The sequence below is a fragment of the Coptis chinensis genome, chromosome 9, assembly GCF_015680905.1.
Source record: "Coptis chinensis isolate HL-2020 chromosome 9, ASM1568090v1, whole genome shotgun sequence".
Taxonomy (NCBI): domain Eukaryota; kingdom Viridiplantae; phylum Streptophyta; class Magnoliopsida; order Ranunculales; family Ranunculaceae; genus Coptis; species Coptis chinensis.
The window spans coordinates 49953218-50025306 of NC_141464.1; the positions used below are offsets into that span (position 1 = coordinate 49953218).

Genomic DNA, 72089 nt, shown 5'->3' on the forward strand with positions numbered 1-72089 from the left:
ACCTACACCGCGCAGTTCCGGTAGCAATTTAGGTCATATCACTTTTACGGAGGCCGACCTCAACAAGGTTTGCCTCCCACACAATGACGCACTCGTAGTCCACGTCAAAATCAACGACTGGACAGTCAAGCGCGTCTTGATAGATCCCGGTAGTTCATGTGACATTCTGTTCTACCATACTATTCAAGAGATGAATTTGCCCAAGTCGGTCTTCATAGACCCCATCGCTCCTCTCTACGGGTTCAACGTCTCTAGAGCAGACCCAATCAGTGACATTATACTCCCAGTTTCAGTGGGATCTAGAGAGGACAAAGTCAACTTCAATACGCGCTTCAGCGTTCTAGACATCAAGTCGTCCTACAATGCTATTCTAGGACGACGTTGGATTCATCAAATGCAAGCTATACCATCAACGTTGCATCAAGTTCTCCGCTTCCCAGGGCCAAGGGCATGATGGAGCTTCGAAGCAATCAGCTCGAGGCTTATCAATTTAATCAAATCCTCTCAGCGAACAAGACCGCCGACCTACATACCCACACAAGGAACGAGCCCACCAGCTACACAATGGCCAAAGACATGGTCGCTGAGGTCAGAGCCAAAACACCAACATAGAACGTTGGGGGCTCCAGCAAGAAGGTCTATTTGTCTGTTCAAATCCCAGAAGTCACTCAAACCATTGTTGCTCCACCAGTCAGGACCCTAGAGGTCGCATCAGTTGTTGCTGATCCACCAGTCAGGACCCCAGAGGTCGCTTCAGTTGTTGTTACCCCACCAGTCAGTACCCCAGAGGTCGCACCATCATGTTTCGCATAACCAGCACCGATTCCAAAGGTCACTCCAGCCCCTGTTGTTATGACCACAGAGACCACCTTAGCCCCTGTTGTCGTCACCATAGAGGTCGCTCCAGATCCTGCTGCCAGTTCCACTCTCCTTCAGATCGACAAAGTATCTCCAGAGATTAGTCCAACTGAGGAAGCATCAGCATCAAAGACATCATCTCAACCTCCAGATAAAGAGCGAGTGAACCTAGGAACAGAAGATGATCCTAAGTTCGTCTATGTAGGGGCTAACCTTGACCCCACATTCAAGGCCCAGCTTGTAAACTTTTTGGCCATGAATAAAGATATTTTCGCTTGGTCGTATGTCGATGTGCCTAGAATAGATCCTAATGTTACGTGTCATAAACTAAATGTGAACCCTAATGCTAGACCAGTTCGTCAACGACCTCGCCGATTATCCCTGCGATTCCAGAAAGCCATCAATGATGAGATCGACAAGCTCAAGCAAGTCGGTTTCATCAGAAAAGTAGACTATTTAGACTAGATCGCCAACATCGTCGCAATTCCAAAAAAGAATGACATAGTTCGCCTCTACGTTGACTTCACGAATGTCAATTAGGAAACGCCAAAGGATAGCTTCCCTTTACCTCGTATCGACCGACTCATGGACCAGACCTATGGCCATGAGCTCCTCTCTTTCATGGATGCGTACAGTGGATACAACCAAATCCCACTCGCTGAAGAAGATCAAGAGAAAATATCATTCATCACAGAACAATGAATCTATTGTTACAACGTTCTCTCGTTCGGCCTTAAGAACGCAGGCGCAACTTATCAGCGTCTCGTTACTAACATGTTCCAGGACATGTTGGGTGACACCATGGAAGTCTACATCGATGACATGGTCGTCAAAAGTAAGAAAGTGGAAGACCACCTCACTCATCTCGAGAAAGCGTTCTCCAGGTTGCGCCGAACTCGAATGAAGCTTAATCCAGAGAAGTGCCTCTTTGGAGTGTCCTCCGGGAAGTTCCTTAGATACCAAGTATCACAAAGAGGGATCGAAGCTAATCCAGACCAAATCCGAGCGTTCTTGGACATGCCTGACCCTCAAACAAAGAAGCAAATTCAGAAGTTGTCAGGAATGGTAGCAGCACTCAACCGATTCATATCAAGGGCATCAGGCAAATGCCGACCGTTCTTGCAACTTCTTAAAAAGGGTGAGCAGTTCTCGTGGAACGATTAGTGCCACCAAGCATTCTCCACCCTCAAAGAGTACCTGACTACACCTCCCGTCCTGGCAAAACTAAAGGATGGCAAAACGCTGGGGCTATATTTAGCAATATCAGACTTTGCCATTGGCTCGATTCTTTTCAAAGAGGAAACAACTCTGAGAAATCGATCTATTTTACAAGTAAGACGCTCACTTCAGCTGAAAAAAATTATTCGTACATTGAAAAAGCAATACTCGCATTGTTATACTCGGCAAGAAAATTCAGGCCCTACTTTCAAGCGCATCCAATCAAAGTACTCACCGACCTTCCCTTGAAGAAAATTATTCACAAGGAAAACAAGACAACTCGCATGGCAGTATGGGCCGAAGAACTCGGAGAACACCACATGGAGTTTGTCCCTCGCACTTCTCAGAAAGGTCAGGTCGTGGCAGATTTCCTAGCAGATTTCCCGGTCGATGACCCAAATTGGGAACCAGAAACAGAGATCGCACCCACAAAGGAAAATATCAAGTCAGTATGGTCTCTCTTTGTCGATGGTTCTAGTAACCTTAAAGGAAGTGGAATTGGAGTCGTCTTAGTGTCCCCAGATGGGGCCATGGTAGAGAAATCAGTTCGCATCGACTTCGCGACCTCCAACAACGAGGTGGAGTATGAGGAATTAATTATGGGACTTCGAATAGCACTACAGCTTGGTGTTAAGGAACTTCAAGTCTTTAGTAACTCGCAACTGGTTGTTCGCCAGATTGTAAAATAGTACACTACCCACAAAGGTAACCTTTCTAAGTATCTCCAAGTCGTTTATCATTTACTACCTTCTTTTAAGAAAGCTACCATACACCATTTTTTGCGTGATGAGAACCGTCACGCCGATAGTTTAGCTTACTTAGCCACTCAAACACGGAATTGCGCCCTTAGACAACTACTCATTGAGGTAGTTAACCGACCTGCTTATCAAGTGGAGCACGCCCTAGCAATCAGCGATCTGTGCCCACTCTCTAACAATCAACTGAGTCAAACATGGATGCAGCCCATCATAGAATACATCCAACACGGCACGCTCCCAGAAGAGCGTACCAAAGCCAGGCAAATCCCATATCAAGCACGCCATTACTGCTTAGTCCATAACAAGTTATTCAGGAAATCTGCTAGTGAACCTCACTTGAGATGCATTAGTCCAGAACAAGGTCAATTGATCTTTGCTGAGATTCATGAAGGAGAGTGTGGAAACCATGCTGGAGGTCGCTCTTTGGCCCACAAAGCCATTTCCCAAGGATACTTTTGCCCTTGCATGCAAATTGATGCCAAGGCATACGTCCTCAAGTGTATAAAATGCCAAACATTTGGCCACAACATCATCCAACCAGCTCGCGAGTTGATCAGCATAGCGAGCCCATGGCCATTTCACATGTGAGGCATAGACATCATGGGACCGTTCATCCCACAGAAAAGCACCAGTTTCCGCTTCGTCTTAGCTGCAACCGACTATTTCACTAAGTGGGTAGAGGCAATTCCATTAGCACATGTCAAAGAGTCACATGTCAGAAACTTCATCTGGACTCACATCATCACCAGATTTGGTTTGCCACACACACTGGTGATGGACAATGGCTCCCAGTTCAAAGGCAAAACAGTCAAAGAATTTCTGGCCAAGTGGAAGATCGTTCATGCATTTTCCACTCCCCAGTACGCCCAGAGCAATGGTCAAGCAGAAGCCAGCAACAAAGCAATCTTATAAAATTTTAAGAAAAAAAATTGAAAAGAACAAGAGCCAATGGCCAAATTAGTTATAGAACATTTTGTGGGCTCATCGCACCACAGCTCGCTCCAGCACAGGAGAATCTTCATTCTCCTTGTGTTATGGCACATAAACCATTATTCCCACCAAACTGACAGTCACTACGACTCGGTCAAAACTCGTAGAGTCGGGGCATAATGACTCCATCCTAGCATGAGAGGTCGACTTGTTAGAAGAACGGCGTGACCTAGCCGCCATCAGAGTCGCATCTTATCAACAAATTCTGAATAAATCCTACAACAAGAGAGTGCATCCTCGATCTTTTCAACACAGCAATCTAGTTCTGAAAAAGACTCAATATGACTCCAAACTAGCACCAACATGGGAAGGCCCATACATAGTGGAATGCATTGTAGGCAATGGAGTGTACTGGATCAAAACCCAAGTGGGGAAATTATTGCCACGCCCTTGGAACACTTACTTGTTGAAGAAGTTTTATCAATAAAACTACATTGTTGTATATTCCATATTTTCATTTGCTGTAAATTCAAGTTTAATTTACTTATGTTTGTTATTACAATCTACTCTATTTACTTGCATCGACAAGTCACGCAATTCACACCGACACTTAAACTCGCGACCCGGTACACTTGCATCGGGTCGACACTTTACGAAGTTTCAACGCCTCCGGTGAAAACAATCCCGCTTTCATAAGCTACCACGCTCTCCGTGAGCTACATGCTCCATAGCTTCTCCGAGTCTTGCTAGTTGAGGACATATACTTCTAAGATCGACTCAGCGAGAATGTTCTCAGTAAGCAATATGATTTCATAAGCTACCACGCTCTCCGTGAGCAACACACTCTCTTGAGCTACAGGCTCCATAGCCTCTCCGAGTCTCGCTAGTTGAGGACCTATACTTCTAGGATCGACTCAGCGAGAACGCTCTCAGTGAGCAATACGTTTTCATAAGCTACCATGCTCTCCATGAACAACACGCTCTCTTGAGCTTACAGAGCTCCATAGCCTCTCCGAGTCTCGCTAGTTGAGGACCTATACTTCTAGGATCGACTCAGCGAGAACGCTCTCAGTGACCAATACACTTTCATAAGCTACCACGCTCTCCGTGAGCAGCACGCTCTCTTGAGCTTACAAGCTCCATAACCTCTCCGAGTCTCGCTAGTTGAGGACCTATACTTCTAGGATCGACTCAGCGAGAACGCTCTCAATGAGCAATACGCTTTCATAAGCTACTACGCTCTCCGTGAGCAGCACGCTCTCTTGAGCTCACAGGCTCCAGTGCCTCCCCAATTCACCCAGTTGAAAACCCTTAATTTTAGGGTCAAATCAACGAGAACGCTCTCAGCGAGTCTTACACCATAACGCACTGGTACGCTCACCTAAGCTACCAGGCTTCACAGTCTATATGGTTATTGCATGTGGGCAACTCACATACCAAAACATTGCTAACATGCATGTACTATCTTTATTTGTGGCTAGCCCACAAAGGAGAACGATATTTACAAGCAAAACGCTTCCTTAAGCTAAATCTCAGGCTCCTTAGCCACTTCACACCATAAGCATAATAAACAGAATACTAGCTACAAGCAATCAAGCAAAAACATGCATGCCATACACATTTACCAATGGAACTGCCCGACTAACGCCAGGAAACTAGTTCACGAATCCACCGATTTGCTGGGTCTACCCAGGAAATCCAGATCGGTAGCTCATACAATCTTAACAAAAGATCGAACTGCCACTTTCGTGGAAACCAGTTCTCTATATCAAAAAGGCGAACTGCTCAGGTATGCCTGAAAACACAGCTCTATTGTTTAACTCTCACACGGAGAGGAGAATAGACAAAGTGCTCACAAGTTTTCAACAATCACTAAGATAAAAGTAGAAATTACCATCAAGGAGCAGCCACAACATGTTTATCCTTCGGGGTAGCACTGGTCAAGGGAGTGTGCCTTGCAGCTCTCACCACCATGCGCATACCCGTACCCTGACCCCCACCGTCGCACGCCTTTTTCAGCTGGAAATATTTCTCATCCAGTTCGGCATATTGGGTACAGGCCATGGTATACGCATCCTGCACTTTGCGTGCAACCCCCTGACATTGTTTGGCATACTCGGTCACTTCAGCTAGCTTCCCCTGCAGATCAGTCATCGCGTTAACTAGCACATCGTTCTTATCAGCAGCATCCCGATACTTCTTGGTCATCACTTATAGTTTCTTCTTGGCAACTCCCCACGCAGCTCGCATACATCCCAGCTTGATGTGCGAGTTAATATCAGTACTAGCGTGTTGCACAGCGTTCTTCAATTTATCATACCCCGCAAGAAACTACAAGTACAATACCAAAGTTAAAGTCACCCAATAAACAAAAAGAAAAGCATAACAAATGAGCGCTTACCAAGCAAGTAGCCATATCCATGGTCCCCAACAGCGTCTCCATATCTTCATCTTCAACTTAGGCCTTATCACCATCCAGCACGATCCTTTTTAGAAGACTGGTCGCTATGGGTGCTGAGTGGAAGCCGCAATCGAGCGCTTTCCACAAAGACGCTTCTTCCCTGTCTTCCCCACATAGAAGAATTCGCTCCCCACATCCCCGAGACGCTGGGGCGAATTCTCCCTAGCGGCGTGGTGGCCTTGACCCTGGTCGCTACGGTCCTCATTAGCCAGATCGGTCTCATTCATCTGCCGAGGCGACCTGAATACAATGCCACCAGTCGACCTGAATTCCTGGGTCGCTTAGTGCCCTTACTTTCTGAAGCAGCAGCTTTTCTCTTACCACGGTCACCATGCACATGAGGGTGGAACTCCATTTCTTCCATTATAAGAGGGGAGGTTTCCCTCACACTCCCTTCCCCCTTAATGTATTTGCGGCACCTGGCCATAGGGAAATCTACAAGCAAGGCTGACATTACGTGAGTTATCAACCAAGACACAGGTTTCTGTTCAAAAGGTATAGCCAAAAATGGAAACAAACGTACCTGAGTAAGCAGCAAAGAAAATGGTGCACAACAGTTTGGAGAAGACGAGAGGCAGCAAAAAGAAGAGCAAATGTTCTTGGTCTTCTAGGAACAGTTCTACTTACTCTCAAATAACGTATCTTCCCTAGGCACGCCATAATTGCATCAAGACGCCAAACGTCAGGCCACCTGGCAGCCATCATTGCACATCTCTAACCGCTCATTTTTCTACACGTGTCACGCACGTGCAGAAATACTTCAACTCTCTAGAATAAAGGGCACAGCATACGTCCTACTATATCCGCAGTTCGTAAAGAGTCACTAACTCTCGTTACATGCGACCCACAACGCTAAGGACAAATTAAAGCCAGGACGCTCACGCAAGACTACAGGTTACTTAAAATCACCTACTTTTATAAGGAGTCGTTTACGCAACCATACAGATAAAGCAATATCGCCACTCATACATTCAGCCATGCAAGAGTTACACAAAGCAGAGAAGCAAGCAACAAACATAGCATATAAGCAAAAGATGAACTAGTCAGACAAACCCAGGCCACAGTTCGCATTTTAGCCGAGCTGCTGAGTCTACTCAGGAAATCCAGCTCGGCTAACCACCATTCATCATCATATTGGCACCCCAGACCAATACGGGGCACCAAGTCATTCAACATGTTAACAAACATAAACAAGAAAAACGAACTACCCAGGTTACCCCGGGAAACCAGCTCTATTGTATCACAGCTTACAAACATTAAAATCAACAAACCAATCTCTTCGCCCGACTCGGGTGGACAACCAAATCTCCAAACCACCAAATGAGTCCTCAACTTTAGCATCCCTCCCCTCAACCACAATTGACACACCATCCACATCTAGACTCACAAGTACATCAGACAAAGCAGCTTCAGTTCGAGGTGCAACAACCTCTTGGGCAACGACCGCAAAAGTAGGAGCATCACTCGCACACCTGTACCACTGAGGTACGAGGAGCCCCACGTTCATGCTCCTCTTTTAATGCATTATAAGCGACCTCTAGCTCAACAAACTCCTCATCAAGAACGTCATAAGCTTTTGTAGCGTCTTGAGCAACTCCCTTGCAGTGTAGGGCATACTTATTCAGCCTACCAATTTCCACAGTCGCTGTATTAACGTTCTCTTCAGCAGCCTGTAGTTTCAGCTTTAGTTCATCCGCCTCAGTATCCTTCAGCATCTTCACCAAACTAAGAGCTTGATGTGTTTTCTTCAGCTCCTCAAGCTCCTCGCGTTCTATACCAGCGGCATCCTGAACATTCTTCAGCTCGTCTGTCAACTTCACCACAGTCTCTCTATTTGACTCAGCGAACTGGGCAATCTCCTTCAGCTTCTGAAATCCACTCACAAGCTGCAATCGCACACATATATTAACAATCAATTCGCAACAATTTTCATAAGTGAACAAATAAACCAAAGCGGGACAATTTCACGTACCAGACATTGCGCGATCTCCATCCGCTTCAGGTTATCAACCAGCCTCTTGGCATCCAGCTCCTTACGGTTGCTATCCAGAGCTATATATTCAAGCAAACAAGCCGATACCTTACTCGACCTGAAGCTACAATCAGTTCGCCACACAGTCCACTGCACCCCCTGGTCATCCAAGTACACTAGCTACGACTCCAACTCATTAGCAGTCATAGGCGACTTCCCACTAGCCTTACTTGGACCCTTCGCCAGTGAGCTAGGCTCTCGCAACATAGGGGATGAGCTCGGTCTAGCCCCAAAAGTTGCCAGGTCCAAAACTTGTTCCGGTCTCGATCGAGTACTGCGAGTGGCTGTACCGCCAACTCGACCACCACCAGAACCGCCCCGTCTTTGGGCGGACCATGAACCCCTGCCGTATGCTTCGCAGCTTTGGTAGCCTTTGCAGCGTCTTGCTCGGACGCGTCTGCTTTCCTTTTCATCGAACTACTTCGCGCGTGAGGGTTGAAGACCACCTTCTCTAGCTCTACAAGCACGTCAATCGACCCCCCTTCAGGTCACCAGCCCGACCCACCAGCCCCCGAGGCACCATGACCTCCGGAGGGTCATCTAGAACTACCACGACCTCGGTTCCTATCCTCCCGGGTTACCAAGTTGCTTGTCCGTTTCTCCATCACTCCTCCCCTAGCTTGACCTCGAGCCCACTCCTTCTGAACTCTTCTTTTCTCCCTGATTGCTGGACCCCCCTTTTCTACAAAGAAATGAGCTACTTCAGTGGCTTCGTTCAAGGCCGAAGTCAACAGCCGAACCTCTCTATCTCATGCCGATTAGTTCGTATCTTTAAAGAGAAATCTGCAAACAGAATAAAAGCATAGGTCAGGTAAAATAACAATAGCCCACCCATTAAAGCAACATGAGCAAGACACCCCCCCACCGAAGAGATATTGCAAATCCTAGTTTGCAACCTGCATCCGCTAGCACAGTAATTGCCAACTAGCAGCAACGACCTCTTTTTCCAAGCATTGTTGCTTACACCGTCCATCACACTGAAACGCTTCATCATAGTTTGCAAGCTGAAATTGAAATTACCAGATCGCCTTTTGAAACGGCGCTCAAGATCTTGTCGATACCCCTATGTGGTATTCACCACTCGCATTCAGTAGGTCGAACACCTTGAACAGCCGCCAAGTGTTACCAACAAACTGACAAGGGGATTTCCAACATTCAACTAAAAATCACAAAACCGAAATCTTTGAGAAAAACGGTATTCGTGATATGTGCTCTCACCGACCCTCGTGATTATAATCCCACCGCTTGGAGGGTTATATTCCTCACCGCACATTTTCACGCTGCTCGGTTCAGATATCTCTCCGGTAGGGTACATCTATCCTAAAGTAATTTCCTTTCTCGCCTGGAACGTGTTTTGAATACAAAAGCTGCGAGCCGATCCAATCGGCCCTAGGGGCAACCCACTTGAAGACGACCCCTCATCACGACCTGACGTGCTAGCCACAACACCAACAGAGCCAGATCGTATACTACCTTCATTCCCTAACTTCAACCTTACCATGCTCAGACTGACTACCAAGACTCACTGACTCTTCCTTATCTTCCTCATACTCACCACAACTTAAAGATACCTCCCGAACCTCTTCAGATCGAGTATCGTCAGAGTCAGACATTTTTACGTTTTCTTTTTATCAAATACCCAAGCTTAAGCAATAAAACCTAACATCGACCTACCTAATAAACACACTACACTTGAACAAGAAGAAAGAAAACTGAAAATGGAAAGGCAGCGGCAACAGAAACACTCACCTGAGAAACCCTAGCTTACGGTTTTGCTGAAGAAGAAAACAAGAAATAACTTTTCAGTTGTCCCAAATTTGATTTTGTGCAACCGCCCGTTTAGTTACCAAGGAGTTATGATTACAGCCTACACCCTAGCCCACACACGTGTCTCAAGGACCTGTCTTTTCAAGATTTCGAAAAATGCGGCAACACGTTTCCTTACCAACTACTATGATTCTGTCACGTGCAAACCACATGCCAACTTTCACTTCCAGTCAAGACGTCATACAACACGACTCGAGCTCTACGGTGTGCCAGTCGGGTCCGTTCACACCAGCCCGCTCTTCCACTTATGCTCAACACGCACTGTCGTTTTCTCTCAGCAGATCGCTTCAATGTACAACACAATCTACTAAGAGAGGGCTGTGTAAGGGAGTAATATTCTCATTAAAGAATATTAAACACGCGTTAAGCATAAGCAGAGATCGTAACGAACTTATGTCATCGACCTCCAAGATCGAGTCATGAGTAGCTCGCTTCATGTAGGTGGTACACTTTAGCTCGCTCAAGAATACCTCAAGACGAATGAACGACCTAAGGTAGAACGCTTCGAATAAAGACACCATCCCTAATCCGGATGTAATCATAATCAGAGCCTTACCTGTACTTCCAATCACCGTGAAATATGAACTACTGCACCCACTCCCAATCATCACACAATTTCTACCAAAACCAATCTAACACACATTCAATTCATAATCTCCACCCTACATATGTACATGTCAGTACACACGGGGATCAACACTCCCTTGTGCATATAAATACCACCTACATGAACTACGTTGAGACGATTCTTCTTCATGCAGTGTCAGTCGAAATCAAGAGAAGATCGTGGGTCAAGGTTGCAGCTTCGCTTTGTCATCCAGCCGAACTTGGTCTTTCCCAAATCCAATCCCATCCTCCTATCTCCCTTGTATGTAAAGGAAAACCAAAACGCTCTTTTACATAGGTTAAATGTGAAAAATCACAATTGTTGGACACGCACACACATAAGTTAAATCTTGAGACCATTATCGCCAAATTTATGAAGTAACTCCACATAGTTTGTCCAATATAATGCTAAAAGACTGAATAATTAATTAAATGGTTTTAGGACACAACACAATATACATATTTTTTCCCATTTCGATCCTATAAAAGTTTAAAATCTAGAGATATGAAACATTTTTCTCAAAATTTAGTGTGGTTGTCCATGCTGTGATACTATTACATACATGTCATACATACGCACTGAACTATTGATATGTTCGTTTTTGTGAAAAATGAGTTTCATGCATAAAGTGGCACAAGTGTATAGGTATAGTACTGGGTATGCCGCCTTCTTGATTTCTTTTTTCTAAGTTAGCAAATTGTATTAAAAGGAAAGAATTTACAAGAGGTTGGCTTAATTAGGATTATGTTTCCTAAATAACCTTAGTCAAATCTAATGTACACAAAATCTGGTGATTCCCATATCATTTGGAAATGCATATGGGTTTTCCTGACTATACAACTTGTTCTTGTAAGTTTAGGGAAATGTTATGTGATGGCAGCTTGATCAGCTGAGAAGTTGACTTCACGCCATGTATGTGAGATCAGAACATAACTCAACTTTCTTTCGCAAGCCTCCCAATGAGGTCTCACTTCCCATGGAAGCTCTAAGGTGCCAAAAGATTAATTGTCGCCCTTGAATCCGAGTCTATCCATATCTTGTACCAATCCTTGTCAATAACCACTTCTATATTGTTGATAATTCCCACTTTGGCCATATAACTTGTAGATGTTCTTGTATAATACCAACAAAACCTCACTGTTACTATTTTCGATAAACTGCCCCATAACCAGCTAGTCCGATCCTGGATTGCCATGTGAAACCCCATATCTGTTACTTTGTTGTATTGTTCTTCAACTAGAAAGTGTCTGTGACTTTGTCACACTGTTTTATTTGGTAATTTAAGTTGGTATCTCATTAATTTTAAATGTTAACTTACACATACATGATAATTTAATTTGATGTATGGTCCCTATTTAAATTGCTTTGGATTTTTTTTTTCTTTGTTCAAATGATCATGTTCAATTTGAACATTTGAACAAAAAAACATTGCATAAATGTCAATAATGTATGTTTCAATTATTTAATAAAATTCAAATTTGTAGAGCTTCCAATTATCATGTGATTATGTGTTTCAATTGCAATTGGGTTTTTATGTGTGTTCGAAAGAACCAATAGACCATAAGAGCTTCATGTATGCGCTCCCTAAAACCCAAACCGTGCATTAGCTCGTCGACATTATTATTCTAATTTTGATCCTAGCTAACAAAATTTATAAAAAATGTTTTTACCTTTGACATTTTCTATTAAATTTTGAAGAAAACTCTATATTGCCTTCTATATTAATTAAGTTGTTTCCTGACACTTTCAGTCTGCCATTCAAATTTAATTAATCTATTGTTTGAATTTATCGAAATCAATCTAGACAGTTTATGTGAATTACTACATTATAAAGGAAAAGACTTTTACGTGAAGCCTTAAATTTGGGATAGAAGAGAGATGTTTTTTTCCTTAATAGTTACAACTTAACACAATTATAGAGCCATTATTAATTATGATTTTGTATCCTATTTAAACTTTGATTGCTTTATATATCCCATTTTGAATCCCTCATATTTTAGAGTCATAAATTATTTGTATACATATCTCGAGGCATTAAATTAGATATAAACCATAATTTAACTTTAAGAATTTCAATTAGGACCACTCCTTAACACTCAAATTCTTCGAGATCAGACTTCTCATTTATATATGTTAGATTGATTTAATTGAAGTGGTAAGGCAGTAAAGCTTTCTAATACAAATCCAGCCCTAACATATAGCACCAAGTCTCAGTGTCAAGTTTTGCGCAGCCCATTAGGAAGTCCGACATAAATTCCTATTCGATAAAAAGTTCTCACCCAGTCAGCATGCACTCAGATAGCTGCGTTTCTATTGTCCTTCTAAAATGGAGATCAATCCGGCCTATCTTGCATTCATGAAAAATGAGCTCTAATGCTTTAACGTAACATTTTAAGCCAAACAACTCCAATGCAACTCTTTAGAATTTAGCCCTACAAATGGATTCCCTGTTACCATTTTTGTTATATTCTTCATGAGAATTGTTTCATAAGAAACCCACGTAAAGAGTTGTAACTACACATTTCCACGTAGGGGTGGAATTCGGGCAGGCTTAGTCAGGTTGAGGCCTATTCCGAATCCAATTCGAGTTACAAATGTTTCAACTCGAGTCCAGATCAAGTCCTAGTCGGTCTTTAAATTTTCAGCCCAAATCCAATTCGAATTGGGTCGAGTTGGTCAAACTTCTCGGATTTCAATAAAGAACTCAACCCCCTTTTTCAGTGTTAAATAGATAAATAACACCGAAAAATGTAATATTCTAACTAAATTAAAGGGATTTGAATATTTAAAATAAGAAACTAATCTGATTAATTACATTATTCTCTCTAAAATTGATAGTATGAAGTATGAACTTTATTTTTAACACAAAGAAATCGTGCAATAAAATATATACCTAGATATAAAAAAAAACAAAAACGAAAAAATAAATTAATATCGTGCACACGGGCTTAGTTATTTGATATTTTATGCGTACGATTAAAAAAACAAAAACGAAAAAAAGAAAGAAATAAAATAGTATTAATATCGCCTAAACTTTGTTTAACATTTTCCATTAATATTTCCAGAGACTCATAGCATCTGTACAACTCTTAAATAAAATAGGTTGCTTTTAACCAACTGGCACAACATCATTAAATAAAATAATAATATAATAATAAAAAATTAATTAAACTAAAATTAAAAACTAGGTGGTGAAGGTGTTATTTGTGTGGGTAATACTTCAATTTCCAATTTGTTGTTTATGTCTGGTTTCATTGTTTGTTGTTCAACTCTCTCTTTCTTTCAAATGGTTTTTTGAGTCCACTTAAAGCAACCGTCTTCTAAAAACAATGCATTTCATTATTATTTTCACTTCATTTCTTCACTACCACCTCAAAAACAATCCGATATATCGGTAACACCGAAGCTTACCCGATATGGTGAAAACAACCACAAGGAGTTGTTTGATGTTGTGGGCTTGCTTTGTTTTTTATTTGTTTCAGTTTGTTTATGCTGTTCGACCTTTAAGAGAGACTAGTCAATCTTGGGGCGATGAGGTATGCTTAATTTTTTGAACTATTTATGTGTGGGGGAGTCTTTTTATGTTGTTTCTTTGTGAAAAAGATGATATTTTGGATGTTAATTGGTGTAAATGGTTGTTATTGCATTTTTTTTTTTTTAGTTTGTGTATGAGTAATATAGTAAGTAGTAGTCTAGTAGTGAAGTTGTTTAGATGGAAAAGTGTGCAGTTTGGTTTATATTAGTGTTGTGGTGATTGCATTTGAGAAGTGGTCATAGATAAATAGACTGTATTGCAATTTTGCTTATGAGTGGTTTGGAGGCAAATTGAGTTTCGAGTAGGTTAGCGTTTTAGCAGTTGGCAAACAAGGACAAGGGAGGTTGGATTGAAGATTTGAAAATCCTCATAAGACTAGAGCGGGCTGATTGAACTGGACGTGCACTTCAGGACTGCCATGTTACACTTGTAGTGAAATCTATGCATTAAAATGGCAGTGAGGCCAACAATGGCGTTATGGGAGAAATGCTTGGAAGTAAGGAACAACTTGTCATTTAGGAAGCACGGATACCCGGACACGGCATTTTTCAAAAATATAGGACACGGATACGTCATGGACACGTTTAATATAATAATATATATATATATATATATATATATATATATATATATAATTGAGCATTTTTCATCAAATTAAAATTAAAATGGCAATTCTACTTCATAAAATGACCAATTCAAACACATTAAGCAGCAACTTACATGTATAACTTGGATTCATTTAATCTTTCTTCTCTTGCATCTCTTCTTAACTTGGATTTTATTTCACTTGTTTTTTTTTGTTGAAGTTCCAAAAAAATTTCTTGTATGTGTGAGATTACTGTCCCCCGCGTGTCGGAAATTAAAAAATTAATTATAAAATCAGATACTCCAAATCGCGTATCCAACACGTATCGGACGCGTATCGGGGCATATCTGTGTCGGACACGTATCGGACACGGATACTTTACCCATAGGAACGTATCGGTGCTTCATAGCTTGTCATGAACTCATTGGGGGTAGAGTTGAGATCGTTTAAGTAGATGAGGTGAGACAAACTGTATATGGATGTACCTATGATAGTAGTTCCAATATAGGGTGAACTAATTGCTCCAGTATGTGAGAACTATCCGAGGCAAATCACGATGATTTAGAGATTGGTTGCAAAAAATTAGAAGAAACTGTAAGATCAAAGGGAGTTTATGTAGAATATTATCAGAATACTTACAAACTGTAGCATTCTGAGGATATTTGTTGAAGTTACTCTTCACAAACGAAATTTACTGAAGCAGAATTCGTTACTCTAGAATAATTTGATCATCAGGAGATTTACTTTGGGTGTCCGTTTGCGTAATAGCCACTTTACAAGCCAGTCATCTTCAGGAACACCTACATTCTATTGTGGTGGAAGATTTTCTAATGCTAGAATCTTAGAGGAAGTTTGATGCTCTGTATTCACAAGTCGAGGAAGGGATGCGATGCTTGATTATGAAAACATCATAAGGCTTAGGTAGGCAATAAAAAGAAAATAAGGACTAGCCCGTATTTTAATATTTACTTGCGTGTTAAATGTCACTCTCTTGCTGCCGCCTTGAACTTAGGTAGAGTAAACTGCCAGTCGTGTTGTTTGCTGGAAGTCTTTATTCTTAGAACTGTGTAACAGCCCCTTCCCAGTATATACCTGTTACAATGTGAAGTTTGTGATTGTCTGTATATGTGCTGAAGCGCACACAAATGCTACTTGTAAACCATTCTTGAGGGAATCCTTCATGCCTAAATGTTGGTTACAAAATCAGTAATCCATTTTAAAGTTTAAATGTGGCTTATTCTTATATTGGGTCTTGCAGTGGCTATTTGCTAAAAGGGATGATGATGTGGGCCCATCTGCTGCTTGGAATATTACAGGGACATACAGAGGTTTGACTCTTTTCTTTTTTGCAATCTTTGTCATCAGGTTGTTATAGTTGATTCGGAATAGTGATGTGTTTTGTACTAAAAGTGTGGTATAGGTACAATAGGTTCTCTCCTAACCTTTAAAGCTTGTCACTTACTCATTAAATTGCCATCACCAACATCAGGACCATCACCAACACCTTGTTTTATATTTACATTTCTTTTCAAATACGTTGATATTTTGCACTTATGTGGAGCTAATCTGTTATCCGGCTGAGCGTCCATTTGATTTCAAACTAGTTGGTGATGTTTTTTGTAATCACACCCTACTATTCCACTCCACCCCTCGCCCAGGTTTGCAATTACTAATCCTTTTTTGTTCTTGCAATTACAAGTCCAGAGGGGTTTTGGTAAGGAACTATATATTGATTAAACAATTCATCACAAAGCATTGCAAGGAGACCTTTAGGTGCCATGTGTAGATGAGACAAATTATTGGCATGTATGAATTCATATTAGTTTAGGGAAGTGTGCTTTACATGTTGAAAAGCGCACACTATAAGAGTGCGAATTTCGAGCGACTTTGTGTTGGAAGCGTTAATTCGTGGATTGAGAGCGCATTAACCTACTTGACACTTTAGGTTGCAATCGTTGTACAATGTAACACTGTTACTGCTGACATTTTACTTTAAATCTATCTCATTTTCGTAAATTTGTACTTAATAATCTGTTTGTGTGTGGACAATATTTGAACCCGCTTAGTTTCTGTTTGTCACACACATACATGCACCTACGTAAAACAGGTTAACTTGTATTTGTACTTGTCGGCTCAATTTGTATTCTGTACAGTTAATCTGATCATATATGTTTGGTCTTGTGAGATGCAGGAACCTGGAACTCTCAAAATTCTATAAATGGTTCTCTCCGGTTTCCAGATCCGGGGAAATTTGAGGGTGTTACTGTCTTTGAGCTAGCTAGTACTCCTACAAAGATAACTGGGGTGCATTATGTTCAGGTTGCATCACTGTTCTTCTTTTATTGATCATTACTATTAGTAAAATACACGATCCCATTATCTATATCCTTTTACCTTCACTATTTTGTAACAGTTGGATTAAAAAGTTTGCTACATTTTACTTTTGTTTCTTTCCAGTAAAACTAAATACCATTGATCATAACTGCAGAGTATATTGTAACTGAAGGAGTGGAACTTAGACAATGTCTTTTCACCTTAAGCTATCTTAGCAAGGCACTACACAAGCAACACCAGAACTGTTTACACAACACTTCAAAATTACATTAAAATGATGTCTGAATTGCACACTTTGTCCTAAAATTTCATCCTTAAATGTATGCTTTCGAGCTGCCAAGTGCTCAACTGAGGAAATATATATGTCATCAATAGTAATCAGACCCTTTGGTCCCCCTCTTATTTGTTTCTTTCCGTAGCGTCCATACGGTTGCTTTTGGGATGTCCATGAATCACTTAGCTTTTAGAAGAAAGTGGGTGCAAACTTAGAGTGAGTTAGATCCCAAGGTGTATTGAAGGAAATACAGAAAGAACACAAGTAGCAACTAGTAATAGTTCACAACCTTTTCCAAATTCTTGCAATGAGGACAAATATTAGGAATCTTCATACCTTTTTATTCAAGTTATATATGGTTTGAGTGCTCATCAAGTTTGCCACCGTTGTTAAAAACCCACTCTATGAAAGTTCTTGTTCCATATCCTCATGTGTGGGAAATTAGCAATGATGATAAAGCATCAAAGAGAGACTTCTCCATGAACTCCTTTTTCTGTATTAAACATCTATCCCTCTCCAAAGCTCTGGCCCGTGTGACTAATAGCATCCATCAAATATAGGAAAGAAGCAAGTTGTGGCCGCTCCTTGATCACATTCCTCTCCATGTAGAAAGTTGGAGAAGGGGTGGATAAGGTCTTAGGGGTAAGTACGGAAGTGATGACCAAGAATAATGTTCTGGCTTTTGGGAAGGTGAAATGCCGAACCAACAGGCAGAGCCGAAAGAGGAAAGAGAGAATCAATTAGGAAAGAAGTACTTGTTGTCCTTGTTCTGACCAGGACTAGTTATAGGCTCTTTCAGCTGGTCAGGTGACTAGGCATGTGATATGATATCATTGAGGCTGACACCATTGATGCTGTAGCCTCACTGTAAACGTGTATAAATTTGTAATAGGCTTAAAACACACCTTGAGACTTAAGCCTCAATGCGTTTTTATAAAAAAAGATTACAAGGTACCATAGACATTCTAAGTTTCTAACACATTTATTGATTTCTTTTTTATTGGTTCTGGAATATGATATGATATTCTGACCAACAGCAACCTTTCATACTTTCTTCAAATCTTCAATTTATGGAAACTAGTTAAAAACATGTGGATTCTGCTGTGTCCCAGTGAAACTATGTGACACAATGAAATAGGAAGTTGCTTTAGTCCAAGTGTCCAACATAGTTGTAGTTTAGGTTTGCAAGTAAATATTCTCTAATCTCCATCTTAATGTTTTACCAGGGTGTAATTATTTTCCACGATGTGTTGGACCATCATGGTGCTGGAGTACGATCTGCTCAAATTAGAGTAGAAGGTGTGTATATATGGCCTTTTAGACAACTTCGGATGGTAGTCAACAGGTGAGATTCAGCATTGCTCTTTTTCTAGTACTTGCTTCCCTTTTTTTCCAAATCCAGTTTTAATGTTTATATGGTTTTTATGAATTGTTCACCGGAGATGTCAGTATTGTATTATGGCATCAATTTTGCAACTTGTTAGCAATTTTCCTATGTCAGGCTTGTTGTGTGCTATAATACATTTATTCTTATTCTGGGTTGTGTACTTGTGTCCTCATTATCATATGTCTTGGTACATGAAATTGTTTGCCCTTATTATCGGGTTGGCTGTGGGATAAGCTTTGGTCGTTGCTGAATGAAAGATCATTTACTGAAATGAGTTTAAACCAAAATTAGTAAGATCGTCTTCAAAATGAAGTGGACAGATATTCTCATTGACATCTCCTTCCTTAATTTTAGGCTGTGCTGTTCAAGGATTTTTATTTATCTATTTCTTATGTGATAACCTGATTAGGAGATAATGGGTTTCCATTGTGATTTGGGGCCTTGGGGGTAGGTTCTACAGTGAGCGTGCTTGTTTTAGCTGCTGCTTGCAGAGTCTCTTGTAATTTTTACTATACAGATTTAGACTAATAAAATAAAACACACCTTTCTTAGCCACGCAACTTTCTTGTTAAAAGAGTTGGGAGTTGTTTGTAGATCGAATCAGGCCCTGTTGATACAGTAGCTACTAAAAAATACAGACAAGAAAGAACTATAAGATAATACAAGTTATACAACTCAGTGTCCCTTTCTTTACACTACCCAACAAGCAATCCCATCTGAAGAAGATGCTCTTAAATGGCTATAAACCTTATATTCAATAAAAAAAGAAACAAAAGATGCCAATTACGATGGTATGCAATGACATTCCATTTTAGGAGTTGTCCGGAAGAGATATTCAGTGTTCCTCTAGGAAAATGGGGCTCTTTTGGTCTGTCATTTATTCATTTTTCCTTTTATCAGTTGCCACTATCGTTTTGTTCAACTGACCAAATAATTCATGTCACATGATGCTTATTATTTTTGGTCTATTTCATTTCTCTATTTGGAAGATAATTTAATGAAATCTAAAAGGCTTTCTGTTTAGTTCATACTTCATTGTGTTGCTACTCATTGTGTTGCTAACTGAAGTTTAGATTTTATGTGTTGTATGAGATGGATGTTTATATGTTTCATATAAGTTGTAGAAACCTCATTCTAATTCGTTTTATTGCACCACATGAACTGAACTGTCTGGTGCAGTGTGGTTTACTGTTTTTCCACAATTCAACATGTTTATTCGACTAAAATTACATACTTCCATTTCTTTATGAATGACCAACATTTAGTGTTTTTACCTAGATGCTATAATACTAGGTCACTCTCCCTCGCAATAGGCCCTGGAAATTTTCTACTTCATTGATGTGTCATACTATTTCCTACTTTGCATATAGCTGCGTTAATCTTAGTACTACCATTTGTTTTTATGCAGTGGCAAAGATGAAGACTTAGGCCAAGAAGATGATTACATTTTGTCCAATCCGTATCACCTGGTATTGCTTATAACTTAGTTATCTAATTCATTTGGATTCACTCAGCTTTATGATGACAGTTGTATCTTAGTTAGTTTTGTTAACTTCCTATTAAAGATATTTTAGGCCTGTCTGTGTGCCAGTCAGTATGGCGTTATGGCCTAGGCCCATTGCTTCTGTAGCTGTACTTTTGCCTATTTGTCTGATGTGATTTGATTTGTTTCAATCAATTGACGCACACCATTATAATAACCCATAACCTGTGTTTTATGGACACGCCATATTTTAAAAATTATCCATGTCGGAGATGTATCCATGTGTCTGTGTCGGACACATATTAGACATCTATTGAATGTGGTATACCTCAATTTTTGAAATTTCTCCGTGTTAGATACTGCACACGTATCCTTGTCATTGTAACTTAGCCCAAAACCTAGTGTTTTTTTTATTTACAAGAGAAGTAGGCAGAGAAGGCCTACATTACAAGAGAAAAATGAAATGAAAAACATTTACAATAGATAAATCAAGATAAGAAAAAACCCAAGAAATGCACCATCACCCCATGTCTTAGAACGTAAGACGATCCCATCTAGCTACAAAAGACTCAAAGAAACACCCTTTAAACTCTTTGAAGACTTAAGACCACCGAAATAACAAAGCTTTTGTCTAGAGAATTGTCTTCTTAAGCTTAAGCGAAATTGAGATGCCATCAAAGTGACGATAGTTGCACGCCAGCCAAATTCCCACATGATTGCAAAAGGTAATAAGCTCCAAATGTGATTTCCAGAAGAAGAGAAAGGACCATGACCCCAACATTTTAGCAAATCTAATACCCAAGTTCCTCCCGACTACGAAAATCAGACCATATTTTCCAAGAAAAGGACACCAAAGCAGTACATGATTCACGAACTCACCATCTTTTCAGCACAATTGGCAATAATTGACCAAACACATTTTATGATTCCCGAGGTTGGCTATGGTGAGGATGCGTTCTAAGGATGCAATCAGCACACCATTCTAAAAAAGCAATCTTGGAGGGAATTTTGGAACTCCAAAATTATAGGACTAGGGAATTCAGGAATAGGGATAGGACTATTAGAAATAGACAACCAAGAAATAATCTCAGATAGAGAGAGCACATAAAAACAACACTTTTATCCCATGACTCAACTAATGTCTTTACAAGGAGATTCTCATGCCTCATTTAGAAAAACCTTATTTTGGCAGCTACTACATAGTTCCCTAAAACCTAAGTTACATTAACACGGATATATGTGTCCGTATTCGACACGGATATAAAGTGTTTGACACGGAAAAATATCAAAAATTGACGTATATCACATACAATGTGTGTGACGTGTCTGCGGACACGTCGATATGTATCCGACGCGGATTTTTTTTCAAATGTGGCGTGTCCATTAACATAGACTAAAACACTAAAACTCTTCTATAACAAGAAACTAAATGTAAATAATGATATGGAAGATGGATCAGGTGGAACCATGGACCACCATTATCAGATATACGTCATTGTCTCTCCGTCCAAAGTGCCTAGTTTTTCAGTGCCTCAGTTTGTTCCAAATATCTATACTGCCTGATCTTCCCATGTTGTCCAAGATATTTTCCAAGCTTATACTTCATTTGATGTTGTAGTTGATTTTGAGGAATTTCAGATGCTATTTCTGATTGTAAATTATTTCCGGGGTCGGGATCTTTACACTGATTGCTGAACTCTTTTACGTTCAACAGTTAGGAGTTTTCTCATCTCAGGTGTTTCAAGAGTCTCCAGGAGAGAAGTTTTGGAGGAGGAAATATTGTAAGACATTTATTTCTCTTTAACATATTTTTTATCTTAACTTGATGTCGTTGTGGCTTATTGATGATTCTTTTGCATTGCAGCACCTACCTATGACATGGAGAAACATTGTAATATAGAAATTGCAGCTCAGGTTTCACGTGCTCCTTCAACCCAATATGGTACTTGACTTAATCAATTTATGCTTACTTTTTTTTTGGCATAGCTTTCCTGTAATCCTGTAGTGGAAAATGTATACTTTTTTATACATGCAATTATATTTTCATAGCAAGAACATTTTTTGTATACAAGCTTGTTGTCAACATCATGGTCTGAAATATTCAAGATGTGAATGATGTGCTACTCTTTTTTGTTCGTCCGCTACCAGAATTTATGGATAACTTATCACAAGAAACATATTTGAGATGCAAATATTTTAGTTCTGAGGCTGCTAAGCATGATCAGCCTGTGTTCCATAGATATCCTGAAATGGTTGTATATTTTATTTATTTTTCAGCTGGGAACCCAAAATTTAAGCATTTCTAATTATTAGCATGGTCAGCCGGCATTCCAAGGAATCACCTGATTCTTTTGGATTAATCCCTGACAGAGTAGGCCTAATCCCTAGTTGCTCCTGAACTGATTAGCAACCGATCAAAATTTAAACTGCTTAGTTATAATATCTGTTTCTTGTTTGCTGAAGGCAATTTGTGGGAGCCACTGTTATCACTAAGGAATAGGTTATAGTTGAGACTTTTATTTTCATCCACTCACGAGCAACCACTGTTGGTGATACCTAAGCTTAAAGTACTGTAGATTCTCTTCCTCCATCCGCCTATTGTTGATGAATATAGGGGGATATTTTCCCCAACCTTAATCTCTATTCTATTGTGCATCTTTTTTGACTTCCAGATGCAAATGTTAAAAGTAGAAGTAGCTACCGAAGCTTGACACTAGGAAAATATGTGATCCTAGGATACAATAGAAAATCGCATATTCCTACTAATGTCAACAATGCGTGCAACAGTGGAGTTACCATTCAAGCAGCAGTAGCTAGTGTTAAAGTACATAGCTAGATAAGACATCTTGGCCCTACTTGTATGCATAAAGATGGAATTGAATCCAACCTCTTCACATGTCATCTCACAAATTTCTCCTTGAAATTTTCCCTCAGCAAACACGGTGTCCTGGTTATTCCTTTTCGCAAAACAGAACATTAGAGTTGAAAAGGCTTTATGTTTAGCACGATTAATTGATATCTGTCTGAAAAATATAGTTTATGGTTTGGTCTTTTCTATTTTTAAACAAAAAATATACCATGAAACCATTATTGAGATGGTTGTAACGAAGTAAACCTTTCAGGGTTAATATTCCCCGTTTTTTCCCTTGGATGACTACTTGAAGAGTTGCAGGAAAATCTACATGGTTTTTCTCTTTCCTTATTCACGTGATTCTTGCGTCCATTAGTTAGTACTTAGTAGGAAATGGCGGTTAATTTGCAGCTACTCTCCTAATGTGCATGTACTTTGTTAGGTTCAGATGACAATACAGGGGCATGAATGTTTCCACTACCCCTGCTTCTAATTTTTAAGTGAATTCTAGGTGTCTTTCTTTTACACTGATAAATGTAGGTTGTTCCAGATATCTCTATTCTGCTTGTTGGTCTAACACATACCACCTTTTGTGTCGTTGAACCAATTTTTAACACAAGCTTTATACGAAATGAGCATATTTGTGAAATACAATCTTTCATATTTTATTTATTTATTTATTTATTTTGAAAATATGGTGTGCGATGTTACTCAGACTCTATATCTTTCTGGTTTATCTAAGTTACCACGTTAACCAACTCGTCTATGTACGCTATTATATGTTCCTTTTTTCCCATTCATTGATATGCAATTTGGAGCATATTGTGGCTCGTTACAGATTGTGAGTACAATTTTGATTATTTATCAGAATGCCTTTATGTTATATATGCTGCTTTTTAACTAAGGTGCTTTTATGTTAATAGATGGACAACATGAGCGTTATCAATTAGAAGGTTTGATGGAAAGTCCTTCGTGGGATGATTACGGGGAGTGCTTCTCACCAATGATGTTAAATGCTACTTCAGTCAACATTGAGGTTTACTACAACAAGGCAGTTAATTATACCTTGATGGTGACTTTTGTATCCTTGATAATCCAGACTCTAATTTCATTTTGTTTTCTTTCCTATTTCACTTGTTAAAAATATTTTTTCATTAATAAATTCAAGGGTAGGTAAGATACATGTGGGTGATTTTCATAGTAAGAGGCTGAGCCAAAAGATCAATATCTCTTCCCTGACTTTTTAACTCCAACATAACATTATAAGTAACAGTAAAATACATAACATGGTATTTTTTTTCAATTTGGCTGCAGTTTTTAAAACTTCATGCATCTGCTCTCTTTCCTATCTATTCTGGATTTCATGTAGCTTGAGTTTTCTAACGAGGGGATGTTTATGAGTACAAACAAAAAGGTTGGGGTGGATGCATTCTGATACTACAATTATTATAAACAGATAAAAATTAAAAAGTGAAGGGTGAAGGGTGAAATTGAGTGCTATGAACTATAGGACGTAATCCTTTTATTGAAACATTGCATTTGATGTGCTATCGGGCCCTTAACTGTTTTATGCATCAGATCTCTTTTCTTCAAGTTCTTCTGTTGATTAGACAAATGGAACATAGCAATACTCAGTCGGTAAGTCTCTCTATGTTGTTTTTTTCATCCTCAAATAAAAGTTAATTAATAAATCCTTCATGTGCTTTAATCGGGATTTATATCCTCACCTTCATGATGATTGCAACCAAGAATTATATTTTCCTGAACATCTGACACTTAAGATATGGGGTTCATGTGGTAAAATGAGTGACCCACCAGGGGAGTATATTATTTATTTTTAAACTAAAAAATTATTCTATGGCATTATTTATTTATTTTAATTCTGGAAGTTTTCTTAATCATGTTATTCTAATTTCTATTGGCAGGGAGCAGCTAAAGTCTCAATATCAGTGATTGGACAACAAGCCATCATGGATGCTTATCTTTGTCTTTTACATCTAACAGCAGGGATATTAGTTGGTACGTTTTGTAAGCAATTATTTCATGTCATTTATGTTCCCTCTTTTCGATTTGACATTTTGGTGCTTTAACACTTTATATAGCAACTTTTGAGCTTTGCATTTGGTAATTTTGAGGCCCATCCTGAAATGGTGGCCCAAGCAATTCAGTTTTTCAAATAAGCAGCTCCTTTTCGTCCCTAGTAAAATTTGGCTGTACAGTGTCATATAAGCTATCTATTTAAAAGATGGTCGTTAGTATATATTTATAAAGGGAATTGAGAAAGCGCACTACGAGGAGAAGAAATTGTCTCCAGAACTCTGTGAATTATATTGCTTCTCAGGAAACTGTGAACCTCATACATCCTTTGACCATTTATTAACGATTACATGATGCTGCTACTGGTTTTGTTTGCAGAATCCCTGTTTAATGCTTTTGCCACAGCTGCATTTTTCAAGTTTGTCGTCTTCTCTATTTTTGAGATGAGATATCTGCTTGCAATATGGAAAGCAAATAGGCCTATGATTAATGGAGAAGGTTGGGAAGCAATGAGACGTGAGCTATCAGTTCTTTATAGTCGATTTTGTAAGTAATCTTGCTAGAAAGAAACCATTGCAGTTTATGTGGATTGTTTATTGCTATTAAGACAATGTTGCTATTTGTATTTAGTTTTATTACATACTTTAGAATGAAAGGAGGTTGAGGTTCTTAGATATGTTTTTTTTTTCCCTTGGTGAAATTGTGTACTTAAAAATTCTGTAATTATTTTGCAGATGGGATTCTTTTGGGAGGAATACTACTCATGTATCAGCTTCATAATTTTTTACAGCCAATCCTTCTAATCATGTACTCCTTTTGGATCCCCCAAATAGTCACTAATGTTATGCGCGACTCACGAAAACCTTTGCACCCTTACTACATTGTGGGCATGACTATCACTCGACTTGCTATTCCTCTATATGTCTTTGGCTGCCCAAACAACTTCATGCGTATTGAGAATGACAAGAATTGGTGCATCTGTTTGGTGGTATTCATGGGGCTCCAGGCATCAATTCTTCTTCTTCAGAATTATCTTGGATCACGATGCTTCATTCCTCGTCAGGTATGAGCATTGCCCAAATGTTATATCCGTAACTGTTATAGCATCCCACTTCCCTACTTCTACAAGTAATGCGTTTCCCCAATACACGTCTTCATCAAATTCCAGAAATGTCATGCCACTATTTTTTGACCAATTATATTGCCAATATGCTCTTGAACGTCTGTAAACAAGTGATGGTCTGTGCATGTTAATTTAATAATTTTGCTTGTAAGTCAAAGCATGTAATATATATTTTTGTCAAGTCTGTCACTGTGCTTCAATATCCTAACCAGATTCACAACTCTGAATAGAAATAAGAACGTGATTGCACGAGTGGAATACTTGCCTCTAATATGATGGTTTTGCACCTGGCAGATACTACCCGAGAAATATAGCTACTACAGAAGATTTGACCAGGATACAAGTCTTGCTACCGACTGTGTCATTTGTATGACTGCCATCGATCTCTCACAAAGATCCACTGACTGCATGGTATACTAGAGTTATTCCTCGTAGTATATTTCGCAAGAATGTTGATTTTGAAATAAACACATCATATATACATTGGAGTTATTTAATAGCACGTACTCTTGCAGGTGACACCATGTGATCATTTCTTCCATTCTGGTTGTCTACAAAGATGGATGGATATAAAGATGGAATGCCCAACCTGCCGGCGGCCCTTGCCACCAGCCTAAATGACATTTTAATCCTTCCTGTACATTCTTTACATCTAACTGACATCCCATAGCCATTAAAATGGTAAGGAACTCTGGACCCTCTCTGAGTCATTTTGAATCACCATTAAGCTTTTGGATTTTGCTTGGGTTAACATTTCGTGACTTTTTTTGTTTCAGACGACGGGAACCCCCATCGTGCATAAATTCGTCCAGCTTTAAGATGACTGCGAGATATAAATTGTAGAGTTGTTAGCGGCTCCTTGCCAATTCTTTGGCTTTACTGATATATGTGTATTATTTGTAAAAATTGTCTGTTGTTTCCATATCAATATTCTTGTAAGAGGCAATTCGCCACAGTTCACATAGGGAAATGGGTATACTCTAGCCACCATTCTTGTATCTTCGCTAAAGCCTAGATTTTTCTCCAGTACATCTGGCCTCGTCATATGTGGGTAAAACTCGTGTACTGGGTGTGTTCTATTTTCGTTTTTCGCATCAGCATGGGATCAACCTCAATCTTAACCAAGTTTGCTAATGACAAAGTGAGTAAATCATTCAATTACCTATTAAATTAAAAGAAAGCCTGTCAACTTGGACAACTTAATCAGCGTCAAGGAATTCAGCTGATGGAATTTTTGTCCTGCAAGCAATTCCCAGTACTAAATGACTTGGGCCAAGTGTACTGTGTAGACTATGAACTTTAAGCTAAACTAGTTGCTTTCATGGCCTAAAATATCGCCGAGATATCTGATATATTGTTGATATATTTTGATAAATTGGTACACTGATATTGATATTTTTGATATATATTCACTGAATATTGAATCTTTTTTTTCCGAGATATATCGGAATTTCCGATATAAAACTTTATATTGTTGATATAATCGATATTTTCGATATAATTGATATATATCAGTTGATTTTTTAACTATTTTTTAATATAAATTCGATATTTTTAATATAAATCCGATATTTTCAATATTTTAAATAATTTAGACTGGTCACCAAAAATCCGATATATCTCGGTTTTTGGGTACACCGATATATTAACCGATATCGATATTTTGGGCATTGGTTGGTTCATTATGTAAAATCTCGTCCTCTCTCTCTCATTTTGCTGACTATCCACAAGTTTCTCAGGTTTGGTTTCTCTTTCTAGCTCGAAAAACTGATATTATTTTTAAATATTATTATTATTTATATTTATGCTCCATTGTATTGTTTTGTAATCATGCATTTGTATTGTTGATACTTGAACACATGGATCAAAGAAAGAAAGGGGCAATGTTTTTTGGTGTAGAAAAGGATGTAGTGAAGTTATGAGGAGAAAATAAGTTGTAGTTTTGTGAAAGATTTAAGATTCTGTCAGTCATGGAGTGGTAGTAGTTAAAGGTCTTTTACTTTTTAGTGCAAGAATTCAGATGAATTGTGGTCAAACCCTTCGGAGAAGTCATGAAAGAATAAAAATATAAGATGCATTTGAGGTCCCTTAGGAGTACTACTTCTGGTACGCGCTTTTCAGCGTGAAAATTATCCTGTTAGTTATCTAGCTTTTGTTTTCAATATGCATGTATTGGTGAGGACAAACGCAGAGTTAACAATTTTCGGACCTCTTAAGAACATTTTCTAGTTGTAAAGATTGCAACTAGAAATAACCAGGCATGGAATAATTTAGACCAGGTATTGTTCAGACAGGGGAGTAAAATAGAAGTGGGGTTTGAGCAGTACAGCCTCTTCTCGGATCATTTTGAGAGGAAAGAATGATAAATGTTTGATATCAGTCCCTCTTCTAGATTGGAGAAAGGATGTAGCTTTTTCCACATCTGTTTGCATCCGGATATTTTCCTCGATTTATAACTTTTCCAAAAGCCTGGTGGTCAACCCTTGGGAGGCTGCCCCAAGGTCTTGGGTTCAATTGCCACCTTCACTGAGGATTAGGGGAAAAGGGGAGTTAAAAGGTTAGGGATTAACTTTAAGAATCAACACATTTCTAGGCATAGTCATTCACAAGTTACTCTTGATGGACTAGTATGAAGCAGTAGAGATTGTGGTTGTGCACATACAAACGGTATTGTATTCTTCTAAGTGGTAGAAGTTGAAAGTTGTCACAGACTCACACTACACAATTATCTACTCCTTTTCTTTTTCTTTTTCTTTCTGTACAATTCTTCTAGCCAATAATTGCTTAAAGGAAGTTGTTGTTTAGGGTTCTCTATATGTCGGAAAAAATATTGGCTGGAATGTTCAATTCTTAATTACTTGCAAAAATACAATGTAAATAATAAGTCATTGAGAAGGGGAAACGATTGTGTGAAGGCCTGAATATTCAAATCTTTTGAAGGAATATCTATTCTAGCAGTGGTCTAGTTCTGAAGATATATCATTCTTTCGTTTGTTTGATGTTGATTTTGCCCAGTGTGCACAATTTTCTTTTCTATTTTTTTTTGACATTGTCACATTTTCTTTGATGACTTCAAGTGTAAATATCATGAATTCGCTGTCCACGATTAATATCTAATTTTTCGGTTGTTTTTGCTGCATGTGCTAAGTTATAAAAGATTATTTCACATGGCACACCTGTTTTTATGGATATGTGTGTCTCTGTGGGTCTGCATTTGTTCAACTTACAATAGAAGGCTATATTTTATTTCTGAATAATGGGATTTCTGTGATCTCTTTCTAATTTCAAAATTTGCTGCTGTAGTTCTGCATTGTGTTACAAAATGGCGGATGGATTTGATAATCCGTTTCAAAAGCTATGTGGGCAATCTCAGCTCTTTACTCAGCTCTCTCCCAACTTGCAGCCTAGGACCACAAGTGCTTACAATCTCTCTGGTGCATATGTGAATGGAGGATTGCAAAGTCCTTTTCTGCCCACGTCTCAGAACAGTGGTCTTTCTCTTGTGACTCCGCTCCCTCCTGTATTTGTACAAGCACCATCGGAGAAAGGGGTCTTGCTATTGACTTCCTTATGGGGGGAGTGTCTGCTGGGGTTTCCAAAACCACAGCTGCTCCTATTGAGCGAGTGAAGCTCTTGATCCAAAATCAAGATGAGATGATCAAAGCTGGTCGCTTGTCTGAGCCCTACAAGGGAATTGGTGACTGCTTTGGCAGAACAATTAAGGAAGAGGGCTTCATTTCTCTTTGGAGAGGAAATACTGCCAATGTTATTAGATACATTCCCACTCAGGTTGGTTCTTCTTCATTGCTTTCTAAGCCAGTCCAAATTCCCAGTCCTGTAAATGAAGGTCTTGGCTTCAGAGTTGTGGTTCTAATTATTTAAGCATTTCCTAGGCTTTCCTTTAGATATTTATCCCTGAATGTATATTACCAGGCCTTTAATTTTTCTTTCAAAGATTACTTTAAAAGACTATTCAGCTTCAAGAAAGACAGAGATGGCTACTGGAAATGGTTTGCCGGTAACTTGGCCTCAGGAGGTGCAGCTGGTGCTGCATCTTCTCTATTTGTGTATTCATTGGATTATGCGCGAACACGTCTAGCCAATGATGCGAAGGCTGCTAAAAAGGGTGGTGTGAAAGGCAGTTCAACGGTCTGATTGATGTTTACAGGAAGACCCTCAAATCTGATGGCATCGCAGGACTTTACCGTGGGTTTAACATCTCCTGTGTTGGGATTATTGTGTACCGTGGTCCTAGGAAGCACGGATACGGATACGCGGCACGGATACGACACGACACGGATACGCGGACACGACATTTTTCAAAAATATAGGATACGGATACGTCATGGATGCGTTTGAATAATATATATATATATATATATATATATATATATATATATATATAAATTCAAATTCAAATTAAAATGGCAATTCTACTTCATAAAATGACCAATTCAAACAAATTAAGCAGCAACTTTGTATAAGTGTATAACACTGCAAGCAAATGCCAACAAAAAAGTTCAAAACAATACAATGGATTTGGCAATCTAGTTGTCCAACTTCAACTAAGTCATTTTCTACATCTTAATTCACTTCATCTTTATTCTCTTGCATCTCTTCTTATCTTGGATTTTATTTCACTTTTTTTTTTTTTGTTGAAGTTCCAAAAAATATTTGTGAGATTACTATTCCCGCGTATCCGCCACGTATCCCCCGCGTATCCCCCACGTATCGGAAAATAAAAAATTAATTAAAAAATCAGATACTCCAAATTGCGTATCCGACACGTATCCGAGGCGTATCCGGGCATATCCGTGTCGGATACGTATCGGACACGGATACTTCACCCATATAGAAGTATCCGTGCTTCATAGCCGTGGTCTGTACTTTGGAATGTATGATTCGTTAAAACCAGTTGTCTTGGTTGGAAATATGCAGGTTGGTCAATTTTGGTTTAAAAGAATAGAGTAGTGCCATGAAATTTCTTCTTTCCATTAGTTGGAGTTGATGGCAATGGTGTACTCATTGTATGTTTTTTGACTTTGGTAATTGGCTAATTGCAGGATAGTTTTCTAGCAAGTTTTCTGTTAGGATGGGGAATCACAGTAGGAGCAGGGCTTGCAGCCTACCCAATTGATATTGTGCGAAGGAGGATGATGATGACCTCAGGAGAAGCTGTTAAGTATAAGAGCTCTCTGGATGCATTCTCACAGATTATCAAGAATGAAGGGGCCAAGTCTCTCTTCAAGGGTGCTGTTGCAAACATCTTTCGTGCTGTTGCAGGTGCTGGTGTGCTAGCTGGTTATGACAAGCTGCAGCTGATTGTGCTCGGTAAGAAATATTGATCTGGTGGTGGTGGGTAACTTGATCAAGTGGGTGATGTGTGGTCGTGAAGTTGATAATGATGAAAAGTTTGTTCTTGTTTTTGACGTTAAGAATGATACGAATAGTTTATCACTTAGTATTTGCACTAGTTGGAATTCTAATGATCAGAGTGTGATAAATGTTAGTAAGTCATATGTTGATGTATCATCATAAACTAATGGAAATATAGTGGTTCTTAAGATATTCTGTATTCTGCTTTGCATGATGGTATTTAACAATTACCAAGTTCACTTGATTCTTTCAGCTTATCAAGGGTAATGTAGTTTTTATGGCTGTGATACATTGCCCTTATGTTCACCAGAACTCTTTCCAGTAACAGTGGAAAAAAGGTTTGCATGATTAACTAAGTTGGAGTAGATTGTGCTGAGTGAACACAAGTCTGGTGCATGGTCCGTCGGTTTGTATTTGTCCTATCATCCTATCAGCCACTCTGATGGTAGGCGTATAGCTCGGATACTTATCGGACGTGACAGAGACATCACAAAAATCTTGGCTAAAACTCGTGTCAGTAGTTGTAGCTTTCAGGTCAGTTTCATAAAGGATTTTGGAATATTTTGTCAGGATTGAGAATGTATGTTAACAACTCCCAGATAGCGAAGGAAGTTATCAATCAATTTAATGAGGTGAAAAACACCCCTCTAGAGAGTGCTAGATTCTCAAATTGCAAATGGGACCCTATGTATTATTTTTGTGAAAATTGTCGGTTGCTTCCATGTCATGTCAATATTCTTGCAAGAGGGGGTTTGAAGTGTTTATTAATGTCAAAAGGAGAAAAGAAAAGTAGTGTACATTGTTGGAAAGTAAGGAGTACTACTGTACTAGCCTCCTACTTCACCAGTTCAAACTCAAGCAAACCTATACTAGATTTAAAGACCCATGGGGGGTTTACGTTTTTGCCATCACATATGAAACTTCTCCAGGGTTGTTCTTTGCAGCTCCATCTGTATTGACCTTAGTCACATTTGCATTCGGTAAATTCCCCAGTTATGGAGAACATATTTGTCTTAAGTCTTGCAGTTCGCCAGTGTTCACATAGTGACATAGCTAAAGCCTAGATTTTTGGTAAAACTGTAAAAGTCACATGCTGGGTGTACGTGTTCGGCGAGACTGTACGTAGTGTAGCTTGATTTGGCCCTATCGTGATATAGAGCTAGAGTTTTTTGTTTTTCGCATCAGCAATATCGGTTCAACCTCAAGCTTAATCAACGATTTTTAAATAAGAACACGTGTCTATATTCTCAAATATGGTTACAAAGATCAGCTTGGGCAGCTTCGTCCGCGTGCCAGAATAACAAGGCATGCAGCTTATTATGACTATTTTTTTTTCTGTCTTTGGCAAGAAGTTGGTCCAAGTACTCATAACTTCGTCAATGTCCTAAAACTGCCAGTGTTGATAAACCTTAGGGGCGTTTCAGTAATAAGAGCTAAAACCCCAGTTGCCTCATTATGTAAACTCTAGTCACTCTCTTTCATTTTGCCGATAATCAACCAAGTTTCTCAGGTTCGTTTTCTCTTTCTAGCTCCAAAAAATTATTATTATTTATAGTTATGCTCTACTGTATTGTTTTGTAGTCATGCATTTGTATTGATGATAAATAAATAATATGTTCAAGGATCAAAGAGAGGGCAATGTTTTTGGTGTAGAAATGGATGTAGTGAACTTATGAGGAGAAAATAAGTTGGGAAGTTATTTATGCTAGGAGATACATATGGTGGTTAGCTTGTTAGGTTAAAGGATGGAGACACAAGAAGAAGGTAGGGTTTAGAGTATATTTATCATAACTTACAATACATATATTTATACTAGAGATGGAATAACCTAAATAACAACAAGCTAAATAAGGTACGGTCTCACACTTATAGAATGTGTGAGACCGACACTACATACTTCAACACCCCCTTTTAAGCTGGAGCATAGATATCGCTCATGCCCAGCTTGTTACCAATATAACTCAGAACTGGACGAATCACTGGTTTGGTGAAGATATCAGCTAACTGCTCTCGAGAAACCACATAAGGAGTACTTATCTCCTTTGTTTCAACCTTATGTCTGACATAATGACAATCTACCTCTATGTGCTTAGTTCTCTCATGAAATACCGGATTAGAAGCAATATGAATGGTCACTTTGATTTTCACAATGAAGAGGATCGGTAGTCGTACCTCGAAACCTAACTCATGTAGAAGATTATGAATCCACATTAACTCACACCATCCCCTTTGCCCATAGCTCTATACTCACCTTTTGCACTAGACTTTGACACAACTGTTTGCTTTTTACTCTTCCATGTCACCAAATTTCCACAAAGGAAAGTACAATACCCAGTGGTGGAACGTCTATCTGAAACTGATCCTGGATAATCAGCATCTAAATATCCAACAACATCAAAATTTCCATTAGAACGATAGACCAATCCACGACCAGGAGAACCTTTAAAATACCTCGAATCACTGAATAAGCGCACGGTAGTGAGGAATCCGTGGTGCATGCATATACTGAGATACTACACTGACTGCAAAGGAGATATCGGGGCGAGTAATAGTAGCATAGATCAGTTTTCCCACCAATCTACGGTATCCCTCAATATCGGCATACATCTCTCCAACATCCGACTGGAGTTTGTCGTTCGAATCCATAGGAGTCTCTACTGGGCGAGCTCCTAAATTACCTGTCTCACTGAGCAGGTCTAATACATACTTTCTCTGTGAGAGATGAATTTCACCAGGGAACCTGATAACTTCAATGCCTAAGAAATACTTCAGTTCTCCTAGATCTTTGGTTTGGAACTGTCTTGAGAGATTGACTTTAAGTCGATCAATACCCTGTTTGTCGGACCTTGTGACAATGATATCATCAACATACACAACTAAGACAATAATCCCTTGCTGGGTCTTTCGGTAAAACATGGAATGATCATATTCACACCTAGTCATTCCATTAGCCATCAAAACCTGACTAAACTTCGCAAACTAAGCTCTAGGAGACTGCTTGAGCCCATAAAGAGACTTCTTTAATCGACAGACTTTCCCCCCTTGAGCAACAAAACCAGGAGGTTGAACTATATAGATTTCCTCCAGAAGATCGCCATGTAAAAAGGCATTCTTAACATCCAACTGAAACAGAGGCCAGTTGTCACAGCCCGAATTTCTAAACAATAACAAAGTGAATATTTGAAATATAAATATCTCAAACGTCACTAGGTTCACTTGTTTAAAAACCCAGACTATGACGGAGGATACTACACATACAAACCCTAATAGCCATGTCATAAAAGAAACAACTTAAAATAAAATAATCCCAATAATTATCCGCAACTTCTTTATTAAGATAACATCCTTCCAAATAAAATATCAAACAAACTCTCAGAATAAAATTCCTCACTACCATGTTCTCATGCCATGAAAAAGGTAAATTACGTTATTACATCCTTCCAATAGGAATCAGACCTAAAAGAAAACTAACGGACTGCTCTAGGCAAGAATCCCAATCAATCGCCCGGTTCCATCGCCTTCCCCTATGTTCCCAAGAAACACACCCACGCTACAAAAACAAAGCAAACATGGGTCGACAAATGGAATTTCTTTGGTATGAGTAGACTAAATACATATAAACATTTCAAACTTTACTTATCCAACTAACACTTTAAATCTATCATAACCTAATCATTCTCAAATTGGAAGGCAGTAGTTCCGTCATCTCAACCGCATAGTTTCTTCCCAAGCAAAAACTTTCATTTTATTAACTCATTCTAATAACTCCTTTTAATATCTAAATAATTGAATTACACTTACCGATGTCCGCCGCTGTATAAGGGTAGGACCGCGTCCCTGCAAAAAATATTATTAAGTCCTACCCTCCTGCAAAAGAAAGTTAGAACTTGTATATAACATATGTAGATATCTTATATAGATTCAAAAGTAAGCCCAAACACACTCGCATAATCAAATCAATTTCTCTTGTCAATTAATCAATTACTTTTCTTATACACCCACCCTTTAGTACCTACTCCACGATTTGCACTCCACACATTTGCCAAATCACACATTCCTGTGTGCCTCTCTCCCAACGAATACCACAATATCATAGCCATCTTTGGGCTTTCATACACATATTTCACAGCCTCTTTGGGCACAAAAACTCAGGTCATTCATGGCACATTCAATGAATACCTTAGGTCATTCCCGCCACATTCAAGGAATACCTATCATATCACTAACGGGTCATTCATGGCACATTCAATAAATGCCCTGGGTCATTCCTGCCACATTCAAGGAATACCCAATCCTACATTCCCGTACACTCAAGGAATTCAACTAACCCGCAAGGCGAATACCTTAGTTCCTCTTTAGGGCAGTCCCAACCATCTGGTCATTCATGGCACATTCAATGAATACCCGGGTCATTCATGGCACATTCAATGAATCCCCTTATATAACGCTAACGGGCCATTTATGGCACATTCAATAAATGCCCACCTAACATATGACTTCATCAGTCATAAACTCAATTCTAAAACTTGAGGCGTGGAGAGTTCTAAAAGGGTGCGGTAAATTTTGTTTACGCATTATTGAACTTTATTGCATAACTTATTTCAGAGAACGAAGGAAAAATCTTGATTCAATTATTTTTGGTTTACGCGTTATTAATTTCATAAATGTATAAGTGTCATAACGTTGTGTATCGTAAAAGACTGAAAAATCACAAAGTAGTAAATACACGTACACAAGTATATTTAGAAAGGTCTTAGCCTAAGTCAAACATGCTAATTGTCCTAGACTTATCCTAATAGACCGAATCATAATTTTAGGAAAAAGTCAAATTTTCGGGTCAACTGGTCAAAGTCAAAATCAAAGTCCACTCTGGTCAACAGTCAAAGTCAGAGTCCACTCTGGTCAACAGTCAATATTGGTCAACCTAGCCTAAACTCCAAAAACCCAAAAGCCCAAAGCCAAAAGCCCATAGTCTAAAAGTTAAAAAAAAACAAACAAAAACATATAGCCCACCACGATTTGGCCCAAGCCCAAATCGTGGGTCACTGTTCATCTCCTTCCTCATGAAATCTCCACCAGCGCCTCCACCACCGATGCAGCCACCACCGGCCACCCATAACTAAAAATAACCCAGCGGTTTTCATTCTTTTTCCAACCCCTACACACCTATCTTAACAATTCATGATTTCATCATACTGCAAAAAATCCAAATCGACACCATTGATGCTCTACATAGCTCTAATTGTCCCCTCTCCAGCACCCAAACAACCATTAACAAAACCTCACAACAAAACAATCAAACCCGACAACAGTTAAACAACAACAAACACGAAACGGTTAGGTTCTTGCTTGAACGCCATTAATGGCTGTTCAAGCTTCACAGCACTTCCCCTCATCTTAAACAACCACCTCTACTTCACCACGCCCAGTTCACAACTCCACAGTTCATCCATCCCAACAGTCTAACATTCATAAAAACAAAACAACCCATTCTGACACAACAAAACTTTGGACGATTTGGTTATGGCGGTGACGCCATTAACAACCCTCGTCAAGTCTTTGACAGTTAAACTCTCAAATTGTCGAATTGATTTCTTGTCGTATTTAAAAATGGTAATGGTATCTAATAGAGTCGGCACCATTAACAGAGTTTTACATACTGTGGTACTGCGACATTCGTATATATCAGTCGACACCATTAAAGAGGTTTACACTATTTCAATTCTGGAAAACAGTATTACTGGGATGAATAGCATAAACAAATATAACAAAAAAAAAAAACTTCAGACTACTCACTGTTTTAAAACCGAACAGCTTCCCAAGAGCGAAACCCCGAAAGCCCAACGCCTCATCGCCGGCTGGCCGGGCCGATCTTTCTTGTTCAAACCATTTTTTTTTTTTTTTTCTAAAACTCTCGTTTTGTTTTTCCCTAAAAACTCTACGTGAGAAACCCCTATTTTCTGGTTTTTAAAACCTCCCCGAAAAATAAGGGTTTTAAACCTATCTACTTACTTACGGGCTTTTATCCAAAACTACTGGATATCCTATCTCTGTTTTATCTATTTCATTATTATTATTATTATTAATATTAATATTATTATAGGAAAAGCAATTAAAAGACGGGGTGTTATACCAGTGATGATGAACGGCAAGAGAAATCACAATACGCACAGAGGCGAGCTTTGCAATCGGAGAAAACGTCTCGGAGCAATCAATACCATATGTCTGGGTAAAGCCTTTTGCAACCAGACGAGCCTTTAAACGAGAAATAGTACCATCCGGATTATGCTTAATAGTGAAAACCCACTTACAAGCAACTGCTTTCTTCCCAGAAGGAAGATCTGTAAGAACCCAAGTGTCATTAGAATACAAGGCACTCAACTCCTAGTCCATTGCTTGCTTCCAGCCAGGATGAGATAGAGCATCCCTGTAGTTAGACGAGACAGAGACAAATAACAAGGATGTAGCAAAAGACTTGACAGATGGTGGTAAATGATCAGTGGAAACATACTTAGAAATAGAATACTGAGCATACTTACTAGGAAGACGCATACTGGTAGGTGGACGTTCAAGTTTTCGGAGTGCAATCGGAACATCAAGGTCAGATGGAATGGCAATAGGATCCACAAACACAGTGGGAAGAGGTGAGAGCAGCGGAGCAGTTGAACTTTTGGCCTCAAACTCTGGAATGGCAACCGGAAAGTACTTGGCGCGCCAAGGCTCCCGAAGGCTATCGATGGCGCGCGGTCGCTCGATCGCTGGAACTTCGACCATCGAGGGGAGCCGTGGGTCGCGCCTCTCGGAAGGCTATCGTGAAGCGCGGGTAGCCCTTCTTCACTCGCTCCGTCATTTTCACCAAGATCATATCCATCACCACCATATGGCATAACATAATCCTCACATGGTTCAGAGGACATCTTCCCTTCTGAAGAGTAAAACGGGACATCTTCAAAAAAGGTAACATCAGCACAGACAAATGATTTGTGCAGATGAGGACTATAACACTTGTACCCTTTCTGTGTACGTGAATACCCAAGGAAAACACACTTAATAGCATGAGAGTCTAACTTATCATGACCTGGCTTAAGATTATGAACAAAGCAGACACAACCAAAAATCCGAGGGGAAGATGGAAAGAAGATTGACCGGGAAAAGAACGAGTGTGGTGTTTTGCCCTCCTAATCTTGAAAGAGGGCATACGATTAATCAAGTATGTGGCGATGGGACTGCCTCTGCCCAATAAAACTTTGGGAGATTTGTTTGAAACATTAAGCATCGGGCAACTTCAAGAATGGGTCCGTTTCTTTCTCTCAAAGAACCCCATTTTGTTGAGGTGTATCCACACAGGAGGTTTGATGTGTAATGCCATGGTCATCTAAAAAACTCTGGAATATTGTAGAGGTATAGTCTTTGGCATTATCAGTTCGAAAAACATGCATATGTGCAGAATACCGATTAGTAATCTCAGCATAGAATTTTTGAAAAATAGAGAATACTTGAGAACGCTTTTCCATAATATAGACCCAACAAACACGAGAAAAATCATCTATAAATGTAATAAAATACTTGGCTCCAAAAAGGCCAGTGGTTCTACAAGGACCCCAGACATTTGAATGGACTAACTGAAAAGGAGTACTAGAACACTTATTTAACCTACTTTTGTAAGTAGCACGATGATGTTTAGCTAACTCACAAACCTCACAACATAAAGACTGAATACTAGAAGAAATACTGGGAACTAAACTTCGCAAACTAGCCAGAGGAAGATGACCAAGACGTCTATGTCACTGAACAGGAGAGACTGAGACTGTAAGAGCCTACTTCTGGTGAGAGTGCCCATAATCATCTTGAAAGTAATAGATGCCCCCGTGCTCATACCCCACCAACTAGTGTCTTTGTCTGTAGATCCTGAAACACAACATGAGTGGAAGAAAACATGATATTACAGTGAAGAGATTGGGTGAGACGATGAACAGACAATAGATTAAAGGGGAAATTTTGAATAAGCAAGACTGAGACAAGTGATATATTACGAGTTAACTGAATAGTACCCTGATAAAACATAAAATTGGTAGTTTACCTACGAAATGAACGATGATCTCAAAACGTAAGCAAACTAAAACTATCTTACGTGCTTATATTTTATCAAAGTTTTCTACTCTCAATTCTATTAGATATAGTGGAGTAGAGTGATTCGTTCCACTCCTAGTCCTTCCGCATGCTATGTTCTCTACGTATAAGTACTCTTAACTCTAAAGTCTAATGAGAGATTTACGAATGGCAACTAGACTACGATGCAACTACCCACAAGATGCAACTAGTCGACTATTAGGACAACTATGGGAATGCTACATCGATTCTATGATAAGGAGTTAGAGGGGATTGATTCCACCTTAACTCGACTTAATTCTACTATCCAACGAAGTCGTCAGATCCGAATTGAATCGCTGCCAGAACAATATGGTTACTCCTAATCCCTAATTACCATGGCATTTCTACCAATTCATAACTAGTATGTGAACGATTAAACCCATTCTCATGGTGAACTAATCGTTTATAGAGTGGAATATACGACGACTCTACAATAATCGAATCAAGCTTTCATCAAGGCTTCTCAACCCCCTCAATGGAGGTTTAGCCGAGAATCATCACGCTATCATTCCCAATGGAGTTCAAACAAGACATGATAGAAAGATTGAAACTTTGCTTGTTTAAACCCAATTCAAAACTACTAATGCAATAATTTGGATTAAACTAATAATGACAAATAATTAAATCTACGAATTGAAATTAAACAATTAATGGAAATGAAACTAGATTATGGAGAACACTATTTTATTAATCTAATGAATAATAAAACAATGATTCAAATACTAAATTAATAATCTAACTAATCTAAGTCTAGCTATCTACGTAATAATGGAATTTAGATCTACACAATTGTAAATGACAAGAATCGAAATTGACAAACTAGCGATTTTATTAATCAAACTAATTAAGAATAATGATTCTAAGAGTTTAATCTAAAACAAGAATTGAAATGGAACTAAACTTAATTAATCTACTGAAAACTAGATCTAGAATTCTATATATTTTTAGGTCTAACTAGCTACCATTAACAAAGAGCTAAGCTTTGGTTTTTATATGTTTAGATCCAAAAATCGTGCATGGGCTTGGAGCCATGTTTTGGGCCAGAGAATCAGGCCCAAAACCCAATTCTTTCAGTCCAAAAAGGCCTCTTCAGCTACAGTTGGCTTTAACAGACTTTTCGTCTACTTATGCTCCTCTGATTGGATCAAGGCTTATACCATTGGACAGCTCTTTCCGAGCCGGTCGTTTTGACATAAGGTAGGCCCCATTCCGAAGTCTGAGTCCAAAGATACGGCCTTCGGAAGTTCTGCTGACTTGTGTCTTTGTTTACGCCTCGTCGACTTTTCAGCTTTTGACCGGGCTTTAGAAAGGCTTTGTCTTCTTGAATCTTGGCCTTTAATCACGGAACTCCTTAGTAACCGACCTTTGCTCCTTTATCTCGCTAAAAGTGGCACATTTACGCACATAATGGACTTTGAAGCCCGAATGCATAAAAACACGTGAATCGTTAACTCTTAATTATTACTCACATAATTGGTCTAATAGTATGATCGCTCTGGGGTTAAAACTACAGTTTTGGGCTCTTATCAAACCACCCCCAAACAGCATTTTGCTTGTCCTCAAGCAAAGATGAGAAATTAGAATAAGTGACCAAAAATGGAGTTCTAACTACTTTCGCTTTCACTTGATTGATTGCATTGACCATATGCAACAAGGCCTTAAACCATGAGGAATTCCCTAGTAGACGAGTTATAGCCTCGTGAGAGTTTTCCACTGAAGGTACTCACAAACTTCATCTATACTACAACGACTAAGAAATAAAACTATTGTTTCCTTATTCATGCTCTAAATTAACTATACCTCTCACTAGCAATGCATATAGAGTAATCAAGTCGAAACCTAAGCTAATATATACATAATAATCAATCATCTACAATAAACATATATACAATGAGTAATACTATGAAATGCCTAGCAGGTTCGTTTCTAAAACTCGGGATAGCGTCCTTAAGTAGGTTATCACAATAATAGTCAAGATACAACACTCTAATTTTTCCACTCAAGTTCCTCTACTCCAGTGTGCAGTGGGCACACTTTACCTTACAATCTCAATGACAACAAGGAAGCCGGAGTCGATCAAACACATCTGCCACTTACTATCACACTAACCTATTCCTAATTGAGCTAGAGGTCTTTATTAGGTGTTGCGGGGATTAGGAGATGGTTTAAGAAGGAAAGAAATGGATATTCAAAAAGGACAAGTTTGAGATAATAGAGTCTTCATATTATGTAACTTAGAGAAAACCTTGTTATTTTCTTTTGCTTCTATACTTTGTTTCTATCCTTAGCCATATTTTTTTCTTTTTCTTTTTTTTGGCTTTTGACTCCCTTTTATTCTATTTTTGGAGTTTTTATTTTATTTCTATTTCTATTTTTATTTTCTTTTGATGGAAACTTCTTTTCTTTATTTTCTGAAGCAATTAACTAACTTTTGTATACACGGGTTTTTCTTCTTCTTTTTCCTCATTCTATTCTCGGACTTATCTAAATTGGGTAGGTTGAATTTTTTATTTTGTTTTGTTTTGTAACAGGGTAAAGGATTTGTGGTTTATGAAAGGCTAAAGAAAGGTTCAGAGGGGCGACTAGCGGAAAATAATTCATAGGTTTGAATTTTTGGCTATATCGATCCAAAGAGAGCCTAAATTCTCGCTTAGGATATGGTTTAGTGATCAAGCAAGTGGACATGTGATTTCTCTATCCGGATTTTACTTCTCCCTTGTGTCATTTCTCAAATGTTTCGCTCATATAAGGCTTTAGGCTATATTCTCACAGGATTTGTAGAATAAGTACTCTAGCCTAGATTTGAAACTTCCGCTAACAATCATCGATACTCTGTAATATATTTATAGATAGATGCAAAGATTATTACCTATATATTAACCTAAGTTTCTAAAATTATTCTAATGCAAAATCTATTGAGACTTCTAGATTATTAAGAGCATAGAGAAGGAAAAACAATACCAATATTCTTAAGTGTATAGCATGAACTTATTTATTTATATTTTTGAATTTTTGAAATTTTGACTAGAAAACAAATACATATTATACATATTTATATCCTAACAGATGCCTTAATTACACGTGTTTCTATGCCCCCAAACAAGAAGCATGCTTTGTCCTCAAAGTATTTTAAATAAAGAGGGTAGGAAAAATACCATTGAAACGCGTGAAATTTAGGAACATCTGCAAAACAAAGTTAGAACGTACTAATATAGAAAATAAAAACTGACGCAACTCTATACGAGTTCTACCCATTATGGGGTTAACAAGAATGAAATTGCTTGGGACATAAGCAGACACTAACTATAATTAAAACTGACCTTATCTACCGCGCATTACTCATCATCTTTCTCATCCTCTTCTTCTATAAAGAAGTGAGGTTCCTTCGCGTCCTGCCATGCCATGATAATTTGCCAGGCTTCCCGCCATTTATCATCTATTATTGCTAACCTATTAAGAGCCACTTGGTCTGACGGGGTGTAGGGTGCAACCTGATGAGGTTGTATCCTCCACCCTTGCCAAGTCATTGCACGGAAAGATCAAATAATACTATTTGTGGGTCTTACAGTGTCGACCGTAATCCAATCCGTGAAACGTGTACAAAAAACAGGAAAGAAACATAGCATAATACGGGAAATTAGAACAGGCATAAGAAGGAACTTATGCCTCATGCTATGGGATCGAGCTAAACTAGACATCAAGGTTCGGGGAAGGTCATGACACATACGTCCCGTGGCTAAAGCAAGGAAGACGCTGCAAGTGGCATCATTCACAGAAGAAAAACGCCATTCCCCTAAAATGTTTAGCATGATCCAAAACATAACAGTTCTTATGTTCATGGACAGGCTACCAAAGGCGACGTTATATTCCCCTTGGTCCTCGATATGGAAAATGCTTGCGCCATACGACTCATGCAAAAACTCATAAGTGTAGACATACATATTATCTACCCAATAACACCATGGGTCTTGTATTTTAGCGGGCATAGCAAGTCCAAGCACAAATAATAGCAAGAACCTGGTAATTTCCATTGGTTCATTATTGATGTTGATGGAGAACACTTGTTCTCCATCTGGTCTCTCAAAGAAAATGCAGTTATCGTAAAAATAAGATGCTAGTGTTGGAGAAATAAAGCGCGATCGTCTTACCATAAGCGGTTCCCAAATTTACGTATGTGATCGCCACAAACCAAGCACCGTAAGTAGTGCTTTGGAACAAATCTTTGAAAGACTGTTCGGTATCAAGGTAGGAGATGTCATCTCAAAATTACGCCTGGAATAGCTGCGAATGATCCGAAACTACCCGCAGAAAAAATTGGAATTTTTCTAGTCCACGGAAGTCGTAGCGAGTCGCTCTCTCCGAAGCGCTTGAGTCTTGCTATGAAGATTTTGGAATTCCAGTGTTTGGCCGGTCATGCTCACCTTGAAAAAGGCGCTCGACAAAAATTCTGAAAAAAAAATTGCGGTAGCGAGTGCGCTCCTCTCCAGCAGCGCTCCCGAATCTTGAAGATCGAAATTGAGGCGAAACGTGGGAATCGTGGGAGTGAAAGGTGAGTGATGAAGGTTAGGTGTAGTGTGAGTTGTGAGTGTAGAATGAATGAAGTTTATATAGGTTTAAAGTTGCTAAAACGGATCGGAAGTTGCCAAAAGTTTTTCTGGCGGTTCGAAATCCTAAACTTTCCAAACCCAAAACGGAAACAACTCATTTCCTTGATTCTAAAACAAACCTAGTATCTTTTAGGTTGAATTTAGGATAGAATCTACCTATTTAATCGAGATTTCATATACTAATTTATAGATTTGCCTAAACGGCCATATTTTCACCTTGACTCCGCAATAAATTCTAAAACAAAGGTCATATAAAAATCATGCTGGAATAGATAACACCACCCCCAAACAATTTGGGAAGGTGGGATCAATATTAAACAACCACGACAATGAAAAATAACCTCATTATATTAAAATTTTCATTCAAGTACATTTCACTACAAAATTCAAATTACGGAATTAAACTTACATTAAAATAAATAACAATAATGAAACTACAAATAAACATCAAACGATACTATCCCTAACCACTTCGCATCGGTCGGAGGGCACACGCCGGAGATGGCTCCCGAGCTCCGATGGGCCAGCACCATTCGCCTTTTCGGCGCGACGGCGCCAGTGCCTCGATGGTGTGTCCTCGGAAGGAGAATCCCGTGAGGTGGGAATCGTGCAAGCATGTCGGCCGAATCGGCGCCGAGCTTCTAGCTCGCCCCTCATCTGTTCCCACCGCCATCCTCCCACGGGATCGGATCTCGAAGTTATGATGGATAGTAGCCTGTCGAAGTCCGGAGGTCTTCGCGAGATAGTGTTGAGTGAACGCATGCCACGATGAATTACGGCCATGCGTTACGATCCGACCAACACCTCTCCGGGGCATCCGCGATCAAAACAAGTCAATTCCTCCTCATCCTCCGAGACATTCTCATTTCCCCATCCTCCTCGGCATTCTCATTTCCACCATACTCCTCGTCCTCTATCCTATCCTCAGGCAACCTCCAAACTCGTTGGACACACTCCTTATAGATGCGAGGATTTCGGTGTAGGGTGATGTAAGACCTATCGGGCGCTTGAGCCGCTTTCTCTCAACTTCAATGATCTTGGTTATCAACACGGGGAGAGGTGCAAATGACTTCCCTACTCCCCTAATCATGCTAAGCAAAACTCCAAGATACGTAACTTCGTATACGCTCTGGAGTATCCATAAAATGTGGAGGCGCTCGGACCGATGTCGCCGACCTTCTCCTTCCCCAGGCGTTCCGACCAATCCATCGAGTTGTAGCCGGTGGTTGGTTCTTAGGGATGCTGGCGAACACAATCGATCTCGCATTGTAGTTCCCTTCCGTGAATCGCCACGCGTTCATCAATGGCTCTACCCCATTATATTGGGACTCCTGCAATGCGACATCGGATGGATTCTAGGCGAATGCCTAGAATCTCAACAACAACCCAATAGTTACTACCTTCCTCCTCTTAGCCACCATAACAAAAATTCTAGTCCCTCCACCTCCTTCGTGTTGTAAAAAACCGTCGGACTAAGTCTTCGTGGTAAAAGGCTTCAGTTGAGTACCACAAGCTATTCCAGTCTCTATCGATCATTTCACACCGTAAAACGGCGGTGGTCGCCAAGATAAATGCTTCCTCGGCAAGATTCGGCGTTGTTGAGCCATTTTAGAGTTTGGAATGTAGTGGGGTTTAAAAAGGGATGTGGTGTTGGAATTTGAGTTGACCGACCGAACCAAACAGTGGTGGTGGTGGCCGGCTTTTTTTTTTTTTTTTTTTATTTTCGGGTTTTTGTGGTGGTTTGGTTTTAAAGGAGATTTGAATTGGATTTTTGATGGTTGGCGTGGGTTAATTTGGTTTCTTGTTTAATTTTTGGATTTAGGTTTTTAAGTTTTGGTTTTGTTTGATAATGGAAGTTTGAGAAGATGGACGCGACTGTTGGGGCAAAGGTAAGGGCGCGGGTGCGCTGCCGGTGGGCGCGGGTTGGGCCCAAGCCCAATTCGAAATTTTTGAATTTTTCGATTTTTCGCGAAACTTCAAATCAAAATTGCCGCTTCGTTACCGGTCCGATTTTTGTGAATGAGATATGGAAATGATCAGAGAGAATTTCCAATCTAATGATCCATAAAACACTTTATTCCGACCGTAGATGACATATAAGATAGTGGAAAATGCCTCGAAGTGCATGCATGATGTACGTTATGCGAACGACTGAACTCTAAATTCATGGATTATGTCAACCCGAATCGTAATACAATTCAACGGCCTAAACAACTCTAATGGGATATAAAACATTCTAGGACGGAAACACGAACACCCCACCCCCAAACAAATTTTTTTTTAAACGAAGCTTAGAAAATTTGTTTTTTCGCAGTGGGTCTTTTAAAGACAGATTCCCAAGACTTCCTAGATTACTATGTTTATTCTTTAATATATATATATATATATATATTTTTAAAAAGAAAAACAATAACAAGAAAGACATAATTCACCCCATAGAGAAACATGACTCAAAAATCCGAGAAAACATGCAAGAGTGGAAAACGTGAATTATGTTAAACGTGGACTTAGGATCCGGTACTTACAGCCACACACTCCGTAGGGAGGGCCCGGTTACCTTAATGGTGCACTCACCAATATATGGAAATGAAAGGAAATGCAACAAACACAAAAGTTGAGTTGTTTATAATCAGATACTCGAGACTTTATCTAAACATATGTATGAACATGCAGTTTATCATATATCAACAACCGAAATAGTTGTGGATCATTCCATAAATAAATATCACATAAAACATATCCAAACACAATCAAGCACCAAGATTTCCTATGACGCAACCTAGTGAAATGAAAGCGAAGTCGGATAACCCTATTACGTAACCTAACATGCACCTTCTTTTTCATTTTTGAACGAGAGGGTGTTCTAGTAAATAAGTGTGGGAAGGTGAATGGTTGTGGAGAATATGGTGGATATGGATAAGTTGTAGAAGGAAAGCATGGAAAAAATGAGGATGTGGGTTTAGCACAAAACTCATTCATAGTGTAGGTAGGGACTGTCTCAAGTCTGAAAATGAAGGTGTCAAATGGTTTGTCTTTCTAAAGTATTTGTTTACTAGGTGGATTTAAAAAATTATGAAGCCTGAAGAAACAAAAGAATCGAAAGTGCAAACTCGAGATTCCTTTGAAAGGGTGGAAGGAGGGAGTTGAGGTGGATGTTGTGCAAAGTAGTTCTTGATAGGGTGAATCATCACCTCCTCTAAAAAACTCATCAATTCCTCATCTAGATTGGTTATATCCACGCGTTACTATGATAGTCCTCTACATCTTTGAGAAAGTCATCTATCTCATCCTCATCCGTAATATGTGTATCGACTAGTGTAGGGATGAAAATGTTGAGTCTGAACTTCCAAAGGAAAGAAATTTGGGCATATGATTATCGAGGAACGTGTTGTTGAAATAATCTCGAGCAAAGCTCTCGATCATGCTAACCTCTCCATCCATAGGCGAATCGGGTAATCGCGTGTCTTTGTTTTAAAAACATTGACTTCAACAAAGAAGATGGCCAAAAGACATGGACATTGAACCATCGCGACAATTAATGAGCGCATTGGCGGTTGCCGGAAAGGGCGCCCTAAGATGATCGGACAGAGTCGTTAACGACTTACGTATCGAGGATGACAAAATCAGCCGGATAGTAGAAATCCTGAATTTTACCAAAACATTTTCGACCACACCCTTTAGGATACTTAATAGACCGATCAGCTAATTGCAATGTCATTTTAGTGGGTTGCATTTCGCCTAGGCCTATTTGTCTATACAAATAAAACGGGAGTAAGTTAACACTAGCCCCGTGTCTAATAACGCCGGTCGTCATATAGGAATCTCCTAAGGTGCATTGTCAAGATAGGGACGATCGGGTCCTTGTACTTAACAATTCCATTATGTTCGATAGAGTTGGGAATTGTTCGTTAAAAATCGTCTTTTGGTATATTTGTCTTTACGCCTAGTAGTACACAACTCCTTAATAAACTTAGCATGGTGTGGTAGCTTTTAATAGCTTCGAGGAAGGGAAGGTTTATAGTTAGATTCTTGAAAACGCCCCTCCCTAATCTCCTAATTAATTAGTATCCCTAGTTAACATGGCTAATTTTTGTGGAAACGGTGGTTTCGTCTATATTTAGCAATGGTATCACCTGGATGTTTAACCGTGGCTTTATGTTTCTTAGGTTGTGTTGTAACCGGGTACCTCTACGCTGGTAGGCTCTTCAGTTTCTATTTCGGTATCTAGTAAAATAGCGGTATAGGGGACTCTTGGGGGGGTAACTATAGGCATAGTTACTTTGTTATCAACCACTTCTGCGGAGAGCGGTGGTGATGGCCTTTAGCTCACCTACATTTTCATATTCATTACTAGTATTATCGGTTACCTCAAAAGTCGTGTTTTGTTGTTTTAGGATTAGGTATTTCGTGACTGGAAACACACCTTTGGGTTAGGATTTATCTTGGGCCAACTGTTGGCTTAAATTATTAACGGATTGTAAGTTGTTGGTTAGATTGAGCCATGTTTTGGAAAAGTTTTTGGCTCACTTGTATGAAGGTGTCAAGACGATCCGGTTGTGTGGGTGTAGTAGTCACGGGTGGTGTGACTGGAACTATTTCGCGTGAATTATTTATGGGTGGATTTTGATAATTATTATTTACCTGAACGATACCTCTATTAGCATTATAATTATTATAACTACCTTGACCTTGTGCTTGACCTTGTCGAGGTTGCACTTGGTTGTTATAATTATTAAAATTACCCTTACCCTGTCCTTGTCGTGGTGGAGCTTGGTTAAAATTGTGTGTTAGCCTAACATATTGATTATTGTACCCTGGAGGTGTGACGTGTTGGTTATTTCTCCAACCGAAGTTGGGATTTTGTCTCCAAGGGGCGTTAGGTTCACTATTAATGGAACAAGCCTGTTTATAGGCTATAGGACAGTGGAAGTCGGGATGCTCAGGGCTCCAACAGAAACTACATGGATTTGAATTTACATTCATGACGGGGATAGGTTTTTGTTGAACAGAAATGGCCTCTGCCTTTTTAGTGAGTGATTCGATTAGAGTTTTAAGCTCGGGATCATGTTTAATTTCAAACATCTCGGCGGCCTTAATTGTATTTGATGAACTAGCGGAGCGGTGGATATCATCACTACCCCACCCCAGTTGTTATTTCGCTTAGTTTGATCCTCTAAAAATTTATAAGCCTCCGAGGCTCCTTTGCTTAAGAAACTACCCCCATTCATTATGTCTAAGACTTCTTTATGGTGGTGTAGACGTCCTTTGAAAAAGGCACGAACTAACGTGTCTTTCGCTAAGTTATGATGTGGACACTCTATAAGAAGATCGGTGAAACAATTCCAAGCCTCTGAAAAATGATTCATGAGGATTTTGTCGAAAGAAATGAATCTTGGAAAGCATCTCATCCGTCTTTAGGGGTGGGTAAAAATGTTCCATAAACAAATTGAACAAGTTTAGCCCACGTGTCCACGCATTAGGCGCTGGGCCAAACCAACCAAGACGCCTTTATCGGCTAAGGTGAAAGGGAATACCCTTAGTTTAATTTGTACCGCACCAACCGTAGGATGGTGGAATGTTGTTAGGACTTGTTCAATCCTACGCGATGTCCGCCGATAAGGTTTTTCATGGTCTAATCCATGAAAAACGGGTAACAAATTAAAAATATTTGGGGGGATTCGGAAATCCCCCACTGGGTCTGCTAGAACGATGCAAGATTTGGGGCTATCGCTTAGGGCTTTATAAAAGTCCGAGAGAAGAGTCTCTCCTTCGTCGGGCATTATGTCAGGTGGTGTGTGTGAAATAGTAGCTAGAGGTGTAGTGGGTGGTATACTAGATAGACTTGTTTGTTAACGCGTTGTTGTGTAATTACGCTCGGTGTTTTGTTCGACCGGACCTTAATCTCATACAAGGCTAAGACCAATTTTAGCTAAACACATCAACACTCCAAACTATTCTCGATATACTAGTATAAACCTCTAAATGTAAAGAAGCGAGGTGTGGAAGAAAGGAATACCTGATTTCGTCCTTGCTTCGCTTTATGAATAGCGTGTTGTTTACGGGTGTTCAGTGTATATAACAAGTTAGAACACCGAAAAACTTGAAAAATCAAAGTTCGAATCAAAACCGTAGAAATCCGAAAACTCTAGCTTAGAAGCGAGTCGCGCACTTAGGGGTGCGGTCGCTCCGTGTAACTTGAAGTTACAAAGTGTTTTAGGGGCGGGTCGCTCCACATGGGGCGGTCGCCGCTGTTACAGATTTTTGGTAGCGCAGTGCGCGGTTAGAAGGCCGGATCGGGTCACTCCGCGTATATTTTTTATGAACTTTCCAACGCTGACTCGAAAAACCACAGTATGAATCAAACAAGGGTGGGTGGGTTTAATGGGACTTTAAGAAAAGTACTTGTACTACAAAAACAATGCGAAAGTGAAACTAAGATGGCAGCGACGCCATTTGATAAAACATAAAATTGGTAGTTTACCTACGAAATGAACAATGATCTCAAAACGTAAGCAAACTAAAACTATCTTACGTGCCTATATTTTATCAAAGTTTTCTACTCTCAATTCTATTAGATATAGTAGAGTAGAGTGATTCGTTCCACTCCTAGTCCTTCCGCATGCTATGTTCTCTATGTATAAGTACTCTTAACTCTAAAGTCTAATGAGAGATTTACGAATAGCAACTAGACTACGATGCAACTACCCACAAGATACAACTAGTCGACTATTAGGACAACTATGGGAATGCTACGTCGATTCTATGATAAGGAGTTAGAGGGGGATTGATTCCACCTTAACTCGACTTAATTCTACTAACGATGAGTCGTCGTAATCCGAATTGAACTGCTTCGTGGAACAATATGGTTACTCCTAATCCCTAATTACCATGGCATTTCTACCAATTCATAACTAGTATGTGAACGATTAAACCCATTCTCATGGTGAACTAATCGTTTCTAGAGTGAAAAGGAAATATACGACGACTCTACGATAATCAGAATCAAGCTTTAATCAAGGCTTCTCAACCCCCTCAATGGAGGTTTAGCCGAGAATCATCACGCTATCATTCCCAATGGAGTTCAAACAAGACATGATAAAAAGATTGAAACTTTGCTTGTTTAAACCCAATTCAAAACTACTAATGCAATAATTTGGATTAAACTAATAATGACAAATAATTAAATCTACGAATTGAAATTAAACAATTAATGGAAATGAAACTAGATTATGGAGAACACTATTTTATTAATCTAATGAATAATAAAATAATGATTCAAATACTAAATTAATAATTTAACTAATCTAAGTCTAGCTATCTACGTAATAAGGGAATTTAGATCTACACAATTGTAAATGACAAGAATCGAAATTGACAAACTAGCAATTTTATTAATCAAACTAATTAAGAATAATGATTCTAAGAGTTTAATCTAAAACAAGAATTGAAATGGAACTAAACTTAATTAATCTACTGAAAACTAGATCTAGAATTCTATATATTTTTAGGTCTAACTAGCTACCATTAACTATCTACCATTAACAAAGAGCTAAGCTTTGGTTTTTATATGTTCAGATCCAAAAATCGTGCATGGGCTTGGAGCCATGTTTTGGGCCAGAGAATCAGGCCCAAAACCTAATTCTTTAAGTCCAAAAAGGCCTATTCAGCTGCAGTTGGCTTCAACAGACTTTTCGTCTACTTATACTCCTCTGATTGGATCAAGGCTCATACCATTGGACAGCTCTTTCCGAGCCGGTCGTTTTGACATAAGGTAGGCCCCATTCTGAGGTCTGAGTCCAAAGATACGGCCTTCGGAAGTTCTGCTGACTTGTGTGTTGTTTCTGCCCGCATCGACTTTTCAGCTTTTGACCGGGCTTTAGAAATGCTTTGTCTTCTTGAATCTTGACCTTTAATCACGGAACTCCTTAGTAACCGACCTTTGCTCCTTTATCTCGCTAAAGTGGCACATTTCTGCACATAATAGACTTTGAAGCCTGAAATGCATAAAAACACGTAATCAGTGTTAACTCTTAATTATTACTCACATAATTGGTCTAATAGTATGACTGTTACAGGGTTAAAACTACAGTTTTGGGCTCTTATCATACCCCGACCAAGAATACTAGCCTTAGCCCCATTTGCTAATGTGACATATGATGGTGTGTGAGTATACGCAAGACTAGAAAACAACTGGGGATTACCTGTCATATGATCAGAAGCTCCTGAGTCAATAACCCAAGAGTTGTTACCACTTGTATGAAGACATGTTTTACCTGAATCGGCTAGGGTCGCAGTGGGGTAGTCGGACAAACTCGATGAACTGAGAATAGCTTGTATCCGCTTCATCAAGGCTGCAAAGTCTTCTTGAACTCGTTGAAAATCAGTCACTTTCTAATCAACTACTGTAGCATTGTTGGCTTTGTGCAAAGGTGGGCGTCTTGTTATATCCCAACAAAAATCAGCACTATGATTTGTGCGCCCACAATGCTCACAAGGCTCAAAACTGCCAATACCACGACCACGGCCACTTTCTTAGGTACGACCACCCCCACGGCCACGACCCCCTCTACCTCCTCTACTGCCATTACCACGACCAGAAAAGGGGTTGTTATTACTGCTTTGAGGGATCAATAAAGCCGCACTGTCATTGTGCCTTGGAGGAGGTGCGATATCTGAGACAAACGAGTAAGCCTCGCATTGCAGTAGGGAGCTTAGATTCAGCTTGAACTTGGGCTTTCACATTAGCAAATTCGGGACGTTGCCCAGATAGGAATTTGGAGACTCAAAATTCCTCTATTTGTTTCTTCAACTGATTTATGTCTGTAGGAAGTGGGTGATATATATTCAATTCTTCCCACTTGCTACGAAGAGAATTGTAATATTCAGAGATAGACATATCTCCTTGAGTGAGATCAAAGATGTTCTCATACAACTGAAAGATACGAGAAGTATTCAGAGATTGAGAGTATGATTATTGTAGATACTCTCAAATCTCCTTCGAGGTTTTAAAAAACTGCACAGTATTACAAACATCTTTCTTCATAGTATTCCACAGGAAAATTCTTAACCAAGGCGTCATCTTTTGTCCAGGTTGTCTTTCCTTTATCATCTGGGGGATCTATCAGATGATTTTCCTTATCTTTTCCAGTAAGATAAATAGTAACTGCCTATGCCCATTGAAGGTAATTGGCAACACCCTCCAATTTGACAGAGGTCATACCAACAGAGAAAAACAGACGTATTACCGAATTCATCGGATTTTGGAACAACATCAGTCATTGTAAAGAGAAGAAAAACTCACTTGATGAAAAAGAATACTGAAACCGCAAAACTGTGGAGACGACGTTTCCTTTTATCAATACCGAGATTCATGGAAGCCGAAACAATACTAAGACACCAACTAATACTAAAACTTGAACCTTGAAACTGAGGATCTCTCTCCTAGCATTCTCTAAACAGAGTCAGCTCCGATACCAAGTTATTTATGCTAGAAGATACATATGGTGGTTAGCTTGTTAGGTTAAAGGGATTGAATGTGTAGAAAAAGAAGAAGAAAGGATGGAGACACAAGAAGAAGGTAGGGTTTAGAGTATATTTACCCTAACCTACAATACATATATTTATACTAGAGATGGAATAACCTAAATAGCAACAAGCTAAATAAGGTACGGTCTCACACTTATAGAATGTGTGAGACCGACACGACATACTTCAACAGGGTTTTATGAAATATTTTAGATTCTGGCAGTCATGGAGTTGTAGTACTTAAGAGCTAGCTTTTACTGTTTAGTGCAATAAATCAGATGAATTTTTGGTCAATCCTTGGGAGAAGTCATGAAAGTAAGGGTGGAATTTCAGCCGAGCGGTTTGGGCTCAATTCGGTTTGAGCTCGCTCGTTTAACTATATGAGCCGAGCTTGAGCTCAAATTAAAGCTCGTGTAACAAATGAGTTTGATGAAACTCAGCTCGTTTAGCTCAAATAGCATTTTTGTAGTGTAAAATAACCGAGCTACTCGGGCTCGGCTCATTTAATCTCGAGCTCGCTCATTTAACCATATGAGCCGAGCTCGAGCTCAATTTAAGACTCATGTAATAAACGAGCCGAGCTTGAGTATAGTAAATCTCGGCTCGTTTAGCTCGAATTCCACCCTTACATGAAAGAATAAAAAAGATCAGTATGCAGTTAGAGGTTATCCTAGGTGATGGCCTAGGTGCATATATGACTAACCCCTTAAGAGTAATCTCAAACAAGACATTAATCCTGACACGCGCTTTTGAGTGCATAGGTTCTTGAAAATTATGCTGTTAGTTATCTAGCTTTTGTTTCAATATGCATATATGGTGGAATGCCAAACTTGTGATGACAAACACAGTTACACAGAGTTATAATTTTCTTAATTACTTTTGGTTTTTATGAAAAGAGAAAAATGTGCTTAAATTTAGTTGACGCTCTTAAGAACATTTTCTAGTTGTATTTGTATTTTATAAGTAATATTGTTTTAATTATTATCAGTTTGATTGCTTGAGTGATATAAAGATTGCCTCCTGTTCTTTTGTTTGTTTGTTTCTTTTTTTTCCCCTTCGTCAGTTTGTAGGCCTTAGAATAACCATGAATGGAATAATTCAGACTAGATATTGTTCAGACGGGGAACAAAATAGAAGTGGGGTTTGTGCAGTGTCCTTGAGCAGTACAGCCTCTTCTCGGATCATTTTGAGATGAAAGAATGACATCTGTTCCTTTTCCAGACTCATCCGGATATTTTCCTCGATCTTTCAATTCCCTCCTTCATCGAGGATTAGGGGAAAAGGGGAGTTAAAGGGTTAGGGATTAACTTTAAGAATCAACGTGTTTCTAAACACTGTCATTCTCAAGTTACTCTTGATGGACTATTATGAAGCAGTAGAAATTAGGGTTGTCCGTGTACACATGGTATTGTATTCTTCTAAGCAGTAGAAGTTGGGAAGTTGTCGCGGACTCGCACAACGCAATTATGCACTCCTTTTTTGTTTCTTCTTCTTTGTGTACAATTATTCTAGACAATAATTGCTTCAAGGAAATTGTTGTTCATGTTTTCTATATATCGGAAAAATATTGGCTGGAATGTTCAATTCTTAATTTAATGGGATTTCTGTGATCTCTTTCTGATTTCAAAATTTGCTGCTGTAGTTCCGCATTGTGTTACAAAATGGCGGATGGATTTGATAATCCGTTTCAAAAGCTACGTGGGCAATCTCAGCTCTTTACTCGGCTCTCTCCCAACTTGCAGCCTAGGACCACAAGTGCTTACAATCTCTCTGGTGCATATGTGAATGGAGGATTGCAAAGTCCTTTTCTGCCCACGTCTCAGAACAGTGGTCTTTCTCTTGTGACTTCGCGCCCTCCTGTATTTGTACAAGCACCATCGGAGAAAGGCATTTCGGGTTTTGCTATTGACTTCCTTATGGGGGGAGTGTCTGCTGTGGTTTCCAAAACCGCAGCTGCTCCTATTGAGCGAGTGAAGCTCTTGATCCAAAATCAAGATGAGATGATCAAAGCTGGTCGCTTGTCGGAGCCCTACAAGGGAATTGGTGACTGCTTTGGCAGAACAATCAAGGAAGAGGGCTTCGTTTCTCTTTGGAGAGGAAATACTGCCAATGTTATTAGATACTTTCCCACTCAGGTTGGTTCTTCTTCATTGCTTTCTAAGCCAGTCCAAATTCCCAGTCCTGTAAATGAAGGACTTGGCTTCAGAGTTGTGGTTCTAATTATTTAAGCATTTCCTAGGCTTTCCTTTAGATATTTAACCCTGAATGTATATTACCAGGCCTTTAATTTTGCTTTCAAAGATTACTTTAAAAGACTATTCAACTTCAAGAAAGACAGAGATGGCTACTGGAAATGGTTTGCCGGTAACCTGGCCTCAGGAGGTGCAGCTGGTGCTGCATCTACCCTATTTGTGTATTCATTGGATTATGCTCGAACACGTCTAGCCAATGATGCGAAGGCTGCTAAAAAGGGTGGTGAAAGGCAGTTCAACGGTCTGATTGATGTTTACAGGAAGACCCTCAAATCTGATGGCATCGCAGGACTTTACCGTGGGTTTAACATCTCCTGTGTTGGGATTATTGTGTACCGTGGTCTGTACTTCGGAATGTATGATTCGTTAAAACCAGTTGTCTTGGTTGGAAATATGCAGGTTGGTCAATTTTGGTTTAAAAGAATAGAGTAGTGCCATGAAATTTCTTCTTTCCATTAGTTGGAGTTGATGGCAATGATGTACTCATTGTTTGTTTTTTGACTTTGGTAATTGGCTAATTGCAGGATAGTTTTCTAGCAAGTTTTCTGTTAGGATGGGGAATCACAGTAGGAGCAGGGCTTGCGTCCTACCCAATTGATACTGTGCGAAGGAGGATGATGATGACCTCAGGAGAAGCTGTTAAGTATAAGAGCTCTCTGGATGCATTCTCACTGATTATCAAAAATGAAGGGGCCAAGTCTCTCTTCAAGGGTGCTGGTGCAAACATCTTGCGTGCTGTTGCAGGTGCTGGTGTGCTAGCTGGTTATGACAAGCTGCAGCTGATTATGTTTGGTAAGAAATATGGATCTGGTGGTGGTGGGTAACTTGATCAAGTGGGTGATCATGTGTGGTGGTGAAGTTGATAATGATGAAAAGTTCGTTCTTTTTCTTTTCGGAGTTTTGAATGATACGAGTAGTTTATCGTAGCAAACTAGAAGTGTTTATACGTGCTTGAACTATCGATTAGTATTTGCACTAGCTTGAATTCTAATGATCAGAGTGTGATATACGTTAGTAAGTTAAATGTGATGATCTCACAAGTTAATGGAAATATTGTGGTTCTGAAGACATTCTGTATTCTGCTTTCTATGGTGACCTTTAACAATTACCAAGTTCACTTGATTCTTTCAGCTTATCAAGGGTAATGTAGTTTTTATGCCTGTGATACATTGCCCTTCTGTTCATCTATACTCTTTCCAGTAGCGTTGGAAAAAGGTATGAAGCATGCAGGTCGTAGCTAGTTGAAGTAGAATGTGCTGAGTGAACAGTGTTGTGCACGGTTCCATAGGTTTGTATTTGTTGTACAAGTCCTATCAACCAGTCTGATGGTAGGCGTAGCTTGGATGCTTAGAGGACATGACAGAGATATCACTTGCGAATGGGACCAAAGTGATATGTGATATCGTATCCACCTATGAGAGAACATCTACTGCAGTGTTAATTGCTATTTAGATTGGTCTGAAAGCTAATGACTTAACCTTTTATATACACATTCAAGATACCAGCTTTACTCTGGAAATAGGGCCAGAGAAGAATTCTAAGGGCTCTTTTCTTTTTTGTACTTTTACTAGTTTTCTTGAACAATTCAGTGGTATCACGGACAAAGACCTTGCTGTTCTAAGTTCTTTTCGTCTACAAGGCAAACCCAGAAAAGCGCCGAAGATACTAGAATGCAACTGGAGCAGACCACCTATTCGAATCACTAAAGCCAATGCAGATGGCTCTTCAAGGGGCAATCTGGGTTCTGCTGGGTGGGAGGTTCTCTACAGAAATAGTGATGGCGAAACAGTTGGTGTATATATTGGGGGTCTGGGGATAGAAACATGTTTTGTGGTCGAGTGTCAACCTATTGTCAACTGTATAGAGTATAGACAAGGCACTACAGATGGGATGGACAAAATTATGGATCGAATTGGATTCCATGGCTGCTGTGAAGGCTTTTCAAGTTGATCATGTCTATTGGAAGGTGAGAGCGTTGTGGAACAAAGTGAAAAATCAAATGCAGTGGCTTATGATCTCTTCAAATTGGAGAGAGGTGAACTTCGGGGCTGACGTGTGTGCAAAGCAGGGAGTACTTCTGTGGCAAACCAATGGTAGTGCGCAACACCACAGTTTCTCAAAAGAACTGAACAGCAGGAGCTAACCCACTACAGATTTGTCCCTTGATTTTTTTTTTTTTTTTGGCTTGAGTATGTTCTTAACAGATCTTGCATTTCTCTGTACATCACAAGTTCCCCTTTGTAACACTTTTCTTTTGGCAATACAATTACCTTTAATCAAAAAACAATACTAGTTTTCTCGAACAATTTTTGTCTCTAAAGTCCAACTGAAACTTGTCTATGGAAATTGGATATTTAAGTTTGGATTATAGTGTATTTTTTATTTTATTTTTTGAGTCTTTAACTAAAAGATGATTGCCTAATGAACCTTAGACGCACCAAACCATTAATTTTACCTGAACAATTTCATGCGCTTATTTCTAATATAGCAAGTCGTTTAATAAGCTGTGAAATGAAAACCAACAAACACTTAATTGTACAAGATAGCAGCACACTAAACACAGATGGAGTTATATGAGATTTTTCAGTGATAAAGGCTGTTGACATGAGTATGATCCAAAAAAATTCTTTGATGAGATCTCCTTGGGATGACAGTATTCATCAGCTTCCACTGTCCTGTATTCCCATGAAACATGAAGATTTCTCCTTTGTTATAGCCGTCTTCAATAACAATGACTTCTCCATTATTCAAAGCCCACAAAGACTTGTACTGCTCAAAGTGGAACAGATTATGCAACGGAGGTGTTGTGTCAATTCTAAGTTTCTTAACCCATTCTTCCCTTTTAACATCCTTCAAAATCCAAACATCAAACGCACTCTTACACTCCCCGAACGTCAGTTGGTATATTAAGGACACCAAAGATAAGCAACCATCAATCTTCGTGAGCCATGACATAACAATTTATCGTCATTATTGTGAGGGAATTTTAGAAGTTGTACAGTTGCTTTTGTTTCGTTACCAACATCATTGGATACTGTGCGCGTCAAGAACATAAACATACAAGATCCCATCAACAGCAATTCGTTCACTATAGCAGTATAGATATTTTAATGCCAACTCTTCGATAGATTTCCATGAATAAGTACAAGGAACCCCAAGGTTTGTACGTGATATCCATGACACTTGGATTCAAAATCGTAGACCAACTCTACCACTTTAATTTGTACTTCTTGGTAGAAGGAACAAAAACTAAATCCCAACCTCTATGACAGCGTTCATGTTTACACTGTGGAACATTAGCCTCTAATCCATGAACCTCAACTTCACATTCCCATTATTGTGAGTAACTTGCTCTAGAATACCATTTTCTGGTGGTTAAGATGAATATGTTAAAGGTCATGTCCTCGTTAAGATGCAGTATGGTAGACTTCTCCACAGTTTGTTCACCAATAACTTCCTCTATGGTTCTCCCATGTACGTGTAAAAGTTTGCTTCTTGACGTCGACATATTTCATAAGATTGCGAACATGTAAATATTAATTTGATCAATGCCAAGTGAGAAATGGAACTGACTGGGAGAGGATTATAGAAGAATATGTGAGGGGAGTTTCTGAAAAGTATAATCAAAACCACAACCGTCCCACTTAAATAACTCATTTCCTCCAATATAGTTGTCTTAGTTTTCTCTTTTATTACCCTTGAGTTGGCTTAGTTTTCTCTATTATACTAGCCATTGCCATTTGGCCCGACCTATGGCCGGACTTGCTATACAGATAGCTAATGTCTCAAAAGCCTAAAATCTACTTGAATAAATAATATATGTATATTAATAGTTACTGATTCATTGCTTATAATATATGTATACTTTGTTTGAAGGGTTTATGTTTTTTTATTTTTTTTTTGGAAGGGTTTGAAAGGTTTATGACCAGAGAGTTTTTTCCACTATACATTAAGTGGAGGGGCAAAATTCAAAATAACATCATCAACCACACTCAAAAACGTTGTTAGCAAGTCTAACTACTGCTTCGTTACCCCCTAACCCATGATGAATCATGTAACTAGTAGCTTCCTACTTATATATTTTACCATATTAAATATTAAGACAATACCAAGGTGCATGTCATCTGCCATCAACTATGTCACGCCCTAAATTTTATAATGACTGATTACCAAAGACACATGGCATCTACAAATTATGAAACTCTCGGGGCGGATCGGACTAACTAAGCAAAACTCAAACTAAACAAAGACAGAATAATTTTACAAAAATTTCGGCAGAGTCTCTTCTGTATTTTCAATATTTCATAAACTTAAATTCTGTCATAACCTGGAAATCATAATAATATACATATCTCATTGTTTAATCCAGTTAGTTAACCGTCTCGACGAATGCCAGAACAGTTAAATAACCCTTACACCTCGAGACAATTTAGTTTCTTCCCTAAGAAGGCATTAGTTTCTCTAGCACGTCTAAAATGTACTAAAAATATTGTATAATTTACATCATGACTGTTAGTTCCTCTATACATTGTGAGGCATCCTTTTGTCAAAGTTATTCAACAAATAAAATAGATTTACCTTGTCCAAAAATCTTTATATGGTAATCCACCCCTACAAAAAGGTTAGTATACTTACCATCCTGCAAAACATATTTATATTGAGTCTGAACTAATCTCCACATTAGTGCAAATCACCTTCAAACAACCATTAGTGCATGCTTTCCTTGCTTATTGTTCTTTAAGTGAAAGCATGAATTTCAGAAGCGGGTTCGGGTCGGATTCTTACTCAAAACTCTTTACCATATTTGGATCCATCCGGATTCGGGTCAGATTTCGGATATCCATATCTATTAAAAAACACAATAAGCAAGGGAATCCGAATTTCAGATTCTCACTCAAAACTCTTTACCATTTATATATCCTAAAAATATAAATCTTTTTAAAATGATTCGAGTTTTCGGATATTCGGGTCGGATTCTAATAACAAACATAGAAACCATATCCGTTAAAATGGATTCGGATATGGTCGGATCCGGGTCGCATCCCGTACCATTTCCAGCCCTAATCCCAACTCACGTGTGCGAAACTCTTCGACGACTGGGAAGCTCAAAGAGGCTAGTTGAATTGAGCGGTCACCAATCATACAACAAATAAGCTAACTAATGAAAGTATTTACCATCTCTTTCAATAGAGTCATTATGTCATATTCAGCTCCAACACGCCATGCATGATTGTGCCATGCATTTCAAAAAAATAGTACGCGAGTACTAAATGGTTCGGATTAATCAATGTGAAAGAAAGTAAATGTCACTTGCATTCGAAAAATGTAAGCAAAAGAGAATGCCTCTTCCCTCAAGTCAATTGACCAACCTCCATAGACTATAATACCTATTTAACTTGTTAAAAATGTGTTGGCCTCCTCATGAAACTCGTCCAAAAAACAAAGATGGCAGTTAACTAATGCTCAACCTTCAACCTTTATCAACACGTTGACAGAAAAAACACCTAAATCTATTATTCAATATAACCATTTGAAAATAAATAACCGTCCATAGTTCCACACAAATCCCATTTCCAAATCATCCCATGTTTAGGCTTGCTATATATTTCTTGTTACTCTGTTACAAACTACAAACTACTTTAGGAATTCTGAGGCTTTATTTATTAGGGTACAATGGTACATACATACTCTCTCCAGCACTTCCATATTACTTCTAAATAGCATACCAAATAATCAATAAAATATTGCATCACAAACTTAATATACTGAGCATATTATATAAATTGAATGCTAGCTACCAATCAAAATGGTCTTAGTTCACCAATTTCGTTTAATCAAACTAACAATGTAATAATATCATGAGAGTCACGTGCAGGATCGCTGATCGTGTTTTTATAATTTCCCATTTTGATTATTACAGCAATACATAAGATCAACCCATGGTATATGCAAAGGGGATAAAATCTTTGAGTTACCAAATTTTCCAAGTACTCATTTCGTGTACATCTAATATAAGTATGTAACTCTGCATATTTCCAACTCAATTCAAATGAAGAACCAAGAATTATAATTTTTTCGATAAAATTCAGCAATTCCATATGTAATACTTGGCAGTATACCAATATGGAGAAACTACTTTGAATGATTGCTAATACTTAATACATAGTTTCAACCATACTCCAGATTATGCTTTTCTAGTAGCTTATGAAGTAAGCAAGTAAATCAGACCAACATTTGAGAATTATTATATTAAGAGTTTGACTGGAAAAGTATTTATAGACATACTAAAGTGAGAAACTCATGCTGATATTGAAACAGAAATATATATTAGATCCAAAATGTGGGTGCAAAAAAGAAGAGTGGTGCTAAGACTAAGTGTCATACCAGTAAAACATTTCTAATTCTATAAATACATTTCCGTTATGAATCTATCCCATCAGGCCAACACCAAGAGTTATGCAACTACGTCTCAAGACTATTAAGTGCTTTGTGGTAATTGGATAGTGATTCCACTGCTTCAATTTCTTGTTTGAGTCAGGCTTCAATACTTCTAAAGCGTGAGATTCACTTTCTACTTGATTGGATTCGCTCGCCATTTTTTATTTATTTATTTCATAGGTATCGATTTTTTTTAGACAACGGTAATCGACTGGGATGTAATCGTACAGGGATTTGGGGAATTATTATCAACAAATACCATGTTACATATTTTTTGGATGAATTGTTTCATCTTTTGGTAAACATTTGGTAACCATTCATAGTTCAATTACAAAATCAATGAGACCTTGGATTCTTGGAAGGTTTGAAGTGGCCTAGTGGAAATTCCAAGGTCCACCCATCAGGTGTGCCACATTTAACATAGTAACCCAGTCATTACTTGAAACTTGATTAACCCTTTTGTCAATCTCACCTACTTGCATGTTATAAATGATGGAGAGCTAACTTGGAAAGTCTAAAACTGAAATCTCTGTCAATTTGACTCCTCCTCAGCAAAAGTTAGTAAGCATTTTTGCTGAAACAGCTACTGCATATTGAAGAAAGATGTTAAGAGATTATCAAGTTTCACCTAAACACATTATTCATAGCGATGATTTTCATTTGAGAATAAGCTCATTGCATCCTAAGAACGGACGAAAGATTAAAACAAAAACCAAATAAATAATAAAAAAAAGAACGGTAGAAACTCACGTTTGGCAGAAAGTTCAAAGAGGGAATCAATCAGGCATTGGCAACCATGGTTGTAGCAGCAGAAGGTGGCCACTGTATTGTGTTTGCTCCTCTGTTCAAGTAACTGATCATATATACAGGAGTGCGAGATAACATCTTTATTCCCTACTCCATAGCTTTCTTTCTGAAAAATAGAAAGAGTGAATAATCAATGTACACCAACAATAGAAGTTTAAGAAAGATCAAAACAATAATGGGAAAGCTAAAAAAAGAGTGGGAAAGAAGATATACGAAGATAAGAAATAAGTTACAGGAAAATCTCTTACACGCATTCTTTGGTCAGTACTTGGATAATGTGCAAAACGCTTGATCACCGATCCCGATTGAATGATACCTATTAATTCTCCCTTCATCCCTTTCAAACTTTAGTCCGTCACTCCTTTGTATTCCTGTCATTTGTTTGTTTGGATGCAATACACATTTTGCAGTAGAATTGGTTGGGACCTATATCTGCTAGCTGTTATAGGTTGTCAAATAGTAAAACTAAATTGGAAACAACATTAGGAAGTTTTTTTTTCTCAGTCTAACTTCACGAACCTCGTACAATTAACAAAAATCAACTTTTCAACAAAGCCATCAACTTATTGAGTAAAGCGACTAACCTGCATTGATCTCATTCATTGCTCTTTTCACATGTTCATCAGGTTCAATATCCACGATAAGAGTCTGAACTATTTTATATCCGTAATGCAACATTGCCAGTAACACCAAAATAAATAAGAAGAAAACCGATTCATACCTAAACTACTCACTCTCTTTACTCGCGTGTTTCCTGTTTTCAATATTCTACCAATACATGGAAGATCGAAGGATTAAATTCAAGACTATATCTAAATCCAAATCATCTAATTCATCACTCGAAACACCCTTTCTTCCTCGGCTAAGTTTGAAAAATAAGGCTGCGAGATTGGCTTCAGCTGTTTTGTTTGGGATTAATTCAGCGATTGGGTATTTTCTCATGTTGGCAATTATGTCATTTAATTGGGGTGTTTTTATTGCTATTTAACCAAACAGGAGAAGCCAATGCCCAGAAAATCTGGGTCAGACAGAGGATCTCCTTGATCCTTGTCTTCTAGTGACTGTCCCAGGTAAGGATTAGGAGTACCCAGCCAGCCTCTTTTACGTCAAAATTAAAGAATCTTGTATGGAGAAGGTAACGGACAACGAAGTGCAGATATTGAGGAACAAATTGCAGACCTAGCTTCTTCCAATGCAGAAAATACCAAAGTGGTGGATCTGGTATTATTGAATTTTCCCGGTGGTCTGAACAATTTACGGTCTTATAATTTCATACTACGAGGACATGGAGGACATGGTCAAGGTGTCAAGGTCAGGAGAGCAGAGAATAAAAGATTTTGTAACAGACCATTATGGATACAATGCCAATTTTATGGGGCCAGCAGCTGGAGTTTTGGTTGGTTTCACAATGTTCTTCGCATTCTTATTTGTGTTCGCCATCAACAGATTCAACTTCCAGAAGAAGTTAAATGGACCAAATGCTCAGAGAAAACTCCCCTTAGCATCCTTTGTATCAGGCATATTTGGTGCAAATCTCTCCCTAGTTGATAGAATTTGGACAAAGGATGTTTTCTTCCAGAGATTGATTAGAAGGTCATGACTCGTGATGAAAAAAAATTGTTTAAACTTTCAAACAATCAAAATTCAGCGATTCCAATATAATTAGTGAATCAATCAATTATATTAACATAATGACTCAATCACCAGCTCGACCATATCTCCAATATCTAGAAAATCACTATATTCCAATAACTGTTATATAAATAGTTATATTAACATAACTATTATTTATATAACATAATAGTTATATAAATATTTATTGATTAGACATATAACTATTGATTATAGTTATATAACAATAGTTATATAAATAGTTATATAAATATTTATAACCCTTAACAGTTATGTTAATAGTTATTGTAAATATCTAGAAAATAATCATTATGTAAGGGTTTAAATTACATAATGTGATATTTAAATATCTATTGATTTAGTCCAAAAAAGTGCTAATAAACCAGATTGAGTGAAACCTATACAATAGTTTCGCAATAAAGGTAAGCAACAATTAAGCATGATACAATAATGATTTTGATTTTTCTAGTACTTTATCCTATTTGAATAATTCATAGAATAATATGCCAAGATTGTTCAGGATTGAGAGGCAGACCTATCTGCCTCTCTAATTTCATTTATAAAGTGATCACTAAGATTCTTACCATGAGATTATCTCCGTTTGCAGAAAGGATCATCAACAAGGAGCAATATGGGTTCATCCCAAACAGGAACTCCCAGCGGGCTATTGGACTAGCTTCCGAATTGATTAATGAGCTTCAAACTCCTAGATATGGAGGTAACATCGCCATAAAGATAGATATCTCGCAGGCTTTCGACACTATGGATTGGAACTTTCTTTGGGCGGTGCTACAACAGGTGGGATTCAACGACAAATGGATTCAATGGTTGAAGGGAGCATTCGAAAGCAATACTTTATCTATTTTGCTCAACGGGGGTCCACAAGGTCATTTTACTGCAGAAAGAGGTCTTAAACAGGGCGACCCTCTCTCTCCCATGCTTTTTGCCCTGGCGGAGGATTGTTTAAGCAGGTCCATCAGCAAACTGATCCAGAAGAAAGAGCTCTCACATATGGTGGTCAATACAAAGTACTGTAGCCCCTCACACTTGATGTTTGCAGATGATGTGTTTCTATTTAGCAATGCTAATATGAAAGGTATCAAGAACCTGATGAAGCTTCTGAATCGATACCAAGACTCCTCAGGGCAGGTTATTAATAAGGAAAAATGCAAGATTTTTCTTAGCCCTATGCCCAACAGAAGAAAGGCCCGTGATATCTGGGTCTTTGAACATTAATGAGGGTCTTCTGCCGGAGAACTACCTGGGTGTTCCTCTTATCATGGGAAAAGTTACCAAAGCGACTCTTGCTCCTTTAGTGGATAAGATCAGAAAGAGAGCGGCAGGTTGGGCGGGCAAAATGCTATCCTTCCAAGGAAGGGTGGTGCTAGCAAAGCATGTCCTCAATAGTATACCGGTTCACAATATGACTATCTACAAATGGCCAAAATCGGTGATAAAGGAATGTGAAACCATCATCAGGAACTTTATCTGGAGTGGGAACCCAGCGGAAAGGAAAGCTATAACGGTTTCTTGGGAGAAATCTTGCAAACCAACAGAGGAGGGAGGGTTAGGAATCAGGAGGCTCCAAGATATTAATCTTGCAATGTTAATGAAGCAAGCTTGGACACTGCTGTCCGGAGATGGAGACTGGGCAGATTTCATGAGGGGGAAGTATATCAACAGAGTTGGAGGATGGTCAAACTACAAAACCTCAACAGTTTGGTCTGGCATCAAATGGGCCCTCAATGAAATGGCACCTCTACATGGTTGGAACGTCGGTAATGGTGAGGCGATAAACATTTGGAGAGAAAACTGGTTGTTGCAGAGGCCCATATGCGACTTTTTTCAGGAGGAAAGGAAAGAAATTGTTAAATTCCAAGCTAGACTCTGTGATTACATACACGAGGATAGATGGTCCTTCTCCAACGAGATGACGCTAGTACTCCATCAGCTGGGCATCGACATCTCTAAGCTACCCCAACCTGACAGTTCCAAAGAAGATTCAAGAGTTTGGATCGATTCTATAAATGGGCACTTCACAGTGGCAGCGGCATTTGAAAGTATCAGGAAAAAAGCTCCGAAATCAGCATGGAGTAAGTTCATTTGGAGCGCCAAAATTCTGCCGAGAACACGGGGCATTATATGGAAACTAGCGCGTGGTGCGGCTAGAACGGATGACCAAATACAAAAAGGAAGTTTCACCTTGCATCTAGATGTTGTATTTGTCAAAATCGGGGAAGAAACTCGAGCACATCCTATTCCATTGCCTTTGCTAAGAAGATTTGGCGGTTTGCAAGAAATCTTTCAAATTCAGAAACGGAGTCCTTCTCGATGTGGGCAAAGCAGGCAAGCATTACAGCTCACTCATCTTGGATATGTGGAAAGCTTGCTCCTTGACGATCATGGTCAGTCTTTGGAAAACCAAGAACAAAGCCCTCTATGACGACAAAGCTCCAAGCTACACACATGTTTGCTTCTTGGTCAGGAGAGCGATTACAAGAGCGCATCATAAGTCCTCGGGGACTATGGACAACTTGATGCATGACCTCAAGATTCTAAAGCATTTCCAGCTACAACTCAAAATTCGCAGGTCCCCAAAGATCTTTGAGTGCTTTTGGCTACCTCCTCCTCCGGGTATACTAAAGATAAACACTGACGGATGTTCGAAAGGAAATCCGGGAAGATCAGGGTGGGGATATATCTTCAAAAACTACAGAGGAGATTTTTTGGGAGCGGCTGCTGGTGGGATGGGTATATCCACTAACTACATGGCGGAAACAATGGCTATTATACAGGCCATTAAACAGGCGATTGATTTGGGTTGGCGCTATATTTGGGTAGAATGCGATTCTACTTCAATTGTCTAGGCTTTCCAGAACAACACAACACATTGGAGAGTCAAAGAAACCTGTCAATCTTTGAAAGATAAAGCGGCATGGATTAACCTCACTCCATCTTGGCAAGAGACTAATCTGGGAGCGGACAGCTGTGCTAGACAGGGAGCTGCGTTAACACAGGGAGACAGTATATGGTGGATTTCTCGACCCTCATTCATGATTCATCTGGAGAACCATCATACGACTTATTATCGTTTTGTTCACTAGATCTTCTTTTCTAGTGCAGGCTTGTATCTTTTTGTTTACTCTTTTCTGCTACCTTTGATATCATGTAATCCTTATTCTTTATTATTAATCAATTATCTTTAACAAAAAAAATAAATAAATAAATACCATCAATCAACTGTCAATAACTACAACAACAGCAATATTAATGCTACTATTATATGTAAAACTACTTCCATCTGTACAACTAGAATTCACAACTGGGTGTTTAACTAATGCAAGAGCAGTCGCCTTTGCAAGCAATGCACTCAAGTGACTCCCTTCGACTTAATCTATGAATTCCACTGATACATTATATATAAGAAAATTATATCAAAATCAAAACAAATCAATAATGCATGGATAACTATACATTCACAATATCAACAACTTCAAATAAGATATTACCTTCTTGTAAAGACTGTCAAGAGCATCAGTAGTAATAGTATACCCAACTCTAAACGTCGATACCAAGAGACTCTCAATTCCTACTAACAACACTCTGCATTTACTGTAGTAAAAGGAACAACAAAACCCAATTCCACATTCAAAGAAAGAGTTGGTTTCGAACTTCCATTACGAGGCGGGGAAGCGTGATGCCCGTCCCTCGACATCTTTAGCGAATGATTTTTCCCCAACAAATCCACTTCCAACTATTGAACTCAATTCCACACTCAACTCATAAGGCGATGCCACTGCTCTTTTCCCTCAATCAGAAGCATAATGGACCGACGCCACAACAGAAATAGTCGGTAAAGGTTTCGACACTAGGGGTGGTGGTGGAGAATTGAACTAACAATAGTAATGAAGTTTCAACTGGTTTTTCTTCCTTAGAAACCGCCCCGCCATCCGCCAAAATCCGCCGACCCTCGTCTTTGGTTTTGACAAGATAAACAATAGTAGATCCAATAGCAAAGAACATAGAAACTAATATCCATATTAGCTTTATCCGATTCAACAACAACTACACTTTAAGCCTTTCAATAATTTATCACCTTCAGATTTAATCCAAGACACACTTTTTCCTTCAGTTATTGTTGAACGACACGAATATTTCACGAATCTTAGCTTGAATTCTTGTTCTGCATATTGGGTTTGGCGTTGAAGAGAAGTTTGGATTTATTCTGATTGGACTGGGGTTTTGACGAAGAGTTTTTTTTTTTTTTTTTTTTTTTTTATAAGGTTTGGTGAGAAGAAGAAGTTCGGGTTATAAGGTTTTGTTGACGAAAGAGTTTTTTATCCACTCTTTTGTTAGATTCTTACGCGAACAGTTCCTAAAATCTGGGCGTGAATTATTTTTTTGTAGTGAATTATTGTAAAATCTGATGTGTCAGTCCCATAGAAAAAAAGAGGGCTGATTTCCTTTCTTATTGACCATTTCCAATTTTATGCAAATCATAACATTAAATCGATGGTATCTGCAATAGAGACAAATATAAAGAACAGACATTTGCCATAATGATGGAATGAAAAATGGACGTAGGAATATTCAATGAATCAACACAAACACACATCTCTATGTAAATTATTGCACTACCTAGCTAGTCACATTAATTATTGGTTAAGGTGATTCTGGTTTAGCACTTGGTGGGTATCCAAATTTCAAGTCTACCTCAGACTAGGTAATATATCTCTATGCTAAAAGTTCCCTTACCTTTTAACTCAAGAAATGACTCGCTCTCTATCTTATCACACTAAAAACCAATTTGAAACAACGTTGAGGCTGGAGGGGGGAGGGGAATGTCTTATCGTGCGCACCGCCCTCCTTCAATTCTTCGTGTCCATGCCTACCTCCATTTTCTTTTTCAATTTTTTTCTGTTTCGGTGTAAAACGTTGTATTATTCCTCTCCTTAATTAAAGATGACAAAGCAAATGATTTTTTTTTTGTGTAAGACAACCGACCAAGATTATCTATAATGGGCGTTTTGTGTATGCTAATTGCTAAAGCATACACTGTTGCAATGCATTTGTTAAACATTAGCCTAAAGTTAGAATGAATATGTCCTATGTATCTTTAGCATATAGGACAGGTGGGCTACTTATCAGAGGATCAAATTAAATGGCGTGCAGTGTCAGCCACTTGACCGATACACTGGAGAACCACTGAAAGTATTGATCTTGTACTCTAGAAGTATCTGTTCCAGTATTACGCTAAGAGTATTCTAATCAATATGGTGAACAATCTAATTAAATTAGTCAGTCGTTCCATTTTTACCATATTGCAGATTTTTGGTATTCAAGAGGTTGATTGAAACTTCGAAAATTGTAAATTCGGCGATTACTCTGCATCATCCTCATATGTCCTCAACCAAATAGAATAATAATTTAATTAACAAACCCAAAAATTTTAAAAGAACACAAATGAAAATTTTAAGTTCGGCTGACATGCTCATAGCAAGGGACTGGTGAGAGAAACCAGAATCTTTCAAATCAGCCTCAGTTCATGCTGATTTATTATGTAGCACAATCTCATGTATCTGACCTCCAAGAGAACTCGAGCTAATTAAAAAAAAACGCCTTCTGAAAATGAAACCTAGTTTTGAAATTATTGTTCTAAAACGAGAACCATCTCGCTATCTAGTCTTCACATTTGTATACCGATACAACCTAACAAATTTCCTAACCCACCCATTCCCATGACAGAGTTTCCCATTTGCAATTCAAAATGTAGCCATTTAACCCTGACAACGTACAACCTAGTGATTGTTGCCTTTTCACTCCTTACCTCCTCCTAGATCTTGACTAAGTGTGATATAACAAGTTTCACATTTATAAAACCTGAACTTAAATATCAAATACCGTAATCATCATATACATATCATAAATTCCAAGGAATGGAATGTGATACAGTGATAAAAGACATTTGCAGTGCTGAAACGAAAATTTGATGTAGAAATAATCTCGCATGAAAAAACATTAAGACATGGAAACAACACGCAGAGTTGTTGGTTAACTTAAAATCATCTCTAACTCATGTGACTACATGGTTACTACCTTGCGATTGGAATTGTCAAAAATCATGTCAATGGAGTTTCGGTGAATTAATATTCACTGTTCACCATTCAACCTCAAGAACACATACTTTTTTTATTGAATGGTTCTTCAGGTCCCACGTTCACGTAAAATCAACAAAGAATTCACATCCAAGAAAACAACGGCATACCATTTCCATTGTGGCATTGAAGTAACCATTTGCAAGTTGAAACTAACCATCACAGAGAAAAAGAGAAAACAGCGTCTTAAACAGCCATCTTTTCTACTAATAACACCAACTGGTTAAGCTGATTTTGGTATAGTAGAGGGTGACAAAATATCCAGTCCACCTAACACTAGGCAAAGTTCCCTTTGAACTGAAGAAATGACCGACTCTTTTATCTTGTGAGAGTACTGAAAACTGACTTTAAACAACATTGCGACCAAAGGAAGGAGGGGAGAATACAGTGTTTAACATTGGCCTAAAATTAGCATAAAAGAAGACATATGTCAGCATATCTTTAACATATAAAATAGGCTACTCATCAGAGGATCAAACATCTCGCTGTTAGCCACTTGGCCACTTAACTGTATTGCTCCAGTGAGCCATGGTATCGCTAAAAGTATTAATCTTAATCTTAAACAGTCTCTAAAAGTATGGCTTCCAGTATCAAGTTACCAGTGACCTCATTAAAGTGCAACTTTATAGCAATCAACAACTTGATTGAAACTTCTTTAATTGTAAATTAGGTGATTATGTTATGATAATGTCGAGATTATCCAAGTATCCTAGGATGTCCTTGTGTACCGACAAAAAGACCCAGAAAGTTTCAAAATCTTGCAGCACAAAGATCCTTGTTACAAATACACTACAATTCCAGTGCCCTCTTAGAATCATAAAACACAGAACAATGCACCAATCCTC

The 72089-nt window shown here is 38.8% G+C and overlaps 3 protein-coding genes and 1 pseudogene across 9 annotated transcripts in view; all 4 read left to right on the forward strand.

Moving 5' to 3' along the window:
- The first annotated feature begins 13833 nt into the window (after positions 1-13833).
- Positions 13834-27299, forward strand: LOC147476486 (transmembrane E3 ubiquitin-protein ligase FLY1-like). The gene is made up of 15 exons (XM_086581797.1): positions 13834-14227; positions 16071-16140; positions 17004-17131; positions 18647-18765; positions 20216-20276; positions 22005-22071; positions 22155-22232; positions 24065-24222; positions 24720-24779; positions 25067-25160; positions 25557-25724; positions 25913-26241; positions 26596-26712; positions 26817-26982; positions 27078-27299. The coding sequence occupies exons 1-14, from the start codon at positions 14108-14110 to the stop codon at positions 26916-26918; spliced, it is 1671 nt and encodes a 556-aa protein (XP_086437923.1). The 5' UTR covers positions 13834-14107; the 3' UTR covers positions 26919-26982; positions 27078-27299.
- Positions 27300-27561: 262 nt separating this feature from the next.
- LOC147476487 (ADP/ATP translocase 1, mitochondrial-like) lies at positions 27562-31876 on the forward strand (annotated as a pseudogene). Its single transcript, XR_015207292.1, has 6 exons — positions 27562-27618; positions 27980-28040; positions 29605-30090; positions 30235-30544; positions 31176-31239; positions 31365-31876. The product of XR_015207292.1 is annotated as an ADP/ATP translocase 1, mitochondrial-like (transcript).
- A 1157-nt stretch (positions 31877-33033) lies between these two features.
- On the forward strand, positions 33034-57282 carry LOC147476488 (ADP/ATP translocase 1, mitochondrial-like). Of its 6 annotated transcripts, none has more exons than XM_086583577.1 (4): positions 33034-33187; positions 55603-56095; positions 56240-56611; positions 56737-57282. In XM_086583577.1, exons 2-4 carry the CDS (start codon positions 55622-55624, stop codon positions 57034-57036), a joined length of 1146 nt encoding a protein of 381 aa, XP_086439703.1. In that variant the 5' UTR covers positions 33034-33187; positions 55603-55621; the 3' UTR covers positions 57037-57282. The 6 variants fall into 6 exon arrangements, with proteins under 6 accessions (XP_086439703.1, XP_086439702.1, XP_086439698.1 ...); XM_086583576.1 differs by lacking the exon at positions 33034-33187 and adding an exon at positions 54606-54721; XM_086583572.1 differs by lacking the exon at positions 33034-33187 and adding an exon at positions 54634-54739.
- Positions 57283-71977: 14695 nt separating this feature from the next.
- LOC147476489 (Leucine-rich repeat (LRR) family protein) overlaps positions 71978-72089 on the forward strand; it is a 1731-nt gene continuing 1619 nt past the window's right edge. The window contains exon 1 of the mRNA XM_086582751.1: positions 71978-72089. This exon is cut by the window's right edge and continues 1619 nt beyond it. Within this exon, the coding sequence (XP_086438877.1) occupies positions 72076-72089 (14 nt within the window). The 5' untranslated portion in view covers positions 71978-72075.

Bases quoted from the DNA above. Each gene is read 5' to 3' on its own strand.
- LOC147476486 (XM_086581797.1), top strand. From the start codon at position 14,108: ATGGTGAAAACAACCACAAGGAGTTGTTTGATGTTGTGGGCTTGCTTT. The intron at 22,233-24,064 runs GTACTTGACTTA...TTATGTTAATAG, and splicing joins TGCTCCTTCAACCCAATATG to ATGGACAACATGAGCGTTAT. The intron at 26,242-26,595 runs GTATGAGCATTG...TGCACCTGGCAG, and splicing joins GATGCTTCATTCCTCGTCAG to ATACTACCCGAGAAATATAG.
- LOC147476488 (XM_086583571.1), top strand. From the start codon at position 54,774: ATGGTGGAATGCCAAACTTGTGATGACAAACACAGTTACACAGA. The intron at 54,818-55,602 runs GTTATAATTTTC...TTGCTGCTGTAG, and splicing joins GACAAACACAGTTACACAGA to TTCCGCATTGTGTTACAAAA. The intron at 56,612-56,736 runs GTTGGTCAATTT...GGCTAATTGCAG, and splicing joins TCTTGGTTGGAAATATGCAG to GATAGTTTTCTAGCAAGTTT.